Below are 72,089 nucleotides of genomic sequence, written 5' to 3'. Positions count from 1 at the left end.
CTTGGCAGGTGGATATGGGTGACCCTTTCCCTTGTGTCCATGTAGCCATGCTTATACAAAGGGTGGGGTTCCTGATTGTTGTCCAACCCATATCTCCTAACTAGGGAGTCCCCAACTGAGTACAAATCACAGGACAGGAGAATGAGACTCCTAAGAAAGAATTTCCTCTAAGGGACAAGGCAGTCCTAACTTTAAAAACTAGACTCAGCACCAACATCTAAATCATGAGAAGGAAGAGGGGAAAATAGTCACAGTATGCTGCCTGAGCTAGAACTTCCAGATCCAGATGAGCACGTGTGTCCTATGAACACAAGTCAGGTGTATGATGCAGTTATTTCAATATAAACAATATAAACACTGCCACTCTTTGATGCTTAAGCAGCAATGAAACACAGAAGGGCATTATCCTTCTCGTTGCACAAAGTCAATAAGGAGGACCTCTGGTTTTGCTGTCTCAGGTTCATCATCATTTGATATGGCAGATCTCCTGAGTAACTGTCACCCATGCCTCTAGTTTCAGAGTCTTATCTCAAAGGGAGGCTGTACTCCTTGCTTATAGAAGATTGGCTAGGATTGATTTGCAGTCATGGGATATTCTCTGGGATAGTAGGCCAGAGGAATCCTGAAATGAGCCAGAAATTCTAACTAGGAAAGAAGATATGGTTTCCAAGAATGTTAGTTTGGGCATAAAAACATGTGAGATTGAACTAGTACTTGCTACTTGAAGAATTCTATCTCACAAGGTGACCAGTTCCCAGTTTGCCCAGGACCAAGGGCCTGAGGGTTTCCCAGGATGTAAAATGGAAAGTTTTATATTAAAATATCTCCATGTGCATAGCTATAGATATAACAACAAAAATAACCAGACTATATGTGATACTGTACAACACTCCGTGTGGAAACGTTCACCCTCTTCTTCACTTTCACTTGTCATGTCTTAGACTTTACTTATATTAAGGAAATACCCACCCAGATGCTCAGGTGGGTTAGTCCACAGAACTAACCTGCAGAATGAGGGGGACTATTTGAGAGCTGAGCTGGAGAAAAGATGGATTCCCAACAGGAAAGAATAGGACTCATTGTGCAAAATCTCTAGCACCTAGAATTGTACCACCCCACACACCCCGCAACTGCACAGCACAACCTTCCTTCCTTTTGCTAGGATATGGCAAAATGGATTCTTTATTAAGAGGAGAAAAAAGAGCCCCCAACAGAAACAGATCTCCATTCAGGGAAAGGAATGTTTTCTAAAACTTTCTATATCACCCCATTCAGAAACCCTCCAAGAGGCAGGCTGATTTTCTCCCTTGCAGAAACCATTAGTATGAGGGTTTAATGCAGGACCCTAAAAAAACTCCCATTTCCAAATTGAAAAGTTTATCTTGTAGGTGGGATTTTGTTTTCTTTTCATGCTGGACCTAAATTTGGCATCCTATGGAAGTTTTATTGCACAGCATTACTTGAAACTTCAGCCAAATCTCCCAATTCAAGAATGGCAGCTGGAAAAAATTGAATGAATGGGCTATTTTTTTCTTCTTTCTTTCCTTCTCTTAACTCCATATGTTTCTCAATTTCTGGCTCATAAATTTAATTAAATCAATATTTTTAAATACAGAAGATGGAGTATGTGAGAGCTTGGTAAATATGAAACAAGCTTCTAAATCTATGGGTGTCCTTTTGGGGGCCAGTGCTATGTGTTTAGGGAGAAAGGTATCGCAAAGCCTCCACAGACAAGATGAATTAAGATCTTGCTGAAAGAGAAGAAAGATTTTGGTACTGAAACATAGATAGAGAAGCCATGGGAATATGGAGAGCCTTAGGTGGTAACCTTCTTATTATAAACTTGCCAATATGTTTGTGTAAAAAGAGATATATGTATAGTTGGATTAATTTCAGGGGAAGGAGAATAAATGAACATGCATTGCATATTTACTTGATGTTTCCTAGGGACCTGTGTTGACCTCAGCAGCAGTACCAGAGCCCCAGGAAAATACTTAAGCTTAATTTTGGAGATAACTGAAACAAAGCTTTAGAGTAATGTCTCAAAGGGATACCCAGGAGGGGCAGTAAGCCTGATGCTCTAACTTGATGCTAAAGAAAGAACTAATTCAAGTATTCTTTGACTGTATGTGCTCAGGCCAAACAAGGAAAGAAGTCTAAACCATTGTTGTACTTATAAAGTGAGATTTCCTTTTCACAGAGGAATGGATTAGCAAATCTGAATCTAGTCTGTGGGAATTTTAGTAATGATAAAATAAGTAAATATGGTAAAAAAAATAATGAGATTCAGTGTCCTTGTTTCCAGGACAGGAAGTAACATGGTAAGGAGAATAGATTAAAAAATCTGGTGGTGTTGGATTGGAACTGGAGCTCTCAGTCAGAATTTATGGCGTTTATTATAGAGCGAGACAAAGAGAGATGGATGTGGATATAATATAGATATATGTGGGTGTAGATGTGTGTATGTGTGTGTGTATACATGCATCTATTTTCTAACTCTGTCTTCTTAAGGGGCATAAAGCCAATAAATCCCAGTAGTAATAAGCACACCTGGCTTCAGATCTTGGTTTCTAAATATCATTCTCTATTAAAAGGAATTAAGTCTCTTTGAAGAAATGGCTGATACCATGGCTAGAAAGAAAGTAAAAGATGAGTCTGGAATATCTTTGTGTTTCATAAAATAAGAATGTGCCCGGTGAATGAAGAAGAAAAGTCAAAAAGAATACAGAGGCCAGTTTATTAAGAGCTTCCATGTGGAAGCTCTGGAACAGTTTGGACATCAAAATAAATTATAATAGTGAAGGATTATAGCCTGTTGAATAAAGACAAGTCCACTGACTGAACTAAATGAGCAGAAGGGAAACCTCTTCCTTATATTAGCAAGTCAGGTAATAAATATAGAAGGGATGATGAAAATAGAAATCACCATTTGGCAACTATGCCAGGCAGAATGGAGAACATGTCTGTAGACAGTAAGCCCTTTCAAACTTGTTTGTAGGATCTCACAGAGATTGCTGACTGACCCTTGAGAGGCAAAGTATTTGAATTTTGCAGCACTGATTATATAAACCTAGACAGAGACACGTCTCACTATTTAATAAGACTGTGTTAAAAGCCTACCATTTTGGATGATGTGTTGGGTGTGGAATTGGGTCCCTCCCCTGCCAGGGACACTGGTGATTTCACTCCATGTTCAGACTGGTCTCAAGATGAAGACAAGTGCAAAAGGCCTTCCATGGCCAAGCCAAGCCTATTGGGTTAGAAGGACAATGCTCCACTGAGACTGAGCAAAACACATCTTTGTATCTCCTACAGGATGCTTTGAGCAGTGTGGTGCACATGGAGAGACTTAATAAATGTTTGTTGAGTGAATGAATGAACAAATATATAAAATAATGAGTAAAGTCAGGGTTAAGTCTTAAATTAGTCACTGATGAACCTTAAAAAGAAAAAAAGTTTTAATTTAATTTTACTCCAATAGTAAAATTTACTCTTTGGGAGCCTGGAGATATTCATAATCTTTGTATCCCTGTTCTTTAATTCTAACTTCCCTTGTATTTACAAATGACAGCATGTTGTGTGAAATACAGCCTTTGTTAATTCTTCCTCAATTTGAACATCATGTTGCTTTTTGATTCCTTCCACTTAGGATTCCAAATGAGCCCAAGTGGATTTGCTGGGGTCCTTGGATAGATGGAGAAGCAAGGTGATAAGGCACACACACACCGTACACAAGCACACGTAGGCCAACAATATAAACAGACACCTAACTAGAAACAGCTGTTCAGAGCTATTCAGTAAAACATTGAGTAGCTGGAATGAATAGGGCTGGGTGGGAATGAGTTCAAACTCCCCCCATGAGGCCTTCCTAAGGCTTTGTAGGAGGGCAAGAAAAAGGTCTGGGAAGTGGGGAAATGGAATGGCTCATCCTGTTCTCAGTGTCTCAGTCCCTGCTGACTTCCCAGTTCTGCTCACCCTTGCAATATTACACACTTTTATTTATGTAACATTCAGGCAGAAAGCAGCCTGAATCACTCTGGGGGTATTAACCAAGGAGAAATACAAATCAGATTTGACCAAAAGGAAAAGAAGCCTCAGACATCTGAATGGGAAATAAGAAGGATATCATATATGACTTTACCTGGCCTCTTTCTGGCTCAGGAAAGTCAGCGGATAAATGGTAAAATTTACAGTGCATGGAGGGTTGAGAGGCAAGACTTTCAGCATTTAAGTCTGAATTTCATAAATAATAATGTTTACACTCTCTCCAAATCCCTGTTTCCATAGGAAGCTTATCCATCACTAAATACCATCTTCTCAGTCTCCTCCATGTTCTGAAGTGGGGTATTAGCAAAGTCATGTCTTTATTTTGAAAGTAAGAAATTCATATTATTTTTAGCTAAAATGATGTCTTCTGAGGAACAATATACAGTAGAATCACAGATTTCAAAAATTAGAAAGATCTTAGAAACCATATAATCCAAGCTTCTTTTCACAGAAGAGATAACTGAAACATGGAACTATGAGGGAATTTCCCCAAAGTTTCAGAAAGACTAAGCAGACTTGGCATTGTGAACAAAAGCTAAAATCCCAATTCCAATTGTAAAAACATTAGGCGGCACACCTCACCTCCCATCTCTGAACTGAATCTTCTTTCTCTCTCGTCTTCTTCAGCTGTCATCCAAAAATATCCAGCTTGATTACTCATCTTAGTCATCCGTTGCTTCAGAGCCAAATAAAATTCCCATTTAGCAGCAACAGAAAGCAATTCCTATTCTGTCCAATTGCCTCAGGTTCGTGAAGACTCTGGATTTGACACGAGGGATTCCAGTAAAGTTTTAAACAACGGTGGCATTGTTGGAAGAGACATGTTATTCCCAAAATGCATGAGTTATAATTGTGTCTTATAGTGGTTTAAGTTTAGAGTTTGAATATTGGCTCTGCAACATTATAGCAGGGTGATTTTGGACAAGTTCTATACTGCCTACCTCAGAGGATTAAATGAAATAACATGGATAAAGAACTTAGTATATTTCCTAATATGTCAAAATAAACATAATTTATTTAAAATGTAGTTATACTCTTATCACTTCTGTTTCTAGAATAAATCTAAGTCAGTATTTTGGTAAATTTTAGATACCGATATGTGTGGGAGCTTGTCTTCTGGCATTGAAGCCATGTGAAGAAACCCAGGCTGGCCTGCTGGAGGAGAAAAGAAATGTAGTGCCATGGCCCTCATTGCTCTGACCAGCAGCTCAGTGGCTGTCAGATCATGTGAGCAAGGCCATCCTCAATCTTCAGCTCCCAGCTGACCCTCCGACCAATTGCAGACACATAAGCAAGCTCAGGCAAAGTTAACTGACTAGGCCTAGACCAGAAGAACTGCTCAGCTGACCCTGAGAATTGTGAGTTAAATAAATGGTTGTTGATTTAAACCAGTAGTTTTTGAGACAGTCTGTTATGCAGCCCAAGCTAGTTGATACAGTGCCTCAATGTGGTCATGCCCCCAAATGAATGAGAGATGATCTATGTAAAAAAGATGCCAAGAAATCTCCATCAGGAGAATTCTTTTTTCAGAAGACAGGGTGGTTTTGCATGGAGTTATCCTCACGCACTCTCTCTCAGCCCTTCCTTTTCTGGAGAGGAGTGTATCCTGTGATCCTAGAATGGAGACTGCTGTCTGGGTGTGGTGGGGGACCAGGGTACGACCTGGCCTCGTTAACACCATACTCTAACCGGCTGAGCCAATCTGCCCATTCCTGTCCTCCTGGAAACTTTCACCACCCACTGTCTCCAAGACCAGAGCACTCCACCCTTTAGTCTTCCTTGAGAAACAAAGATGTGTGCAAGCACATAGTGGAAAGGCCAGGCAATGAAACTTGGCAGAGGTTTATTTCCCAGTACTCAGTGTTGGGGTTCCATGAGGGCAGATTTGCCACATTGGAGTCACAGGTGCCAGGAAGGATTTGCTCCTGGCTATAACAGTCTCCTATGGAGGTGTCTCTAGAAGAAGAAATCTACATAGTCAATAAACTCATTCTTACCTTCCCAGTTTTTTTTTGGGAAAAAGGTTCTTATTCATGTTGTTATTTTAATCTATTTTCTTTATCTCAATCCCAAGGCATATCATGTTCCAATTTTATTAGTATTTATCATTTCAAAGAAAAAGATCTGTTGTATTGAACATGACAGTCATACCCTTCTTACCAACATGCAAGGGTAAAAGGAGAACTAAAAATTATATCCTCACATAGGTCAGTTTTACATGTTTTGATTCATTGTTGCATGGTTCACCTATTTCTACTCTTGTTTCCCATGAGATCCTCAGTTCCTGGGCTCTTAAAGGGAATGATATATGCTAGAATGTGATTTTGGTAACTGCCTCACGACCTACCTTCTCTGCCCTAATGCACTCATGTCTTCAACTCTTAGATCCTAGACACTATGACTGCCATGTGATGAGTTTGCCAACTGTCCCAGCTTTCCCACCTGGTTTTGGTTTCTGTTCATTCACATCTCTGATTTTAGCATTCCCTACTGTGCAAGTGAGAAGCCTCTGCTCCTAACATCTGTCTCTGGGAGCATCACCCCATCTTGGCCAGGACCCACCCACTACTCCCCAATTTGTGACAATCTGGGGACAGTCCTTACAGTCTTCTCCCCAAATCCATTCATATTTCCAAAATCAGTATTTCTAAACTATTACTAATGTTTGAATACCCACCATTAGAGAATCTTTGCTTTAAGCCAAAAGCCAGAAAACTTTTTCTTTTTTATTCAGGGCATAATAAATATTTTAAGCTTCACATGCCTCATTTGGTCTAGGTCACATATTTTTCTTTCTTTCCTTTCTTTCTTTTTTCAACCATTTAATAATGTAAGCACCATTCTTTGTTTGAGGACTGTACAAAAACAGGTGTGAGCTGGGTTTGACCCATGGTTTGCCTTAACCTTTAAATTAAGGCAAAGTCTACTCTTAAAACACAAATATAACTGGAAATGGTAAGTGAGCAACTAACAACTCAGTGAGGATTTGTTCATTTTTCTTGTTTCTAGCTCCGACTGGATAAAACAAGTTTTGAAGTAGGGAGGAGGGAGGCACGAATGCTTCAACCAGTCCTGTTGCACAGGCAACAGGAAGAATGGAAATCCTGGAGGCTTGGGCAAGGAGAAGGTCAGAAAAGGCACTGAGTCTAAGTGTTCTGTCATGTGTTCATAGGCCTAGGGATGGTATTCAAAGTATGTCACAACTGGTAAGGTATGAGTGAAGACCAAAAGAATAAAACGTCAGGCAGCCTTTGTGCTGCACCATGGTCTGGAAGTTCCTGCCTCATCAGGCTTTGATGCTTTGGCTACTACATCATGCATGGGGAGGTTCAGACTCATCTTGGGAGTAGGCCTGGGAGGTGAGAAAGTGTATGTATTGAAAGGCCTAAAATTCCTGTGCTGCTTTGACATCTTTGAACTTCAAAGGGCTCCAAAGACTTAACCATGAGTTCCTTTGTTCTCATTAGATGCTCCACTCTTGGCAGGAAATGCTCTTCTCCTAGCTAGTTCCTCTACCAGCTAGACAACTGCACTCTGTCAGTTCTTCAGCCTAACAGGTTTTAGTTCTTTGCCAGTCCGCAAAAGTATTCAAGCAAACAAATTGCATCCTCCTGTACAAACCAGGGGACACCTGCCATCTTATTACTAAAAACCCTGCTGTACACAGCTCTTGCTTGTTCATCCTATCCCCAAGTGCCTCTCTCAAGTAGTCCTGTAAGGCATGTATGTCCTCTGGGCTGTAAGTGTATGTGACTAATTTACTGCTGTGAATCCTATCTCCACAGTGTTGGATGTTATGTTCAGTCATCTCTGACTATTTTATGTATATTTTTTATAGGGTGGGGTTTTGAGGGTGGATCTCTCCCTCACGAGGGGGTGAGTAACAGGTGATCAGAACTGGTTATCACCCTGGATCCTTGGGATGCTGAGTATTTACTAACCAGTAAAGAAGTATTTCAATTTTAACAACCAGTTCAGCTGTATTTGAATAACTGGTCGGCTTGTAATGTGTTTGGATCTCTGACACTCCCCTCCTTTATATCCTCTTATTGGACAATGTCACTCTCTAATGAAGGAGTCTGTGAACTGATCCCATTACTTTAGAGGTGACTGGCCAAAATGGATTAGAAATGTTACCACATTGTTTTTAAAGTGTACTTTTCTAGACATCTCTGCAAGAAAGACACTCTCAGGCTCCTGTTGCCAGGCATTGGAAAAAATAAGGTAGAAATAGTGACAGGGTCATCATGGAATCTCAGAACCAGAAGAGACCTCACAGTCATCGAGTGCAGTCTCTTCTTTATACCAATCAGGACACTGAAGCTCAGGGAAGGGAAGTGATCTGCACAAAGTTACCCTAGGAAAAGAGGCTGGGAGAGGAACAGCAAGGAGGAAACAGGAAGGGAGAAGGCAGGTATGAAAAAGCAAGATGGGAAGGATGTTAGATGCAATTTATGGTTGCCCATGAATGGGGAAGTGAAATAGAGCCCCTCAAAGAAAACTTGTCAACTGTTTGCCTTCTAGCACCACCCAGGAACAATTGTTTTAGTAAAAACAAGTAGAAATTGCAATTGAAAACATTGATATCATTGCCATTATTAGTCAAATTTCAGAATACTTATGTTAACTTACTTGACATTGTTACCTACACTGTTGAGATAGGCAACATACAACTCTGACTTTTATCAACATCATACTCTGTACTCCAAAAGCATACATTCTGTAACTTTATCCTAAGTCACACAGTAGGGAGATTCTGACTCCAGGTCTCCCAGGAATGCAGTTCTCTATTTTAGGCAGGGGAAACTTAATCCTTACTGAATGGGTGTCACTCTTTTAGATCAATAGGTTGCTCTGTTGTAGTGAAATCCAGAGGCTTTTACTCAAAGTCGGTGCTAGATTCTAAGTGAAAACAGGCATCATGAAGAGCTCTCCCAACTAAGAACTAGAAGAGGCCGCTTCTGGCCTACAGTTTGGCATTGACCAGCTGTAGGAACTTAGACATATCATGCCTATTACCAAAAACAAGGAATCTGGACCAGGTGATGTCTGAGATGACATCCAGCCCCACTGTCCTGAGGTTGTGATGGTCAGATGGATTTCACTTCTCAGTCAGCTGGTGAATGTACCTGAACCCACAGGGAGGCACTCAACAGGAAGGTTCCAGGTGGAGCTTTCTTCCTAAGGCATATCAGAACCCAGAAAGGTCTTACTTTCTCTTAGAGGTTGCAGTGAGTGACTATGGTGAGCCCTAGGGTATTTTTCTCTGGGGTCCTCCAAACAATAGACCTTTTTTTTTTTTTTTCCCAATTTATTTATTTTCAGAAAACCAGTATTCATTATTTTTTCACCACACCCAGTGCTCCATGCAAGCCATGCCCTCTATAATACCCACCACCTGGTACCCCAACCTCCCACCCCCCCGCCACTTCAAACCCCTCAGATTGTTTTTCAGAGTCCATAGTCTCTCGTGGTTCACCCCCCCTTCCCATTTACCCCAACTCCCTTCTCCTCTCTAAAACCCCTTGTCCTCCATGCTATTTGTTATGCTCCACAAATAAGTGAAACCATATGATAATTGACTCTCTCTGCTTGACTTATTTCACTCAGCATAATCTCTTCCCATCCTGTCCATGTTGCTACAAAAGTTGGGTATTCATCCTTTCTGTTGGAGGCACAATACTCCATAGTGTATATGGACCACAAACAATAGACCTTTAAGACCTGTGAAAAATCATAACATTTAATTATATATGATATGGGCAAAGCTGGAGGGAAAACAGGTATTTCCCATTTGTTACTTATGGAAATGGCCACAGGTGCCACCACACTGAAGGACACTTCATAGCATTCTTCATAGTATCTAAGGCAATATCCATCAAAAGGACAAACATACATCCTTCTGATCCAGCAATTCATCACCTAGGAATTTATCTGACGATATACTAACACCCATACCATGTTACCCATCACTGTATTGATTCTAATACAAAGGACTGAACTAAATATCCATTAATAAGAGACTGATTATTTAAATGACTGTTCAGTACCATTCTCCATAACTGTAAGTTAAATGAGAAAGATTTTAATAGAGGGTGATTTCTAAAATGGATTATTAGATGAAGAAAAGTACAAAGTAAGGAAGTGCTCAAAAGACCCCATGATGATAAGATTGTATCAAAGGAACACAGGTGTTAACTGAAAGAGTTCTCAGTGGTCCAAATTGGAATAATTTGAGGCACAAAATAAATAAAGTAGTATTAGGGTATGCTGTAGCCTGAATTGCATCACCCCTCAATTCATAAGTTGGAGCCTAACCCTCAGCGTAACTATATTTGGAGATAGGGTGTTTCAGAAGCAATTAAGGTTAAATGAGGTCATACAGGTGGAGCCCTGATCTGATAGGATTTGTGTCCTTAGAAGAACCCTGAGGAAGCTTCTCTGTCTCTACTATGAGGACACAATGAGAAAGTGGATGTCTGCTAGCCAGGAAGTGAGCTCTCACCAGAAACTTGACCTTGGGTTTTCCAGGCTTCAGAACTGTGAGAAAATAAATTTCTGTTGTTTCAGCCACCTAATCTGTGGTATTTTGTTATGGCAGCCTAAACTGACTAATACAGATTATAACACAAACTACAAAATAAATGTCCATGGGTCCTTACTGCTATAAATAAGTGACTTGCTTAAATAAATAAATGTGGGAGAAGAGACTAATCTTCTGCACAGAATTCCAAATAATTTAGTCAGAAACTTTGTCCTCAAGGAGGAGGAATAGAGTGACCTTTTCTGAGTAGCAGAATAAGGAAATGGAGGAATGTGAGTAAATTTATGGTGGAGAAATCTTCCAGATGATCATCACCAGCCAGGTGACCAAGGTTAAAATCAAGAGAGCTAAGTCAGATTGATGGTGTGTACTTTTCATATGAAAATGGCACTTGATTTCCATGGGATGATTTCTGTGGCCTTCCTCCTCAAATTCCGAACCCCAGCCTAAACAGGAGAAAATCATCAGACAAATCCCAGCTGAGGGATATTCTACAAAGTGCCTGACCAGCATCCCTCTAAACTTTCAAGGTCATCAAAAACAAGGAAAGTCTGAGAAATTGGTACAGTCAAGAGGAACCTGACAACTAAATGTAATGTGTCATCCTGGATGGGATCTTACAATAGAAAAAGGGCCCTTAGGTGAAAACTAAGGAAATCTGAATAAGTTATGGACTTTTATTAATAATAATGTATCAATATTGATTCATTAATGGTGACAAATGTACCTTATTAAGGTTAAGTTATTAATAGTAGAAGACACTGTACTGTAGAAGACACTGTAGTACAGAATTCTCTGTACTACTTTTGCAACTTTCCTATAAATTTAAAATTATTCTAAAATTAAAATTATTTTTTAAAAATGCACAACAATGTTTTTCTGTGTGTGTGTGTGTTTAAAGAGCAACTAAAGGTAGAAGATTAGAAAGAAGAAAAAAAGGGAAAAGCAAATGTCTCTGGAAGAAAATATACAAGACTAGAGAGAAGCTTATTAGATGAGACTTTTTACTGTATTCTATTTTGCACATTTTGATTGCTAATTTTATGAGAATATTTTTACTTATTTTTTAAAGTATTAAATATTTAATGTAAGTAAAAATCAAATATTTAATATTAAACATCGTTAAAATAGTAGAAACCTTAACAGGAGTTACACTCCACTGTGGCACAAGAAGAGAGGGGTCAATCTTGGGAGCTCCCTACCAACTTGGGATTGGAAAGCCAACTACAAGGAGAATGTGTCCATGTGGCAGGTGCTTCATGAGAAAGAAAAACAACACGTGGAACAAGATGCCATAAAGGTGATCAAACTGCATAGACTTAGTGAGCTCAAGACATACAGTCCTCAGCTTCTGGGGAAGGGAGTTGAGGTACTACTGGGGCAGAAGCTAGGTCAGAGCAGCTGCCCATATGGTCCTCACTTATATTCTGGCTTCTGCACCTTCCTTGTCCTCAGGAAGTGATGTGACAGGAGTGCTAATTGGAAATAAGGACTTGGATGCAGGAAAAGAAAATGCCTGAAACTTTTGCCCAGCACTTTACCCAGGGCTCTGAGAGGCGCTAAGGAAGTTCCATAAAATTCTTCTGTTTATTGCTTTAGATATACATGAATATTGTTCTTTCTGCATTATTATTCCTGTGGTTGAACTAGTGTCCCAACATTTTCTAGGCTCCAGACTGGAAACCTTAGTTTGGAGAATTCTGTGGACAAAGTCGTATTTCTTTCATCATCACACCATATATTTGGGCCTTGGTTAATTAAGCACTCAATGCCATCTGTGCACATCCCTGTATTAGTCTCCAGAGAAAACAAACTGTAAGTCTTGTGTCTTATGCATAATCATCAAACTCCTTGGAGGAATCCTGTCTTGTATGTCTTGAATACCCTGCAGCCAACTCAGGGTTGGACCAACTATTTCATGCTTCTAGACCATTCTCTTACTCTTCTATTCCTCAACTTCTGTGTTAGTGTTGTCTTTCTTAGCTGGGGGGACTATGTCATTTATTGTTCCAAACCAGGACACTTTTGAGAGTGAAAGTATGGTAGTATTAATAATCTTGAGGGACATCAGTCATCAACTGGAACAGTCCCAGATCAAACTGCAAACTGGGACGTAAAGTTAGACTCACTCATAGGATTTACCATATGGGGGAAGAATACAAATAGAGGCCCACATATCACATCTAAATATTTTAAAACAGTGCCTGAAACTAAGAAAACACGAAATAAACTAGCTTGCTGCCTCAAAAAATAGGCCTTTGTAATGACAATATTCACGTTCACACCCTCACCTCCTTTCCAATTAATTGAGAAATCCACAGGAAAATAACTATATTCTGTGTGCGAGTGTGTGTGTGTGTGTATAGAGGAGCAGGTGACTCTTTTATCCTCTACTAGAGGTTTCACTGACCTATTCCCTATTGTCATTCCCTTCACTGTTGCCCCTTTCCAATTCCCACCATCCAGCTGCCTCCAGAAGGGCCTGAGGACAGTAGTCTCAAGCTTTCTAGTCACCTTACCCAAGTCCATACTCTGCAGACTATTTCTACAAGGTATCTTAACCCACCAGCCCCACCAGCACATATTTTTCCAGTTCTCCAAAGAACACTGAGGCTGAAAGGCCAGGTGCAGGTAGAACCCTCAGACTCCTCAGAATACCTTGCCACAATATGGTCACTTGCAGCAAGCTGCCCTCAGCCCCAGACCCTGACCCCAGGCTCCTGGATTACCCACTTTCTATTTCTTTCCCAGACTCCTTCCCATACCTTGCAGACACAGGTATGGACACCCCAGCTCAATGTCCCAGGTCATGCTTCTCTTCCCCACAGATAGCTGACCCTTGGCCACTGCCTGAGTGAGAGGCATGGCCCTCCCTTGGGAAGGAAATTCTGGGGTCCCATGTCCTCAGAACATGGCCTGGAAGGTGGACCATCAGCTCTGGGTGGGCATGATCCTATGATCTTGTAGATTTCTCATGCTCCGAGGAGGGGCTCAACCAGACAAGGCTACAGTATTGCCCTCTAAAGTGTGGGACTCCAGGGCAAGACTACTCTTGTCTGAACTATGTTATGAAATGCATTGTGTCCCCCTCCCAAATTCATTAAAAAAAGATTGAAGTTCTCATTCTCAGTGTGACTGTATTTTGAAAAAGGATCCTTTAAGGAGGTAATTAAGGCTAAATGAGGTCATGAGGGTGGGTCCCTAATCCAACAGGACTGCGTTCTTGTAAGAAGAGGGAGAGACACCAGATAGATCTCTCTCAGTCTCTGTCTCTCTTTCTCTCTGTGTTCACACAGAAAAGGCTGTATGAGGACACAGTGAATGGTGGCTATTTACAAGCCTAGGAGAGAAGTGTCACCAGAACCTAAGACCTTTATTTTGGACTTTCTCCAGAACTATGAGAAAGTTAATTCTGTTGTTTAAGTCTTGCAGCCCATGGTACTTTTTTATGGTGACCCAAGTGGACCAATATACCTGGGAATAAGTGCGATCCTGTGCAGAGTCTCCCCCCCCCTCCCCTGCCACCCAGTCTTAGACATGCTCTTTGCATTCCAAGTGTGATGAAGAGATAGGCTTAGATGAAGAAAAGGGGAGTGGGAAGTGGAAGAAATAAAGCTGATAGATGCAGAGCATGAGCATTAAGGACGATTGCATCCCAAGGGGCATAGTTCCTATGTTCCCATATTCAGTTAACAAGTACCAAATTTTCACTTTTGCTAGGTATGGGCTAAGCAGTGGAAATGGAGTTTGAACAAAATAGAGAACATCCTACTTCTTGATGTGCCTACTTTCTAGTAAGATCATTGGGTGATAGTATTAGAATGGTCTTTTAAATCCTAAAGAGATGGATGAACATCAGTATTTTTTTTTTTTGGTCTAATAACAGTATTCTTTTGGAACCTCATTCTCCATATGTTCTTCATCTGAAAGGGTGACCCAAGAGGCAGAGGTGGTGGGGTCCCTCTGTTACCTCGGTGATCTTCTTTCCCCTGACACCTCTGGCAGTTGGAGGAGGATGGGTGTGATAAACCCTTCCAGCATTGGAGCGCAGCTGGAATCCAGATGTGGCTCTGGGGAGCTGGGTTAGATGGGGAGGTCACTGAGAGGTGAACTCAAACAGGTGGTCCAATTCCTGGCTCTCTATGAAGAGGTTTGGTCAGTGCAGTGACTTCAGAGTTTCAATCCCTTACCTGTCAAACAGTCATTGGACTAGAAATTTCCTGGACTCCTGGCTGTTTAATCCACCTGGGATTAGCCTCAGTTTTCACCAGCCCAAGAGGGGTGTCTCAACACTGTTTTGTTTTGTTTGCTAAAGGAAACAGAAAAATGAAGTTTCCTTCCTCCTCTTCCCCACACTCCCTGTTCCCTCCCCAAGCAGAATATGGCCCTGAATTCTTAGGCTCTGCTCAGCATTCCACAAATGGCATCAATATTCTGAGCCAGACAATTTGTGATTTTTCAGGCCTTGAAATAAACTTGATCTGATTAGCATTGATCACTTAAATAATAATATAATAATAATAGGGACACCTGGGTGGCTCTGTTGTTAAGCGGATGCCTTTGGCTCAGGTCATGATCCCAGGGTCATGGGATGGATGGAGCCCCACATTGGGCTCCCTGCTCAGAGGGAAGCCTGCTTCTCCCTCTCCCACTCCCCCTGCTTGTGCTCCCTCTCTCGCTGTGTCTCTCTCTGTCAAATAAACAAGTAAAATCTTAAAAAAAATAAAAATAAAATAATAATAATAATAGGACTTGTTTATTTTTCCAGGGAAGAATTTTATTTCCCCATCTCATCTCTTTACTGTCAGCTCTTTTCAAAGCTATAAAACCACTAGTTGGCTCCATACCAGGTCAAGCCTATGGGCTTTCACTGTTGTAGTAATGGGGTTGGGGGTGGGGAGGGTGGGGAAGAACCTAAAATTTGTCAGCTGCAACTTCCCAATAAGGGAATGAAAGAATACCAGGTTCCATTCACACCTTGACCATGAGGCCAGCCTTCAGAAGTTTCTGAATACTCCTTTGAACTTATCCAGTCATTTTTCCAGACCCTTTAAGCAAGAAAATCTTTATATTAAAATGATTTTGGGGGGTAACCCTCCAAAATGCCAAAAGAAGTATGAAATATGATATTTACAGCCAGCTTTACCTAGAGGAGATCCTTTCAGTACTAGAAGGATCTGTGTAAAAGCATATGCAAATAGGGAAGTTCTGCTTCTGAAATGGAGGAAGAGATTGGAGGGAGTTAATACATGAATTTGTTGGGAAGATCTCTTTTGCTTTTCCTAGATGTTCACACACCTGTGCCTATCACCACTGCCCCTAGTTATGCCTGTGAAATGGAACTATAAAGTCCCCTACTCATATGTTCCTGAAGCATCTTAGGCCCCAGCATTTAGCCTTGAATCTTCAGCGTCACCCATCCCAGGTCCCCACCCTCACATATCATCCCCACCCAATCTCTCAATCTAAAATTAGCCCATTTCCCAATGTGCTTCGCCTCATCTCCTTGATTCTTCACACTTTCATTGGGTTGGGTTCCTGACTAACAATAAAAGAACGGGGTGAAAGAAGGCCTCACTCCAAGCAGGCTTCTTCTTCTCTAGGTTCCAAGGAATCCATGGCGTAGCACAAGTATTCAGTGACCAGGAGCTGCTATTAGCAACTTGTCCCTCTACCCTGACTTGGCTTGGGGATCCTGGCCCCGTGCCTCCTTTCCAGCCCTTCAACAACTCCTGAGATCTCCCTCCCTGAAAGCGCCCTCCCAGGAGAACCAAGGGGAAAATGAGAGTGTGAGGCCCTTGCTAGCTAAATGTGATCCCCCTCAAAATACATGGCATGGGTCATTGTGGGTTATCTACTCAATTGGCAAGACTGAACATGTGCTGTAGGCCTCAGCTAAACATGAAATAACCAGAAAATAAGAAAGTTCCTTTCTGATGAACTTTTGAAGAATTTTATAATCAAAATTATCTAAGAGAAAAACTATTTTAACCTCAGTAAAACTTCAAGCATTGTCTTTTTAAATTTGGTGTTATTTTCAGAGTTGCATTAATTATTTTCATGCCTAGGGTCTCGTGTCTAGTGTCTTCTCTAGGTCTAGTGTCTTCTCTGACCCCACATATCATAGAAATAACACAGGTCAGGAGTAATTGTAGAGGGAGGACTAGCACCTAGGTGTTCTAGCTGGTTGTATGAACTTGCTCAAATTGTGCATCTTCTCTGGACTGTCATTTCTTAATGTGTCAAACAAAAGTTGATCTCAGTGTTTAAAATCACTTTCAGTTCTAAAAGTCCATGATGCTACAGCTTTATAGTAATTTAAATTCTTATATGTGAACCAGCCAAAGTTTAAAAATTATAATTAACTTGTTACCATCATCTTGGCTGGAAGCCTTGGAAGCCATAGTTGCCCATAGGGCACAAATGAAGCTTTAGCACGTGTTTTGGAATGGCTCCTCCCTTGGGACATGGCACATGACTCTGTGGCTTGAAGTGGGATGGAAAATACACCTTCCCGGAAACAAGGGACTCTTTAGGGTCTGGATGTCCAATACAAACTGTAAACTTGAAGAGACCACCATGTTCCAATGAAAGAGGTTGATGAAAAACAGATCCTGGGCCCACAGTTACAGGGTTCTTGGTGATTGCTCAGCTCTTACTCAGCACACTACTCTGCTCTATCTGTAATTGAGGAAATGGAAAGGACATTTCCTGGCCTCGTATCCAGACTCAATCTATCCACCCCCAGGAGGAATCTTAATCAGAGTATCCCTGGGCAGTGACCTCTTGGGGAAAGTAGTAAATCCTATCCAGTAGGTAATCTTTAAGGAGCCGTCAGCCTTTGAGTTACAAGGCACTCAAAACCTAGGGTCTTAGGGTTAGGAGTTTGATTTCTGGGAAGACAGACAAAGCTAATTCTGCAATCCCAATGTCTCTTGGTCATCGACTCTGCCTTAGATGGGGAAAGTGGACCACCCAAAGTCAAAGGGAGAACAGTAAAAGAACAGAAACTTCAGAGCATTGACATCTTGTGTGTGGTGGGAAGAAGGTATGGTTAGCTTCTGCGCAGAGAATCCAAGAAGGCTTCCTAGGGGAGGCGGGAGCCTGGAAGAGTTTTAAAGAGGAAGGAGGAAGGCAGATTGATAGATTTGAGATTTAAAACAAGGCTTTCCACAGGCAAACCCATGCTGACTAGCTGCCTGAATGCTAGAGGCTGTGAACCCTGGGATACCCACTCAGTGGGTGGTCTGTGCTATTGTGTGAATTACCTATGGACCCCAGAAACTTGTGGGCTGTACTTCCCGGGTTGGGCTGCTTTACTTCTCCCTTCAGCCTGGGGCAGGAGGCTCCATAAGCCTCAGCCTGACAAGGACACAAAGCAGAGGTGAAGAGTAAGAAGTGATCGACAGGGAGGATAGTGGCAGGCCAATTGTCCTGAAGGCTTCACTGCCCACCCAGCTGTCCTTCTTCTCACCCTCCCCTTCCAAGGCCCTCCAGAACAAGCACTTTTCCCGCCAGATGTTTTGAATCTCCTTTCCCATCCTAATTAAAGACAGCTTTCTTTCTGCTTGGGAAGGAAGGGGAGGAATATGCCCTGCAGCTCTTTCCCTTTGCTCCTCCCTACTTCCTCTGGGGTGAGACTCTCTCTATTTCCAAGCAAAAGGTGGGGTCAGATGGTTCACCCAGCCCCTTCCCAGCAGGAAGCCAGTCTCAGGATTCCAGCTCCCTTTCCCGGTAGGAGGAATGTTGTCCTCCCCGCCTCTCCCCCATCCTCTTCCCTACAGCACTCACCTCAGTAAGATAGCTGCAACCCCCATTTCCCCAAAGAAGCTGTGCTTTCCAGCTGTCAGTGGGGGAAACAATGCCTCTGCCTCAGAACAGACATCTTTCCCAGGAGAGATCTGTGGCCAGTTAGAGAAATTATTCACTTTTCTGGCCAAGTACCACTGGAACCACTCAATTAAGGGTAACTGCCGTTCAGCACCAGTTCCCAAGGGCAGCCATGTAGCATAAGAAATCCTGTCAGACGCACCCATGGGCCTACATAGCCTTCCCCTAGCCCCAGTGCTTCTGTCAGTCCAGTCTGATATTCTATAATTCTGGGGATCATAAGCCAAAGGGCAAAAGGACCTCTATGGAACACTGTGGAGGAGCGCTCTTTCATTGGATCGGTAACCCACATTTTTCAGACCACTGAAGCCTGAGGATGAAAATAGGATCCCAAAAGCAAACACAGAACCTCTCCAGGAAACTATACTTGTGTTCTGTAGAACTTCCAGATCCCTTTCAAATTTCTTTCAAGCAGCCCCGAGTTTCTGTCTCCCTTGGTGTCTCATCAGTAGTCTCAGAGCAGAGAGTGTCCATTATGTGCTCTGCAAGGTGGTCCTTAGGCTACCGTGTGACATCTGGTGTTTTTATCTTTTCCCACTCTGGCTCATTTGGGGTAATGACTCCCATTGCTGCTGAAACTCTGTCACTGCTGTCTGCTGGAGACATTTAATTCTTGCCAGTATCCAAAGTCAAAGTCGTTGCTGTTTACAGTGGGGCATTTACAGCTGAAGATGCGGGTACCAATGCTGAAGATGCCCTGCATGCTAATATCCTACATTTTGGTTTTTACTTTGCTCTTTTACTGGTCCCACAAAATTGCCATGGCTGGCCTGAAGGAAAGGGAATCTTCTGGGGTGAGACACCCTTTTCTCTAAAACAGGGGGGCCTGTGACCTGAAAGCAAACACATGTGCCCTGATGCTAACTCCATTCCATAGTTCCTTGTATAAATACCTGACAGACTTACCCCATCAGCCATCCACATACAGCATGTTTTCTAAATCCCTACACTCAGATATCTCTACTTCACACTGAGACCGATTCAGAATTACTCTGACTATGGTAGTTAAGAGCTTGGGTTTGAATCCTGGTGCCACCACTTACTAGCTCTGAACTTTAGCTTCCTCCTTTGTAAAATATGGAAGATAATAATTCTTACATTGCAAAGTTGTGTTAAAGGCAATGTATGCAACTTACTTAACTTATTGTTTAAAATGTGGTCATTAAGTATTAACTATTATAATTTTTATTAAGTTTTCCTTAGTGAAGAAGGAGTTGAGGCTGGGATGGGTGAAGTGTAGTAGTACAGAGCCAGTGAGTGGCAAAGGCAAGTAAATGTGCCTCTAAGTATCTGGCTTAAGTTCAGTCTTCTTGAATAATATCATCTTTGCACAGCTACACAGGTGAACTTCTACCAGAACTATAGTTGCTTAACAGTTTTCTCCCATTTAATGTCATTGGTGAGCCCATGTTGAAAAAACTTAATATGCAAACAGAGTTTAAAAAAGGCAGGAAGGAGATGAAGAGAAAGCAGACTACAAATTCTGGTAAAGTAGAAGGAATCGTCTATGAGTCATCTGACGGTGGCCAGCCTCTTCAGCTCCTTGTTTTATGGAGGAATTCAGAAAAAAACTCACCTTCAAGGAAAATCATGAGGCTTGGAGACTAGTCAAACTGTGCTCCACTCCTGGCACACTGACTATTAGTTGGGGTCTTTTTTTTTTTTTTTTTAAAGACTTTATTTGACAGAGAAAGAGATCACGATTAAGCAGAGAGACAGGCAGAAAGTGAGGGCGGGGAGGGGGAGAGGGTGGGAAGCAGGCTCCCTGCTGAGCAGAGAGCCCATGCAGGGCTCAGTCCCGGGACCCTGAGATCATGACCTGAGCCGAAGGCAGAGGTTTAACCCACTGAGCCACCCAGACACCCCTAGTTGGGGTCTTTTGATAATGCATTGACTAGCCTATATAAGGGAACAAAAAGGGACTTTGATAATTTTTTCCTTATGAAAAAGCTCAAACTTGAGAATTAAAAAGGGAAAAGAACTTTGCCAAGGTGACACACTCAAGATCTGAGTAGAGCTGGAACTGAGACGTAGGTCTCATTAATGTTTTACTGTGGTCTGAACCTAAGATGTTTTCTCAGAGGCTTCAGATGAGGCCCTGAAAGGGACACATGTCAGTAACATGCAGGGTAGCTCTGGTAAAACAACCAGGCTTATGAGGCTGCAGACCAGACACAGGCAGCCAGTGGGAAGCCAAGAAGCCCTTATTCTTATATTCTTCTTGCTGTTGAAACTCAAGTGCTCAAACTTTGGTAGAAAGAATGTTCTCCAATAGGCTAGTTTTACCCTTTAATAAAATAAGTAGCTGTTTTCATGATGGTAATTTATGGGAGGCATGTTAGTGCTCTGTACTACCTATCTATAGTATAACAAATTAAATTTAGTGGTATAAATGATAAAATTTTATCAGAATTACTGTGTGTCAGGAATTTGAGAGGGACTTGACTGGGTGGTTCTGGCTTGAGATCCCTTATGCAGTTGCAGTCAAGATGTCAACTGGGGCTGCAGTCTTCTGAAAGATTGACTGGAGCTGGAGACTCTGCTCCCAAGATGGTGCATTCACACAGCTATGACTGGAGGCCTCAGATCCTCATCACTTGAAGGTAAAGCTGACCTGGAAGCTGACGTACCCCAGAGGGAGTAATCAAGAGAGAGACCAAAGAGGATGCTGCCTTATTTATGATTGAGTCTCAGAAGCCATAAACTGTCATCTCTGCCATATTCTAGTCTTTAGGATTAAATTACTAAATCCAGTTTACACTAATAGAAGGGAGATTATCAAGAATTTGTGGAACATTTTTTTCATGTATCTGTTGGCAATTTGTATGTCTTCTTTGGAGAAAAGTCTTCTGCCCATTTCTTGACTGGATTATTTGTTTTTGGGGTGTTGAGTTTGATAAATTCTTTATAGATCTTGGATACTAGCCCATTATCTGATGTCATTTACAAATACTTTCTCCCATTCTGTAGGTTGTCTTTTTGTTTTGTTGACTGTTTCCCTTGCTGTGCAGAAGCTCCACATCACTTGGCATCAGGGAAATACAAATCGAAACTGCAATGAGATACTAGTCAGAATGGCGAAAATTAACAAGTAAGGAAAGAACAAATATTGGCAAGCATGTGGAGAAAGAGGAACCCTCTTACATTCTTGGTGGGAATGCAAGCTGGTACAGCCACTCTGGACTTAGAGGTTCCAGAGTATGGAGGTTCCTCAATAATTTAAAAATAGAGCTACCCTATGACCTAGCAATTGCATTACTAGGTATTTACCCAAAGATACAAATGTATTGATCTGAAGCGGACCTCCTCCCCAATGTTCATAGCAGCAATGTCCACAAAAGCCAAACTGTGGAAAGGGCCCAGAAGTTCATCGACAGATGAATGAATAAAGAAGATGTGATATATATGTGTATAACACACACACACACACACACACACACACACAATGGAATATTACTCAGCCATCAGAAAGGATGAATACCGACCATTTACATCAATATGGGTGGAACTGGAGGGCATTATGCTGATTGAAATTAAGTCAGAGACAGGCAATTATCATATGGATTCACTTGTATATGGAAAATAAGAAAAAGGGCAGAAGATCATAGTAGGGAGGGAAAACTGAATGGGAAATCATTGAGAGAGAAAAACCATGAGATGTATTATATGTTGGCAAATTAGATTTAAATTAAAAAAAAATAATTTGTGGACATATTTTATTTTTTTTAAAAACCCTGAATAATAATTTATTAACCGTCACTTTGTCACCTTATTTTTTTTAATTTCTTTTCAGCGTAACTGTACTCATTGTTTTTGCACCACACCCAGTGCTCCATGCAATACGTGCCCTCTCCAATACCCACCACCTGGTTCCCCCAAACTCCCAACCCCGACCCCTTCAAAACCCTCAGATTGTTTTTCAGGGTCCATAGTCTCTCATGGTTCACCTCCCCTTCCAACTTCCCTCAACTCCCTTCTCCTCTCTATCTCCCCATGTCCTCCATGTTATTTGTTATGCTCCACAAATAAGTGAAACCATATGATAATTGACTCTCTCTGCTTGACTTACTTCACTCAGCATCTCTTCCAGTCCCATCCATGTTGCTACAAAAGTTGGGTATTCATCCTTTCTGATGGAGTCATAATACTCCATAGTGTATATGGACCACATCTTCCTTATCCATTCATCTGTTGAAAGACATCTTGGTTCTTTCCACAGTTTGGCGACCGTGGCCATTGCTTCTATAAACATTGGGGTACCGATGGCCCTTCTTTTCACTACATCTGTATCTTTGGGGTAAATACCCAGTAGTGCAACTGAAGGGTCAAGGGAAGCTCTATTTTTAATTTCTTTTTAAAATATATTTTTAATTTTTTTAAATTTATTTTTTATTTTCAACATAACAGTATTCATTATTTTTGCACCACACCCAGTGCTCCATGCAATACATGCCCTCTCCAATACCCACCACCTGTTTCCCCCAACCTCCCACCCCCCACCCCTTCAAAACTCTCAGATTGTTTTTCAGAGTCCATAGTCTCTCATGGTTCACCTCCCCTTCCGATTTCCCTCAACTCCCTTCTCCTCTCTATCTCTGCTTGTCCTCCATGCTATTTGTTATGCACCACAAATAAGTGGAAACCGTATGATAATTGAGTCTCTCTGCTTGACTTATTTCACTCAGCATAATCTCTTCCAGTCCAGTCCATGTTGCTACAAAAGTTGGGTATTCATCCTTTCTGATGGAGGCATAATACTCCATAGTGTGTATGGACCACATCTTTCTTATCCCTTTGTCTGCTGAAGGGCATCTTGGTTCTTTCCATAGTTTGGCGACCGTGGCCATTGCTGCTATAAACATTGGGGTACAGATGGCTCTCCTTTTCACTACATCTGTATCTTTGGGGTAAATACCCAGTAGTGCAATTGCAGGGTCACAGGGAAGCTCTATTTTTAATTTCTTGAGGAATCTCCACACTGTTCTCCAAAGTGGCTGCGCCAACTTGCATTTCCACCAACAATGTAAGAGGCTTCCCCTTTCTCCACATCCTCTCCAACACACGTTGTTTCCCATCTTGCTAATTTTGGCCATTCTAAGTGGCGTAAGGTGTTACCTCAATGTGGTTTTAATTTGAATCTCCCTGATGGCTAGTGATGATGAACATTTTTTCATGTGTCTGATAGCCATTTGTATGTCTTCATTGGAGAAGTGTCTGTTCATATCTTCTGCCCATTTTTTGATATGATTACCTGTTTTGTGTATGTTGAGTTTGAGGAGTTCTTTATAGATCCTGGATATCAACCTTTGTGTGTACTGTCATTTGCAAGTAACTTCTCCCATTCTGTGGGTTGCCTCTTTGTTTTCTTGACAGTTTCCTTTGCTGTGCAGAAGCTTTTGATCTTGAAGTCCCAAAAGTTCATTTTCGCTTTTGTTTCCTTTGCCTTTGGAGACATACCTTGAAAGAAGTTGCTGTGGCTGATATCGAAGAGGTTACTGCCTATGTTCTCCTCTAGGATTTTGATGGATTCCTGCCTCACATTGAGGTCTTTTTGAAAAACAAAAATAAAACTGGCGGCATCATGTTACCTGATTTCAAGCTTTACTACAAAGCTGTGATCACCAAGGCAGCATGGTACTGGCATAAAAACAGACACATAGGCCAGTGGAACAGAGTAAAGAGCCCAGATATGGACCCTCAACTCTATGGTCAAATAATCTTTGACAAAGCAGGAAAAAATATACAGTGGAAAAAAGACAATCTCTTTAATAAGTAGTGCTGGGAAAATTGGACAGCTATATATAGAAGAATAAAACTCGACCATTCTCTTACACCATACACAAAGACAAACCCCAAATGGATAAAAGACATATTTTATTTTTTAATTTTTATTTTTATTATGTTCAATTTGCCACTGTATAGTACATTATTAGTTTTTGATGTAGTGTTCAATGATGCATTAATTATGTATAACACACAGTGCACATCACAACACATGCCCTCCTTAATACCCATCACCCTGTTACCCCCTCCCCCCACCTCCTCCCCTTCTGAGACTCGCAGTTAATTTCCCAGGGTCCATAGTCTCTTATGGTCCATCTCCATCTCTGATTTCTCCCCATTCAGATTTCCCTCTCTTCCCCTAGAAGTCCTCCATGCCATTGCTTATGTTCCACATATGAGTGAAACCATATGATAATTGTATTTCTCTGCTTGACTTACTTTACTTAGCATCATCCCCTCCAGTTCCATCCATGTCAATGCAAATGGCAGGTATTCATTATTTCTGATGTCTGCATAATATACCATTGTATATATGTACCACATCTTCTTTATCCATTCATCTGTTGAAGGGCATCTCAGCTCCTTCCACAGTTTGGCTATTGTGGACATTGCTGCTATGAACATTGGGGTGCATGTCCCCATTTTTTCACTACATTTGTATCTTTAGGGTAAATACTTAGTAGTACAATTGCTGAGTCATAGAGTAGCTCTATTTTTAACATCTTGAGAAACCTCCATACTGTTTTCCAGAGTGGCTGCACTAGCTTGCATTATGGACATATTTTTAAATCCTCGCATATTCTATAAGCCTGAGCAATATCCATTTGTTTGAAAATTCTACTTGGTAAATTCAAGAGAGATTTTTTTTTAAAAAGGCAAAATTCATTTTCAAGTCAAGCAATTTAAATTTATGTCAGTTGTGAGTTTATAGGATGGCACTGACCAGGAGTTGGAGGTTTAGTTTCTATTTTACACTCTGCCTCCGGCATACCATAGGCCTTGGACATGTCACTTCATCTGGGCCTCAGTTTCTTCCTTTGTGAAATAAGGTGCATGGCCTAGATTTTTACAGAGACCCCTTTGACTTTGATATTCTCTCTCCCAATACTATCTACTATGTTTTAAAGTCAATTTACAATAATATCTCCTGTGTGTGCTATCTATCCAGACATATATGTATATATCTATGAATACATATGTATATATTTAACATGTTTTTATATGTGTCTCTATGTCAAAAGTCTATTTGAATAAAATTTTTATGGCCCTTTAGTTTTAGAAGTAAGGTGAGGCTGTTTATGTTACAGGAAAATTTTTTATTTGCCCACAGCAGCCAAAGCACAGCGCGCTATTTCTATAAATGGAGCATGATGATGTTTTGTTATGAAATGCTTTTTGATATAAGACAGCCACAGTCCAATGAGTTCCAAATATATTTCAGCCTACTGTAAAGAATAAAATGATAGATCTTCTCTTGGCCACAGGGTCTCTGCACAAATTTACAAGAACTTGAGATCATTTACTAAATCCAAATAGAGAAACATTGTTTTAATGGTTATAGATGTGTCCAATCAGCTTTGAACAAACCCTCATTCCTACTCCTAGCCCCTCATGTCTGAAGTCCAGCATGAATCAGTCAGCCTGGATCAAAAAGAAGAAGATAGCTGAGTGTCTTTTCAAGACAAAACACCAGTCCTCCAAGTTGTCCTACAGACCTCATGTGACTCTTCCTTGATCGACCATTCTGCATGCAAAATATCCATTAGTCAGGAGATCTCTTTATTTTCCCCAAGGACTATCCACTTATAGAACAAAATGTTAAGGGGAAAAATCTTTTGAAAAAATAAATAATTTAGGAATTGAAGAAATTGAAAGTATTGTTCTATGGGCTTCTCTAGTCTCTGGGTCTTCCCTAGCAGTTCTACTGTGCATATACATCCCGGGAAACTATTCATATAGATCCAGAAGAGGGTCTTGCTCAAGATGTTCACAGTGGTGATGTTTATAGTCATGGGTGTTAGATTCAGTTAGGTGTGATCTTCAGGGAATGGAAAAGTTCATGTAGTAGAAGCCTAGTATGGATACCATGCATTGATTAAAAATGTATTAGTTATCTATAGCTGTGTAAAAAATTACCCAAAACTTAGGATCTTAAAACAACAAACATTTATTTATCTTGCTGACTCTATGGGTCAGGAGCTACCATAGCCAAGCTGGGTCCTGTGGCTCAGGACCTGTCATAAGAGGGCGATCAAGTATTATCCAGAGCTTTAGTCATCCCAAGGCTCAACTGGACTGAGGAAATGTTTACTTCCAAAGTCACTCACAGAGTGTTGGTAGGATTCTGGTTTTTTTGTTCTATTGAACTGTTGACCTCAATTCCTTGCTGATTGTTGGCTGGAGGCCTCTCTCCAGCCCCTTCCATTGGGCCTCTGTAGAAGGTAGCTCTGAACATTTCAGCTGGCTTGCATCAGCGTGAACAAAATAATAAAGCAAAGAAGGAAGATGGGGTTTTTTCCTAACTGAATCTCATAAGTGACATCTATCAGTTTTGCCACATTCTGTTCATTGGGAGCAGGTCACTAGGTCTGGCTCACATGTGAGAGGAGGTGATTGCACAGGGCATGAATACCAACAGGCTGGAGCCACCTTAAGAGCTGTCCACCACAGGAAATAACAAATTAAAGGACCACACAGCATTAAATACAGTACTTCATAGAAAAGGGTAAGAGCTGGGTTGAAGTCTGCAGTTTAATTTACAACTGTATAAATTAAAATACAAAGGAAGCAATGCTACATGTTTTACAGGACACAACAGACTCAAGAGCATATAACAGTTCCATGGCAAAGTTTTCCTGCTGGGCATGGAGAGTGGAGGAAAAGTGAGAATAAATAACTACACAAATCCAGAGTGGGGTCTTGGAGACACCGGAGAAAATGGTGGACTGGGAATTCAGGACCAAGTTCAACTTTCTGCCTCTGAGGTTCAAAAGAAAGGGAAAGTAATGAAACAAAAGCTGCATGTATCCTAATACTCACACCACAACAGAAGGTTCTCACCAAGACCCACACCCAGTATGGCACTGGATTAAAGCCACCTGAAAGGCTCAGAGCTCAGAAACGTCTACTGAGTAAAAGTGGCATTTGCGTCATTGTGGCTTACTTTGGAGTTGGTAAGAAGGTCTAAAAATTCAGTGTGCAAAAGATGGGCCCACAGGGTGACCAACTGTCCCAGGAACAGGGGAGTTCCTAAACTAAAATCAGGACAGTCCTGGCAAAATTAGGATGAGATGGTCACCTTAACAATGTGGGAAGCTTGTGAAAAATGAAAATTGCAGGACCTTCACAGGAGACTGGGATTCAGTGTGCCTTATCTAGACCAGAAGTCTGCGTCTTAAGCAGCACCAGAAGCCCTTCTAATACAGTTGGTCCATGGGTAACCCTCTGAGAAACACTACCATGGAAGGATACTTTTGAAAGGTATTGCTGCACGAATTGCATAGAACATGGGGTGTTGTACATAAGCAATGAATGTTGGAACACTGCACCAAAAATTAATGATGTATTTTATGATGACTAACATAACAGAATAAAAGAAACTAAAATAAAAAAGAAAGGTATTGCCGGTAGCATGAAGGCTCTAGCAATTCTCAAGTTCATGATCACAAATCTTCTACAGCTTTTTGAGAGTAATTCTTCATTACCTGTTGATAATCCAAGGGCCCTAGTTCACAGGTCACTGATTTCTAGTATTTGTCTTCCACATAACACAGACCCCAAGATCTAGGAGGCAAAGTTCAGGATGGGGCCAAGACAGAAGTTTAGGGAAAAAGATTTCTCTAACTGGCTGTTACAAGAAACCACACCCCATGGCTGGATTAACCAGCTACAGAAAAGTCTCCTTAAATTTACCCACCCCACAGTGAGTTCTGAAGAATGTGCTAATAGGATTAGAGTGAGGAACCTAACAAAAACGTAATCCCTGTAAAATATTTTCCATATTTGGAAAATAAAAAGGTTACACAAGTATATTAAGAGGAGAAAATGTGATGAGGTAATGATGAAGGCCCAATGGAATCTAACTGAAGGAGGATGGGGAGTCCTGACGTCACAGAGAGGCAGACCATGAGTGGCTCCTGGTGAACTTAGGTAGATCCATCTTTATGAGGAAGAGTGTGTCAGACCACAAAAGCCTGTTAAATACTTCTAGTGACCAATCAATTGTTCTTGCTTTATTTTTATATTCACTAAATAGCCTTTTAATCTCCCTTTATTCTTTGTTCTCCAAATGTAGACTGAATCATTTCTATGTGAAGTGTTCATAGGAGTTTAAAGTTGGTTGCATCCTACTTAATTTTTCAATTGGACTTTAGGTCTAATGAAGGTAAATCCTAATTACCAGAAGATTAATGCAAACAAAGTTTATTGGTGGGGTTTTTTTTCAATTTATTTATTTTCAGAAAAACAGTATTCATTATTTTTTCACCACACCCAGTGCTCCATGCAATCCGTGCCCTCTATAATACCCACCACCTGGTACCCCAACCTCCCACCACCCCCCGCCACTTCAAACCCCTCAGATTGTTTTTCAGAGTCCATAATCTCTCGTGGTTCACCTCCCCTTCCAATTTACCCCAACTCCCTTCTCCTCTCTAACACCCCTTGTAGGGTCCTGGGATCAAGCCCTGCATTGGGCTTTCTGCTCAGCAGGGTGCTCAGCCTGCTTCCTCTTCTCTCTCTGCCTACTTGTGATCTCTGTCTGTCAGAAGTCATTTCTAATGGTAAGTGCTTGTCATGGTTTTGGATTCCCCTTAAAGTGGAACCTGAAATAACAATTCAAGTACCCTTGGTTTATTTGGGAGGGGAATCCCAGGAAACACATGTGAAAGAGTAGAGAGTAAGACAAGGAAGGAAACTGTTAAAAGATACATATCAAGCCAGTTATCACTAAGGCCAAGTAGCATTACAGGCTGGTTGGGAACTCTAAGACAATATAGATACCATATTGTCCATATATAGACTATGCTTCAGAGTTATCCTAAACAAGGGGTATTCATCCTCTAATTCTCCATCTGTCATCGGTTGAGAGTTGCTTCTCAGGGGATTAAGCCTCAGATACTTCTGTGCTGTCCTATGTAGGGGCTGAGCATTGTCTCATGACTACACAGAGTCACAGATGTTTTCCATAAACAGCCTTGAGACTGTAGAGATGAATACCAGGGGGATATGGGTGGGCTATCAGCAGCATCTGCTATAATAGCTCAAATTTGCTGCATGCTTATGGGATTCCATATGCCAGATTAAATATGTATCATCTCATTTAATATCTGATTAATATTCCCCATTTCCCAGATCAGGAAACAGATGTCGAGTGCAAAGTGACTTGCTTGTGGTCACACAGTCAGCTAATAGTATAGCTGGGATTTCAAACACACAGTTCATCTTTAGAATTCAAGCTTTTGGCCACTTCATTCTACTGGATCCTGGAAAAGTTTATATCTAGCTGAGGGAATAGAAAAAGATTTCAAGATGTGGGTGTAAAAATCACCTGCTTCATGTAGTGTAGATTGGATTTCAGTTTGGGATTCAGCACTGGTCTCAAGTATGGACATATGTGAATGAAGTTCCAGAATCATCATGGGTCCTTTTTGGCTGGAATATAAATCACAAGTAGTTGAGAGCAGGCAATATTGGGGAGGATTTTGAATGCCCAAGTAAGGAATTTACATACAGAAATTGAGCCATAAGAAACTCTTGAGACTTTTTGAGCAAGGCATGACAGGAAGTAGGCTTGAGTAACATTAAAGAGTGTTGATAATAGAAAACAATGTTAATCAAGTGACATTGAACAGAAAACAATGAATTGACTGGGTTGACCAAAGGAGAGGGGAAGATGGAAAACCAGGAAGGAACCATGGCAATAATTCAGGACTGAGGATACTTCTTTCAGAGGCCCAGAGTTGATGTGAATGGGCATGGTAGAACAGGTGCGAAGAGCAGTTCTGATAAAGACTTCTAGGAGCTGGAGAGGAGAAGGGAGCTGAGGGAAATTGGAAGGGGAGGTGAACCATGAGAGACTATGGACCCTGAAAAACAACCTGAGGGTTTTGAAGGGGTGGGGGGTGGGAGGTTGGGGAACCAGGTCGTGGGTATTGGGGAGGGCACGTATTGCATGGAGCACTGGGTGTGGTGGAAAAACAATGAATTCTGTCACGCTGAAAAGAAAAAAAAAAAAAAAAAAAGACTTCTAGACCCAGATCATGGATCCTGAATGTTAAAGGACTCTAATCCCAGACATCAGGGTCATTGGTGGAACAAACTGGAGAGAGGGACTAGACTAACTAGCTTTGATTTGGACATGCCTGGACATTCTAGTTCCAGTTCAGCATCTGGTCCTAAGATTTCCTATTTAGATTTAATCTTTTCACTGTGGGTTGACCAGATTCCGTGTGATCTGATGTGATTCATTTCATTGAAGGGAAAATATCAATGGATGATGGTTTGATAAATCAGTTCACCATGATACTCTTAATAGCTCCTGAAATACTCAGGTTGATAGACTAGTTGATGCATTGTCTTTTAAGAAAGGGGCTCTTCTTTCTCTCTTTTTGATAGCTATAGAATGACAGGTGAGCAGAACCCTGAATGCACACCTAGTCTGAGATTCTATAGTCACCTTTTGTCTGGATATTTTATTTTTTTATTATGTTATTTTACTATTTTTATTTTTTATTTTTTTTTCTATTTTTCACAATTTTATTTTTTAAAAAAAGAATTTATTTTTTCAAATTTATTTTTTACTATTATGTTCAATTGTCTGGACATTATAATTCAAACTCTCAGCTATGCATTTTTGCTGATGACTTTTAAATTCATATCTCCAAAACTCATCTTTTTCCCTGAATGTAATTTCCAGCTGCTGGTTAGGTGTCTCCACCAGGACGTTCTGCTAGCTCCTCAAACTCAACATTATCAAAAATCAAGCTTGTCACACTCTTCTACAAACAAGTTTGTTTTTCTGACTTCCTAATTTATAGTAATGATCCTATCATACCCCAATTTGCCAAGACTCAACCCTAAGAATTGCCTTTTACTCCTTTCAACTTTCCATACCATCTAATGGATGTCAAAACCTGTTGATTCTACTACTACAATACATCTTAAAATTGGTAGACTCTTATCTCTTCACAGTAGTATAATATAGTATAGCATAAATTAATAGTAATAGTATAGTAATTAATAAAATAGAGTAACAGTATAGTATAGTAATTAGTATAGTAATAATAGTAGTATAATAATGTAGTATAATAATAGTATAGAGTAGTAATAGTATAATAATATAGTAATAGTAATAGCATATTTCAGGTTTTCATTGTCTATTCCTTAGCTTATCCTCATTCCTTATATTGTTGTCTGTCAAAATAAATGGGGGCTCATCTTCATAGTATTTTTTGTGTATTGTCAATTATCATTGATAATTAATGATTACCAGCCACATTTCAGATAAGGAAACTGTGATACAGAGAGGTTAAGTGACTTTCTCAAGATAAACTAGTTAGTGACAGGACCTGAATTTGAATTCCCATATTTGTCTTTTCTATGAACAATGGGTTATATTGAACATCTTGGCTTCTTTTCCTAGATTTTGAGCTCCTCAAAGTGGGGGTTGTTTTGTATAACCATGTGATTCTTGCACAATGCTTTACTAATAGTGGCTACTGCTTGATATTTTTTTTTGCTGATGATAGCATTCAGGGGAAGATGAAGCTGGAAGTCATTTGGTCCTGCTGTTCTATAGAAGGGAGATTGTACCTAATCCAGCCTGATGACAGACTTTAACTGTACCAGATCATTTAAGTAGTATCTGGCTAGGGTAGAAGGGACCCAAGAGAAATCAGGCTGTAGACTACATGAAATCAGACACTGGGCTCATAAAGCATGTGCTAAGCTGGACTTTCTTTGTTGCATACCTGGAAACACACACTCTTCTTAACCTAACAAAAGAAGAGTCAGAATTGGAGACTTGAAAAAACAGAGTACATGTAAGAGAGTGTTTGCAAATGTAGGTGGGGCAGCAGCTTTCTGGGAGACCCAGTAAAATTGCTTTCTGGCTGAATGAGCTTGCAAACCCTTTTTTGAGGCTGAGCAGTGCTATTTCATGCCTCTACCGCAGGCATTTCTCTCTGAAAAATCAACGACCCAAGAAAGCCACTGGTGGTGGTGGTAGCGGGGGGAGGGGGGGGGTCCCTGAGCTAATCCTTGAGGTTGAGACAGAAACACACTGCTCTGGATTCAGCCTGGAGAGATCAAGAGAAACCATGACCACTCTGTTTGGAGGGGCCGTCTTCAGCTGGCACCATTCTGAGCACTCAAGTTATCTGTCAATAAGCACTTTACAGGGGAGATAAATGGATTTGAAGCTGAGGATGAGAGGAGGGTATCTGGGAAAGAATAAACACATTACCTGAACCCTTCCACCAAGCCCCTTCACTGACATGCTCAACGCCTCAAACCATGTGGTTAGCAGAGGCTGGGTGGGAGAGAGGGACACTCTACCCCTGTGGGTAAGGCAATTTACAGAGGTCTTTCCCAGTAATAATAGACAGTATTTGAGATCAGGCTCTGTACTTTGCTTCACCCACATATGTGTTAGGTACTGTGCTATGGGACTGAAAATCAAATGCCAATTTAGCCACCATCTTGACAGCAAGACTAGAAATAATTGACTTCTTGCAAAAAGAGAGCATGAATATTCATTCTAGATGGGTAGGTGGGTGGCAATATTTTGCAAACACAGAATGTGAAATCAAACATTTGGGCAAATTCAAGAAAATTTGACTTTTTTTTTTTTCCCTATAATGCCATCCTTTCCCTACATGTTTTTAAATGCAAGAACAGTCCTTCCCAAGGAAGTATAGGTTTAGGGAAGGGTAGATTCAGGCACACTCAGGTCTCAAGACACTAAATCAAGCAGTACTGGCTTTATTTTATTAAACATGACCTCCCCCACCAGAGTCCAGGCTGAGGAATCGGGCACTGGTATTCAGTACTGAAGAATATAATTTTGAAAAATGATATATTTAGTTAGATTCCCTTACAGTACCACTTGGGTGTTCCTAAATTCCCTAGAAGATCCTTGTCCTTTTGGTTAACATCACTAGCACATCTTTATCAGATAGAAGTGCTTTCCTAGTTCTAGTACATTCCCCATCCTGTCATATTTGTTGATATGGTGCAAGCACACCCCATTTTATTGCCCTTCATCCTATGTCACTCTACTTCTACATCCTTCTACATACTTTGTAAGCTGGTAGTTACCTATAGATCTGGCTTAAATATATATTACTTCTTCTAGCACTCCAAGTTCAAGAATTTCTTCCCTTCCCTTCTCATTATTTTTTGTTTTTCTCTTCTTCCTTTCCTAGTTCCTTTTTCCCTTCATCTCTGACCTGGACTATGGCTATAACATGCTTCCATCTATTTTTTACATTACTTCTAAAGTAGATACTATAAAACAGAAACTTTCCCTGTCATTTCACTAAGAGTCCACTTACCACCAATTACCCAACACCCCTCCATTTCCTCTGTCTGACCCAAGATCCATATAAGTAAAATACAGGGGAGGAGTTGAGGGAGGTATCATCATTTCAGTGACTTGTACCCTGGGTGTGGACTGTAATATATCCCTCTTTCCTAAGCCAAGTGAGAGAGCTACCAAGAGTATCACTCTTTGAGACTTTGGATGCTCCAAGAAATAAAGACTAGGATTCTCTCATTAGAGGTTTCTTGGGTAGCAGAGTTGATAACCTTGACAAATTTTCTTGCTTGCATCTCTCCCCAACCCCCACCTTCACCCCCAGCAGGGAAAAAGGAGACTAGATGGAGAAGAAGAGAATCTTCCCTCCCTCATTTTATGTTGCTATAGAAATGTGAGATTTCTTTGGGTCAAAAAACAGAATAGAGCAATATTTATGCTGTTTGGCTATCTTTTCTGCTTTCTTCCACCCAGGGAGGGTGACTAATGTGCCTTGGCTCCCCGCAGCAATAGGTGGTGACACCAAACAGGTAGAAAAGTGCTGATGGAAATAATAAGCTGGAGACCAGTCTCTTTAAATCAGGCAACTGATACGAATCTCCTTCCTTCAAAGAGGTCAAGAGGAAGTATTTGTGTCTGCTGACAGAAGGCATCTACTATCAGCCACATTAGTGAGAAAGGCAGAAATGGCCATGGGAAAGACAACTACAACAGAGGCTGATACTTAAGCAAGATGTTCTTATTTTTTCTGTCTCCCAACATCTGGCATGGGCTAGAGCCTTGAATAGGATGAGGGATAGGTTGGCCTGGGGACGACCATTCCTCCACCTTAATTCCTAGGCTGAAGGAGAGCAAATAAGAAAGGAGTCACCCATCTTCTGGCCCCTTTAATCATGAACAGTAAAGAGGAAACCCTTAAATGGAATATGAGATTGTGGGCTTAAATTGGAGCATTTCCAATAACTGAAAATGACCATAAACTGGCCACCAGGAAGTTATGTTTAAGGTGTCATTACAAGGCCAGAAAGGTGTGGCTGAAGGCCTAGGGGAAACTTATCTGAACTACTTCCTGTTTGAAGCTACTGAGCAGACAACATACAATAAATGAGTTCTCATCATGACACACAAGTCTCATCATGTCACCCTACCAATGAGGAGTTCACAAAGACTCCTTATTCTTTCCCCCACAGGATAAAAATGTGCTCTTTCCATGACTCACAAGTCCATTGGTGATCAAGCACCTTTTGCCTCCATGGTGTTACTTACCTCTTAATTTCAGGTTTGACATTTAAACAGTTATTCAAGTGTATCAGGTTCTCCCAAGCCCTCTGTGTCTTTTCACATATTGTCCTCTACCAGGACAGCCTCTTTCCCAGGGGAAATTCTATCAAGTCTTGGTTTAAGCATGATCTTTTCTGTTAAGCCTTTCCTAATGTTTGTTTTATTTTCTCAGTGTTCCAAGATTCATTGTTTATGCACCATATCCACTGTTCCATGTAATACATGCCCTCCTTAATACACAACACCAGGCTCACCTACCCCCCACCCCCTCCCCTCCAAAACCCTCAGTTTATTTCACAGAGTCCACAGTCTCTTATGGTTTGTCTCCCCCTCTGATTTCTCCCAATTCACATTTCCTTTCCTTTTCCTAATGTCCTCCGTGTTATTCTTTTTGCTCCACAAGTAAGTGAAACCATATGATACTTGACTCTCTCTGCTTGACTTATTTCACTCAACATAATCTCCTCCAGTCCCGTCCATGTTGATACAAAAGTTGGGTATTCATCTTTTCTGACAGAGGCATAATATTCCATTGTATATATATGGACCATATCTTCTTTATCCATTCATCTGTTGAAGGGCATCTTGGCTCTTTCCACAGTTTTGTGATTGTGGCCATTGTGGCTATGAACATTGGTGTACAGATGGCCCTTCTTTTCAGCACATCTTTATCTTACCTAATGTTTAAAGGCAACATTCCTTATTTACTCTGCCATTTTCCCTTTGTATATAGAGCTCAATTATTTTATTGAGCTACTCCTCATGCAGTATTTGTATGTCTGTTTTCTCACTAGACTTAAAGTTCTTTGAAGACATCAGCTGTGTGTTCTCCCTCATAACCCAATGTGTGGGTGGGGAGGGGGTAGTTTGAAGAATAAATCCAGAGCCTGTGCCAAGAACTTGAAATTTGCTTCAAAGAGACTGCCTTAAGTCTGTGAGCCTTTGGGCTGAAGAGGAAAAAAAAAAAATCTGATTTTATCTATCAAGGTTCTTTCTATTTGATATATGTTCCTCTTAAAGTCTCTCAATTTAATGATATATCATGTTATTTCTAGTTTCTCCCTGGGTGGAAATCTAATTTCATTTAGATTATGAAATTCTAGAAGGCAGGCCTTATCTTGCTGTGTGTTTCACATGGCAGAGACACGTTTAATTCTATAAAAGATTTCCTAAACTTTTACCTGTGCCAGACACCATGCTGGAGTAGAAGTTATCTAATGAAGCAGTCATGGCCTCTCTTCTTCCGGCCTCCAGAGGCTGGTTCTTCTCTCTCTTGAAATGTTGTCTGCTTTGAACTTGAGGGAGGTTTCTCAGAGGATCTATGGAGCATTGGGGACAGAGAGGGGCGCCAAAGCAGCTGGGTGAAGCCATCCAGGGATCTACCCTACAAACACTGACATGACAGAAGCCTCATCCAAATTTCCCTCACAGACTTACTTGGTTCTAGCTCTAAAGACCTCTTCATCTGTCATAATCAATATTGACTGCATAGTAACTGTTATGAGAATGTGAAAGAGTGGAAAGAGATGGGTCTTAGAATCAGGCATGATTGAATTCAAATTTAATTTAGGTTACCTAGACTGAGCTGGTCAGATTTGTCACTTCTTTGTCCCATTAAATCTTAGCTAGGTTGACCCACCTTTTGTAGCCTAATATAAATATAGAAGGGTTGTTGGGATTGAGACATAATGTTCCAGATCATTTCCTTGTCCTCCATTCCTCATTGCCTGCTGCCCCATTTGGGCCCTTTCTCTCACTTCTCAACTAACCCCTCTCATTTTCCCTGCAATTGTTCCTCTAATATCACCATCTCTTAAAAATCTTGCTAAATTACAGTAATCATTTTATTCTGTTCCCATAAATGAAGTATTTCTTGCCTTCAAGGCTTTTCACCTCAATATTAGCATGTTTCTGAAATTCTAAATATACTTAAGTCTGCCTTTGCATTTCTTTGGCCTTAGAAATAGATACGGATCCATCTCGTATATATACAGAGAGACTGTGTGTGTGTGTGTGTGTGTGTGTATGGTTGTAATAAGCAGACATGTGATACATGTAATGAATGTAAAGCAGAAGTATACTTCCTATTTCAAGGCCTTTACTCCCTCCCTAGTCTTATCTTTAGGACAAAAGCTTTGCCTGCCCCAAGCCCCCAGCCCCGCACCCCCTTCATTCTTTAAATCTAGTTTTATCTGGGTCCTCTTAAGGAATCTCACTGTAATATGAAGAATGCAGAGGCCCAGACTCCAGTCTAAACTCCAGTCTGTCTTTTAGTAACTAAGGACATAAATCTTCCCCTTAGCTCTCTCTCAGGCATTATTTAAATTGGTCCGATCGAGAATCCATCCATTTCTTTCAAGCCCAACCCATGAATAGCTGTTAACACAACACAAGAGTTTAAGGCATTAAGCATGTACCTGCCTGCACTTCGCAGTTCTTCCTTTCCTTCCCTCTGGGAGTGCTTTCCAGTAGACAGGGGGAGAGGGGAGAGAGCTGAGCCCAAACAAGCTGATTTCTCTGGAAAAGCATTCCTCTCCATCTTTGCCACTTTAATAAAGCTTAGCTTGGGGAGAGATTTGAAGTCCTTCAAGAGCAGGCCCGTTAAAACAATCAAGGAGTGTGTAAAACACAGCTCAGGCCCTGCCTGCCGGTCTTCAAACTGACGTCACCTCATAAATCCACAGGCTCTGTTCCCGGCCCCAATCTGCAAGGCACAGCCTGGACCCATCAGTGACCTGCTTTTTCTGGAGATTAATTATATGTTCAGACAGAGGTCAGGTGGAGAGTCTTTAAGAGATTGCTTCAGTGTTTTGCCCCACACCCTCTTGTTTGGGGGGGGGGGGAGGCATTTCTTGTGCAGCCAAGCTGCAGAAAGGAATACTGTGTGCTTAGAGACCAATCCACCAAATGAGAAGGGATGCAGGCATCATTTGACCCACATGGCCTCAGCAACAGAGGAGGGCCTGCGAGCCAAGGTAATGAAGGGGCTGTCCGTTTGATTCTTCTTACCTTGCTACTCAAAGGTCCTGGGCTTCTGCTATGTCCCCAGAGCAGTCTGTGGTTAGATGGGGAATGCAACAAATTGAGAAAAGCACAGGATTAGGACTAGCCAGCTGACTAGCCAGGACATTGTTGGGGAGTGTCTGCATCCAAGGGGCCATGGATAATGTTGGAGGTCTCAGAGCTTTCTTGCCAGCTGGGTTTTGCATATCACCCACCCAGACATGTTTCTGGGGAATCTCTCTCTCTCTCTCTCTCTCAATCACACACACACACACACGCACACTCCCTCTCTCTCTCTCTCTCTCTCTCAAAGAAATTACAGCAATCATTTAACAGAAAACAGAAAAGAGGAGGCAAGGTGATGTACAGCAGTTAAATATAGGAGTGTTTCCATCCACAGTGTATGCTTTGAAGGCAGGGTATTAGGGAATGGATTTTTTTCTGAGAAAGTGAAGGGATTGATTAAGGTCCGGTGGATCAAAAACATTCTTCAAATGTGTTCATCAAGTTTAGGAGAGCAGCAAGCAGTGATTTGTTGATAAATGTTTAACAATTGTCTCTCCAGGGGACAGAAGTCCTGGTTTCTGTGGTATAAACACTCCCGTCTGCGCCGCTGACTTCAAGTCACAGTGCAAGGCCAATGAATATGGAGCTGGGAAGTTCGTACTCAGTCAGCTCTTCCGAGCTGGTGGGAGCCAGCTCTGGTCCAGGCTGGTGATAATGGCCACACGAAGAAGTTGCTAAGCTATGTTCTCCGTTCTTGTGTCTGAGAAGGCTTCCTGGTGCAGCCGGAAGAGTCAGAGCCTAGAGAGAGGGTCCATTCTGGGCTGTGCAGCCCCCTCCTAGCTGTGTGCTTCTTCTTTGTCCACCTCCTCTCTGTGTTATAAAATGGAGACGTCTTCCCATCCCTTGCAACTGTAAACATGGAGGATTGGGTACCAGTTCTCATTGCCCTGATACTTCCTGTCTTTGATAAGGCACGGGATTGGGTGGCATTGTCAGTGGGTGAAACGAATTTCAGTCTGCAGCTAGTGTGTGGTCCCCTTTTTAAGGAATTGGAAAGAGAAAGCCTCACTTCCTTCCAGGTAAAGGGCCTAATTGACAAAGCCTGATGGGAATCATGGAGAGTTCTGGAATGCAGCTCCATTCATAGCCCTTGGCTCTGGTGCATGCCCCAAATAAACACAGACTGTTGATAGTGGTTTCAGATGAATCCCCCTGCAAGTGCTGGCATAACTGTGCAGCCACGAGGTCTTGCCCTCCAGGGAGGGAGTCCTGAGCACCACCACTAAACAGGGGATGGTGTTGGAGGGGGTCGGGGGGAGAAGGGGGTTCTCTGAATGTCAATCACAGCCTCCTGTGGCTTGGCAGCTGGCCTGGGAACCCTAGGGCCTTCTGGGGAAAAGCCAGGAAAAGAGGACAGGGTGAAGCAGAAAGGGAGAGGGAGGGGGGAACTTTGCTTTCACAAGGCAGGGGGGCTGTGTGTGCCTCTCAGGGTCAGAACTGCTGGTTCTTTCCTAGAGTGATTTTCTAGAAGGCAGGAAAGGAAACCGTCTCTTTTTGACCTCTCAAAAACCCTGCAAGGCAGTTTTCTTCACAATTTTGATGGGGAAACTGAGACACAGAGTAAAAGGTCTGGCACTGTGCCTCACAAATCTTAAATGCTAAAGGTGAGATTCGATCCCACCTCCACCTGTTCCCAGGGCCCTGCTCTCCTTAGTCTTATGCATCTTTTTGGCATCTCTGGATCAAACCTTTGGTTCCACCAGCCAATCTAGTCCAACACCCATTTGTCTGATTTTCTTTTGTTTCCCTCTCTCTCTTGCTAACAACCCTTTGGTTGTTAGAGTTATTGACCAGGCTGATTGCCGTGGCTTCTGGTGAGGACAGAGAACGGGTGCTTAGCCCTCAGCTTCTCTGTCTGGACAGGTTCAATGTGCTCCCGGCATCTGCACATGAGAATCTTAGCCATTTTGACATAGCGAGGCCCCTGGTGCAGCCTCCCTTCATAAGACTATTAATGACCCTAATGACTTCTTCAACTTCTGGCTTCAAAGTCCAGTAACCTGTGTTGAACTGACTCTGTGTCCTTCACCAAAGTTTTGATGTTTGTCAGCAGCTCACTCATGCTCCAGGCATGGCTTTCTCTCTGTCTCTCGGCCCTTTTGGTCACGGTCTGCCCTCCAAACTCTCCCTGCACAAACATGAGACTCACATTGGACTCCTCACAAGGGCACTCACCTCTTGGCACTTATTCAGAATAACAAGGCAAGTCTCTGGTCCCTACAACCCTGCCCCAAGATGAAACAAAGCTGGCATAGCGACCAGATGCCTCCCTTTCTGTACCCACCCCATCTTCTGTGTCCCTTCTGTGCCCCACTGTCCCCTTGCCATTCTGTACTTACCTCTCCAAAAAAGGGCAAACACTAAAATCCATAACTGCTTCCTTTGAAGAACTTTTGTTGAGTTTTTATGGTTTAAATGTTTGTTTTTCCCTGTTGATAAAGATGGTAGTTTTGCTGACTGTGAGTAACAGTAAGAGATTTTACCGTGGTCTGAGCAGGTCTCATTTATTGTTTTGCAAATGGGAATACATATAACAGATCTTCGCAGATGCTAGTGATAACATCGCCCAGCAAGAGTGGGCACAGCAGCTAATGTTTATTGAGCACGTACTATGTGCTGGGCAATCTGTTAATGCTTATGAAGATTTTGTCTTTAATCCTCACCATCAGCTTCATGAAGTGGAACCCATTGTTATTTATATTTTTATGCAAAGAAAATGAGGCTCAGATGAGGTAAGTTAAAACTCACTTAAGTTTCCAAAACTGGTAAAAAATCAGTCTGGCACTAAAATCTATGTCCTTAACAAATGTTCTATGTTGGGATGAACCCCAGAATATGTATGTGTGTGCCTCAAGAATATTAAGCTTAACTATATAAAATGGCCATTTTGTAGGTCAGAAACTAACAAAGGCAACCTTATGAGGTTCAATCTAAGAATCTCTTGCATGTGGTCATCACTCGATTTTCTTTGTATTTTGGCGCCTTCCACAGAACAACCCTCAATCTGTAAAAGTTTTCCAATCCTGAGAGTGAGGGATGGAATGCATGGGTGAGTTGGAAAGAGATATACAAATCACCAAAAGCAAAGGCAGGCTTCAGTTATAGGGAGAAGGAGCCTGGGAACAGGGCAAGGTGTGTGTGTGCGTGTGTGTACACACACACTTGCCCCTAAGCCACTGATGGGTGAGGGTGGGGAGTCCACATCCCTTAAGAAATCTCTACCTTCTCTGTGAAACTGCCTGACCACCCATGTTTCCATCCCATATTTCTCACTGCCCCCACAGAGGTCTTTGTGTGTGTGTTTGTGTGTGTGTGTGTGTGTGTGTGTGTGTGTGTTGCACTGGATGCATCCTGACCTCCTTCCTCCTCCTACCCAGGATGCTAACATTTATTTTTTTTAATTAATATATTTATTTTCAGAAAAAACAGATTCATTATTTTTTCACCATACCCAGTGCTCCATGCAATCCGTGCCCTCTATAATACCCACCACCTGGTACCCCAAACTCCCACCCCCTCCGCCCCTTCCGACCCCTCAGATTGTTTTTCAGAGTCCATAGTCTCTCATGATTCACCTCCCCTTCCAATTTACCCCAACTCCCTTTTCCTCTCTAACACCCCTTGTCCTCCATGATATTTGTTATGCTCCACAAAAAAGCGAAACCATATGGTAATTGACTCTCTCTGCTTGACTTATTTCACTCAGCATAATCTCTTCCAGTCCCGTCCATGTTGCTACAAAAGTTGGGTATTCATCCTTTCTGATGGAGGCATAATACTCCATAGTGTATATGGACCACATCTTCCTTATCCATTCGTCCGTTGAAGGGCATCTTGGTTCTTTCCATAGTTTGGCGACAGTGGCCATTGCTGCTATAAACATTGGGGTACAGATGGCCCTTCTTTTCACGACATCTGTATCTTTGGGGTAAATACCCAGGAGTGCAATTGCAGGGTCATAGGGAAGTTTTATTTTTAATTTCTTGAGAAATCTCCACACTGTTCTCCAAAGAGGCTGCACCAACAGAGGTCTTTTTTACCCAAGTGTCAACCTAGTACCTTCAAAAGAAATAACTGAACAGATATTCTTTTGAAAAAGTACTCCCAAAATTCCTTTCTAGCACCAATAGTCTGAGTTGAGAAAGTATTGGTTTCAGTTAGGTGGGAACTGACTGCAGACAGCCTCATCCTGTGGTCCAAGCTTTTGGATCAATCCATCTTCTCATTCACTTTCACGTTCTCTCTCTTCTCATCACCTATGGAGTCAAAGTGAGGTAATGCCCATTCTTTGTAACCTTCAAGCCCCAGGAGGACCTCATAGGGAGGGCTTATGAGGAGGTTCTTGAGGATGGGCTGAAGAAGTTTCCATGAGCCTTGTTTTGGGAACTAAACCATCAGAGAAGAAAGGTGGGAAAGGTCAGAGGCAGCTCAACCTTGCTAGAGGGAAGGGTACTGAGAGAAATAGCAGTCCTAGCAAACACGTGACTGCAGTCAAAACTGAAAATGATGGAATATGCTAATCTACCATTGTCCAGAGGGTGAGCTGTAATGTTCCATTTCCTTTATCTAGACATCCTTAATGTATGCATATCTAGTTCAGGATAATGTAATCCCATTCAAAGAGAATTACATGTAAGTACATAAATGTATGAGCATAATAAAGATGTGTGCAAATATACAACAGTGAATATTGGCCACTGTGGGGAGAGTATATTGAAGAACAGTATTAGATTATTAAGATCTTCTTTATATATGTATATACAGTTCGAATTGTCAAAATGCAGATTTCTTTTAAAAATACAATTTTATTTTTTATTTTTATTGTTACTTTTTTTTTACAAAGACATGTATTTTCTTAAATTGAGTTTACAGTCTTAATTTCTATAAAATAACATACTTTCCATCATCAATATCTGGACTTTCCCACAGAGTCACTGTGTTCCTCTTAATGAAGGAGAATTTTTTTTTCTTTTGGAGGGAAGGTCAGAAGAGAGATATTGATTTAGGATTGTCAGAAAAAATATAGCACATCCAGTTAAATTTGAATTTCAGATAAACAATGATTAATTTTTTAGCATAACCAGGTTCCACAAATATTTTGTGGAATGAGCCAGGGAGAACCTCAATGTTTACATGAGATACACATATTTATACTAAGACATTATTCACAGTTTACCTGAAATTTAAATTTATCTAGGTGTCCTATATCTATATTTACCAAACCTAGTAACCCTATTTGGGCTGCCATTATCATAAATGAGCCGCGGCGGTCCTAAGGAGTTGCTTTGGTCTGCATCTGGGGGGTAAGTGCTGTTTCCCAGGGGATTATTCCCATCAGTGGTTCCCAGCTGGGATGCAGCAGGGAGGTGCTTCTAATTCATCCTGCCATGATACAACAATCATGAAACTAGGTTCATCTCCAGTCGCTCATCGTATTGCCCTATTTTTCCTCCAGAAAAGACCATACGTTTCCTAAATTTGAATTCCTCTTCTAGAGGTATTTTTAGAAACTTGACTGGAGAGAGATATTACAATTCTTTTATGTCCCATATAAGCACATGACTAACCATGGAAGACAAAGAAACTTGTTTTAGTCTTGGCCCACAAAGAATTGAGAGTATTTTCTGAAAAAACTACTCTACTGTTTTTATTATATATCTATATGCAACATAGTGCTGGGACCTTGGCAAACCGTCTGTGTGTCTGCGTGTGTGCGTGCACGTGTGTAGTCAGAAATCCTCCCCTTATATACATGGCCCTTCCACTGCTTGTCACTAATTGCTGGTGTTCAAACAGACATTTATTTACACTGGGCTTGCAGAAAACCAAAGCACATGAAATTTCACACAGCTGTATTCATCACGTTCAAGTTTTCGATTCACCAACAAACGTTTTATTCTTTCCTGTGAATGATCCAAGGATAATTTCAGCCTCAAACCATTTTTGTAGATCTGCCCCAAAATGCAAATCTTTGGGAAATTAGCCTGGGCACCTGCCTCAGGAAGCTACAGTATTCTTCCCTGGAGAGTTTAATGACGTGGAATCCTTTGATCCAGATCTTTCTAGTGTTTAATCCATTAGCAAAATTGCTTTTCCCATCACATCCCTCTTCACCAGACTCAATTAGTTCTGTCTATAGAGTTCATACCACAGAAAGAAAGACAGATGCTTACCCTAGTTTCCAAATACTCTTGTGTGCGTCTTGAATGTGAGCCAGGCTAGTGTGACATTCACATTCGTTCTCCTGAGCACATGCCTTCATCCTACACTGTCCCTAGTCTCTCAAGTGCACAATAACTGTGGGCCAGAGGACTTGAATGAGTAAAATTTCTAGAGATATGTCACCTGGGGAGGAAATCCTAATTTGAAGCCTGGAATGATACTGCAAAGTCATGTTGTTTACCCTCTTGTTCCTGGAAAGCAGTAGCAATCCTTATAAGGACAAGTTCCTGGATAAAAAGTAAACATACTAAAAGTGTCTGAGTGTTTTCACAAAAACTGAAATTGTGATAAATAAGGTTAATACATCAAAAAGGGCAAGAAAAACAACATACACACTTCTTGAGAATCTTGGAAGGGAAAGAATGCTGCTAGTTTGAATAATTAGGATTAAATTAGTCTAACTGCAAACTAGAGACCCTCTCGATTTCCATGTCATGAGAAATACTGTCCTCATCTCTACTCGGGCTTTGCTTTCCTGGTCCTGCACCCTTTCTTTTTTTTCCCTCCACTCAACTTCTTATACTTCTTTTTTTTCTTTTTTTTTTTTTTAATTTATTTTCAGCATAACAGTATTCATTATTTTTGTACCACACCCAGTGCTCCATGCAATCTGTGCCCTCTATAATACCCACCACCTGGTACTCCAAACTCCCACACCCCGCCCCTTCAAAACCCTCAGATTGTTTTTCAGAGTCCATAGTCTCTCATGATTCACCTCCCCTTCCAATTTCCCCCAACTCCCTTCTCCTCTCTATCTCCCCATATCCTCCATGCTATTTGATATGCACTACAAATAAGTGAAACCATATGATAATTGACTCTCTCTGCTTGACTTATTTCACTCAGCATAATCTTATACTTCTTATACTAACTCTTCCTTTACTGTCTCATCTCATATGTCTCATCTTGTCTTGTCTTGCTCTGTCTTGTCTTTGGAATGATTTATCTGTTGTTCTAGAGAAAAGAAGCCAGGGAACTGGGCCCCTTGATAACTCTGCTTGCCCTATGGGCCTGGATTCCAGAACACCACAAAGGCTAAAGTTTTGCTGTGAACTCCTCTGCCAGGAAGGTTTCCATTTGTACACAGAACATTCTCAGTAAAGACAAATGTATCTTTCAACAAATAGAAATGAAAGCGGAGTTCTTTAAAATATTGACCATGTTGATAAGGCATCTGAACCCACGTAACACCCCTTCTCATGAAATTTTCTATATTTAGGAAGGATTTGCTAGAGATCTTTTTTTTTTTTCTCCTTAATTTCTCTAAGAGATCAGACAGCAACTAGGTCATCTTTTACAAATATATGCAAGACAGTAATCTAAACTTAGCTGATGATATACCTCAGTAAGGAGCCATTGAACGATGAAAGAGTGAAGGATGGATTTGCATATACTTTGTGTTCTTCTAGAAGGAGATTAAGTTCAGGTTACAGATAAGGTGGTGGCAGAGAAAGACTTAGAACATTCTAAATACATAACAGGATTTGCCTCATACACATTGTATATTCATACTGTGAAAATTTTATGCAAGCTACTTCAGATCTCTGATTCTCAATTCCCATGGCTATCAATAGGGATAATAACATCTATTTTGCCACCTCCACAGTCATTATAATCAATGACACCATAAAGACTTCCACAAAATATAAAAGACTAATATTACTGACTACAGTGGAAAAGGTTACAAGCCCAAATTTGAAGAACAGATATGAATATATAATTCAGAGAAATAGAAATTCAAAGTATTATTAAACATGGGAGAGTCCAACCTCAGCAGTACTCAAGAAATAAGAGTTAAATTGAAATAACATATCTGGGGATTTGGCTCCAGCCTTGGTATGCTTAACAACATCAGCCCTTCAGTTTCAGCTTCTTTCTTCTTCAATATGTATTCTGCCATCTCTCAACCATTGTGTAATTAAAATCATGTGCTCTCATAGGTTCATTTCAGAAGTAGTTGGCGTAACAACACTAGTAATATGAACGACACATCCTATGTGAAAAATCATATAAGTATTCTATGTGTAACTTTTTTTTTCCCAATTTATTTATTTTCAGAAAAACAGTATTCATTATTTTTTCACCACACCCAGTGCTCCATGCAAGCTGTGCCCTCTATAATACCCACCACCTGGTACCCCAACCTCCCACCCCCCCGCCACTTCAAACCCCTCAGATTGTTTTTCAGAGTCCATAGTCTCTCATGGTTCATCTCCCCTTCCAATTTACCCAAAAGCACATACCCTCCCCAATGTCCATAACCCTACCCCCCTTCTCCCAACCCCCCTCCCCCCAGCAACCCACAGTTTGTTTCGTGAGATTAAGAGTCACTTATGGTTTGTCTCCCTCCCTATCCCATCTTGTTTGTAACTTTCAATGATGAGTTCCCTGGGTGCTAGGTGTTGAAATTCTTCATTATTTGAAGTAGACATATATACAACTTATTGAAAGAGTACAATGATGAAATAATTATAACAAGTATGAAAGCTGTTAATTTCATGAGCATAAAACAATTGATAAGAATTTCCAATTAGCAAAATAAATGGGAAAATGCATTTCTAGTTAATACTAATATTAAAAAAAAGCATTTCTAGTTAATACTAATATTAAAAGACTACTAACATTAAAAGAATATATTAGCTCAATAAATTTAGAAAGAGCATGCTTTTGGAAGTAATATGCTTATAAACATTTCAATAATAATGAGTCTAAATAATAGTTATTTTCCTGGATAGGCATATAATAGACAATAATTTTGATCTCTGTGAATTTTTTGGCATACTGGCATTTATAAAATAAAAATGACAAGAAGCAAAATACAAAATAGCCTTTAAGCACTAGATTTAATTTTTAGTTATTACATTAGATTCAAGTCATGAATCGCTCAAGAAAATACAAAATTTACTAACTTTCTAAATCTAAAAACAGAATATTTACCTTGTCATCTCAAAATTTATTAAGGAAAAAAGATCAACATCCTTGATACATTCTATATTGACATAATAAAGAATATCAGGGTGCCTGAGTGGCTCAATTGGTTGAGTGTCGGACTCTTGGTTTTAGTTCAGGTCCTGCCCTTTTATCTCTCTCTCTAAAGTGAATGGGTAAATATTTTTAAAAAGAGAAGAAGAATATCGCATGTGAAGAAAGAAAATCTTAGAGAAAAACTCAGTACTCCCAAATACCTTACTTCACCACAATCACAAATGAAAGAGTTCCTTTTTAATATCTCACTCAGTGTTTAGCAATGAATGTATGAGCAAGATAACACCTGACTATCCTGAGAAAATACTATCTTTGCATTATAATTAAAAGTTTAAAAACTAACAAATATTTCATAATAAAAATTATATTATAATTAAAATTTTAAGCAAAATTTCAGAATGTTTTTTGTATCCCTGTGTTTTATTGTACGATAATGATAGTATTTTTCTTCACCTTTTGTTTCAGACAAATATGATTTTGACATTCTCCCATTTCTTATTTAGCCAAAATGTTTATTCAGTGTATGCCCAATAATACTTTTTTAAAAGATTAAAATCGGATCCTTCCACTGGCAGAGTATAGTTAGACGGGTGCTCACATACACTGTTGGGAGAATATGAAATAATTTTTCTTGAAATTTATTTGCCAACATTTATAAAAAAGGAAAAAAAAACTCTCTGAAATATTTACTAGCTGGGAACTTATGTAATGGCTGCCTACATACATTTAATGTTCCCATTATTCTCCCAAAAATACCCAGGGGAAAAAATAAACTATATAAAACACATTCATGGACATAACTCCATCATTGGTAGGAATGTCACATGGTACAAGACTTACGAGAGAAATTTGGCAATGTTGAATAAAATCAAGTACATATGTACCTTTTAGCCTGGAAGAATCATTTCTAGAAACTTCCTTGAGGATTTGAAGGATTATACAATGCAGCAGTATTTACAGTTACAAACTATGGGAAATGGCTTATATACACAGACATAGAAAAGTTGTTTCATAACCTATGTTACAACCACACAATAGGGTACTCTGTTGCAGGAAAAAACAAGGAAGAAAGAATTCTCTGAACTAAGGCTGAATGATTTTCAGGATATATTAAGTGAGAAAAAGCAAACTACAAAAGAGTATAAATAGTATGCTACCTTTTATTTAAGAGAGAAGGATAAAGAAGCCAATAAACATGTATCTACTCATAATAATAATAATAATAATAATACCACCATAAGGATAAACTAGAAACTAATGAGACGAGTTGCTGTGTTACTGTCTGTTACAGCAGTAGCTAAAAACAAAACCCATCTATTAACTCATTGTTCTGTAGGTCAGAAGCCTGGCTGGGCCTGACTGGGGTTTTGCTGAGCGTCTCATGCAAATCAAGGTGTCAGCCAGTCAAGAGTTCTTATCTGGAGACTCTGGCAAAGAACCCACTTTCAAGTGCATGCAGGATGCGGGCAGAATTCAGTTCCTTGCCGTTGTAGGACCCCAGGGTACATGTGTCCTTGATGGCTTTCAGCCAGAGACTGCTCAGCTTCTTGGCTCTGCCTGTACTCCTTGCCACATGATCCTCCCTATCTTTAAGACAACAATGTTGTGTCAGATCTTTTGAATTGCTCTGAATTCTGATACCGGTCTGGAAAACTCTCCCTTCAGAGAACTCATGTGATTAGACAAATCTGCCTTTTACCTTATAGCATAATCATGAGAGGGATAACTCATCATATGTACATGTTCCATGTACACTTGAAGGGGTAGGTATTTATTATGGCCAAAGTCACTGATGTTCATTTTAGAATTCTGTCCACCACTGTTGCTTATAAAGGGTTAATGAAAAGGAGGTTGAAAGAATAGATGGAATTGGGAGAATCCCATCTTTTGACACATACCTATTATTCACTTCAGACTTGGGGAATCATGTTAACATTTCACATAGTTTTAAAAAAGAATGTTAGCATGGGGATGAGAAAAAAAATCCAAAAATATAATTCAAACAAAAGCAAGTGAACCAAGCAAAAAATCAAATAAATAATACAACCATTCTAAAGTGAGAAAGAAAATCTAACCTGTATAACTTCTGAACATAATATTTAAACTATATACCCTAATGCTCGAGGGAAAAAAAAACAATTTTTAAACAAATATTGAGCTTTAGTTAGTAGGCTTCTTTTATTCAAAGAAGCATGGGTTAGCAATTTTGAAAATACTTTTTATGTTTTGAGCAAATAAGTGCATATATTGTAGAAAATGGGTGCCCTATTTCTCACTGTTAGGTAAGGAAGCTCCAACTATGGATAGAGGGGAGAATGGAATGAATCCTGTGCCACTGAGTTGGAATGAAGGTATCCACAGAAACTCGTAGTTTTTTCTAGTTTATAGATATAGATGGAGATATTATATCTGCAGACACATGAACTTGTACATCTGAGTGTAGGTGCATACATACATCTGTTTTGTATATTTGCTGATAGAACCTAGAAACAATCATGTCCATAGCATGGATCTAAATGCCATTTGCCACTAAAAAGGGTAAAGACTCTTCTGAGAAATGGCTGATTCTGGAGCTGGAGCAGAGAAAAATACAAAACACGATGAGCACATCCTTTTGTGCCAAAAAGTAAGAAAGTGCACAAACAGTGATGCAGGTATGTCAGATGGACAGAGGAGCCAGTCTGAAAGAGCTCGGACTGGCAAAATCTCGGAAAATCTGAGCGTTCAAATAATCAGAATAAGAGAATACAATCCACTGAAGGGAATAAAATCCATTAGCCTATACTGACATAAATGGATGAATGACTTAATAACAAATGAAATGATGAGAAGGGAATGTTTTTTTCATAGTAGAAACCCAACCAATAATTACAGAAAGAATGATGAAATTAGAACATTACTCTTCAGTAACTATCATCATAATAATTGATTTAAACAAAATCTCCAGCGGATGCTAAAACTAACATGTGAAAATTTGAGAAGTATCAGGATATTTCTATAATTTCAAGGTATCTCCCCCCCTCCAAGGTACTTTTTGATTACAAACAGAAAAATAGTGACTTTTTAGTGAAGAAACTGGGCAAACAACATCTTAACCAAATGATCAAGATTACCATGTCCAGGGGCATCTGGGTGGCTCAGTTGGTTAAGTGTCTGCCCTTCTGCTCCAGTCCTGATCTCAAGGTCCTGGGATCCAGCCCTGTGTCGGGCTTAGTGGGGAGTCTGCTTCTCCCTCTTCTTCTGCCCCTCCCCCAGTTCGTGTGCATGCTCTTTCTCTCTTAAATAAATAAATGAAATCTTTTTAAAAAAAGATTACCAAAAAAAAAAAAAAAGATTACCACGTCCAGACATGAGACACATAGATGCCCGGCACCTCCTCATTAAATGCACTGAGAAGAATACAATATCATATCTGTGGCATTCTTACCAAAGTCATGAAACCTAAATCTAATTGAGAAGAAACGTTGAGCAAACCCAACTTGAGGGACCTTTTACCAAATAACCAGGGCTTGCATTCTTGTCAATTGTCTATTTCATGAACGGCAAAGACCGAGGGACTTGTAAATTAAAGCAGCTTCAGGGAACACAACAATCAAAAGCCAAGAATGACCCAGAATTTTCTTCTGTGATAAAAAACATCATTGGAACATTTGGCAAAATATAAATAAAGCTTGTAGACTAGATCATATCTACACTGCATCAATATTAATTTCCTGGTTTTGAACATTGTTTTGTGTTTATATAAGAGAATATCATCATTTTCAGGAAGGACATGCTGTGGCATCATCGTGTTTATGGATAAAGTAGCATGTCTGCAACTGACTTTCAAATGAGTCAGAAAAAAATTATATATATGTACATGAATATTTATGTTTGTAATTATATATGTATATATATATATAAATATATATGTTGAATGTTGAGGAATTATATTTGGGGGTGTTATTATAGATATTATATGTGCATATTATATATGTTATTATACATATTATATGTAATATATATAATAACAGCCCCAAATATAATTCCATCCATCTATGGAAATGGCTGGGATGGAGGAGGCAAAGCATGTGTCCAGAGTGGGCTTCTGTTTCTTTCCTGCTAAATAAAGATATCTAATCTACACAGCAGGGTCAGCTAGAGGCAGAAAAAAGTAGAGAATAGCATGGTCCTCACTGCAGGGAGGCACTGTCATGGGGAGTTCCTACACGAAGTTCAAGTACGTTATTGAATATAGTAAGCCCGCTCCATCTGATCCCTTAGGGAAGGGAATAAAAGAGGCAAGAGCCTGTGCCATGACTGTGATCTTCAAATCTTTAGCACTAACCATCAAAAAATAGAATCCCCACAATTTTAGGCTCCCCCAGATACTCAGGTTAGTCTTACCTACTGAAATTGTTGGAGAGAGTCAGAATTTCCCTTTTTGTTGTGTGGGGAGAAGGTTCTATCTCTCTGGACTGAGATGAGCAAAGTGTAAAAGGTTCCCCTCTATACCTTGAGAAGCCTGACACTTCTTTAGTTTTTGCCACTAAGCAGGACAGAGAACAAAATACTTGCCATTGCCTAACCATCAAAAACGTTATACTCTCAAGACAGGCCCAGGATGACCCAAGCCTCAAAGACAATAATAATGCTTGCAATGAGCAGTTTTTGGAACGGTCATGTCCTGTCTGGATACAATCAGAATTTACAGAGAAGTGAAGCTTCTTCAAGACTCTGGAGGAGACAAAAAACTCCCTCCTCTGACCTCTGAATAGAAATAAGCATCCTCATCAATATCAGATACATGCTGTCCTGGTTGCCTTTTCCCAGTTGAATCCCTCTTTTTGTTAAACATGGTGGTCACTGTCATTACTGCTAAAACCAACAGATACAGTAGCTACTGAAAAATAACTGGGTCCCATAGCTGCTAAAGCCAGCCCCCACAGCCTACCCTGTCAATTCCAGCTGTACCCTAAATAAATCTTCTTCTCTGTGATCTAATTCTATCCTCAACCGTGATACCATCTGCCTCTCCTTGCCTAGGGGCACCAGCCCCCTCTAGACTAACAACTTAGACCAATTGCTAAATACAGTGATGCAGACTTTCATGTGGTTCTGTGCTTTTTAATATTAGACTTCATGCAATGATGATTTTTCATCCTATTTTAGGTACTTGTATGTTGCTGGTCCCATCCTAGATAAGTGTCTGCTTCTCTCGCTCCTAACTAACCTCCAATCTCAGGATGAAGTCTTAGCATTCACTCATTAAGGAAAGTCCAACTTGAAGCATATTAAAAAGTGACAAGAGAAAAATAGTGTTGTGAACAATGAGAAATACCACGTTTTTTCCTTATGGTCTGAACTAGCTGAGGCCATTTGGCCTGTGGTCAGTCAGGCTGTTGTGTGAGAGAAGAGAAGTAGAGAGAAGTCTGGACTTCCTTCCTTTTAAGGAGACAGTAACCTCACCCACTTGTAAAGGATGTCCTCTCCAAATGTCAGACTGACCAACTGCCTTGGTTTTGGCCCACTGCCACCATCCGGTCTCCCTAGGGATGATTATAGGGGTGCTAGTGTGAGGAGGTTAGTGGAGTGAGGCAGGGATGCAAAAAAGGGTCTGAGCTGCTGAAGCTTAACACTGATGGAGTCTGTTGAGGAAATGTGTAAGTAAAATGTGCCCCAACTTGGTCCTCCAGATGGCAGTGAAGCTTGAGGAAGACGTAAGGAATATGGTCTAGGGCACCTATATCTTAATCAGATTAGTAATTCTTCTCCCTCTGGTGAGTGTATGGGGGTGGAATAGGTATCTAGTCACCATCCTCCAATGATCAGGAGCAGGGAATAAGCCCTGGTCCTCTTAAATGGTGCCTACAAGAAATGACACCTATAAATCTGAGTATCTTCTGCTTCTTCTCCCCAGTATATATCCTATTATTAGTCTTTTGTCCATTTTCAGATCTCCTAGGACTTCTAATATGTCCAGAAAACCTCCTGGAAATAGTTTGCGTTGTACTAAGGGTATACTTGGAAACAGTGGCATATTAGTTATCCATTGCTGTATAGCCAATTATCCCAAAACACAGAGGCTTAAAAACAGAACATTTATTATCTCAAAGCTTCTTTGGGTTGGGAATTCAATAGACTCTTAGCTGGGTGTCTTTGGCTTTGGAGCTCCCATGAAATTGTAGTTCAAATGTTAGCCAAGATTGCAATCACATGAAGGTCTTGACCAGGCCTAAAGGATCTGCCTTTAAGATGGCCCCAATGTTTATAGCAGCAATGGTCATGGTCATCAAACTGTGGAAAGAACCAAGATGCCCTTCAATGGATGAATGGATAAGGAAGATGTGGTCCATATACACTATGGAGTATTATGCCTCCATCAGAAAGGATGAATACCCAACTTTTGTATCAATGTGGACAGGACTGGAAGATATTATGCTGAGTGAAATAAGTCAAGCAGAGAGAGTCAATTATCATATGGTTTCACTTTTTTATGGAGCATAACAAATAACATGGAGGACATAGGGAGATGGAGAGGAGAAGGGAGTTCAGGGAAATTGGAAGGGGAGATGAACCATGAGAGACTATGGACTCTGAAAAACATCCTGAGGGTTTTGAAGGGGCGGGGGGGTGGGAGGTTGGGGGAGCCAGGTGGGCAGTATTATGGAGGGCACATATGGCATGGAGGACTGGGTGTGGTGCACAAACAATGAATTCTGTTACACTGAAAAGAAATTAATAAAAAAATAATAAGATGGCATAGTCACAGGGCTATTGGCAAGAAGCTTCAGTTCCTCACTGGCCATTAGCAAGTGGCTTCAGTTGCTGTGTATGTGGGGTTCTCTACAGGGCTATATCTTCATGTTATGGCAGCTGAGCTCCCCCAGAGCAAGTGACCTAAGAGAGAAAGGAAGACTGGAGGTGCAGTGTCTTTCATCTACTCTTGGAAGTCATATTCCATCATTTTGCCCCATCATATTTGTTACAGGTAAGTCACTAAGTACAGTCCACACTTAAGAGAAGTAAATAATTTATGGGCATATTTTAAAATTACTGACCACATAGGAAGGATAAAGTCTGAAGGGTCCACAGTTATAATTCCTTGGATTCAGCTGGAGTCTATATATCACAGTAGAACAGAGTGAGATTTGTGCTCAAGTGAATTCAAGTGCAAATCCTGGTCAAAGCTGGCTTTAAGGGCATTCAGCTAGTGCTGTTCCTCAGAGCCTTATCCTGACAAGGGTCCTATGCTTGGTTTACTGCACTGCCATTGCCATGGCAAAAACCTTAGTAATTGTATCTCTGAACTTGTGTTTTGTAAGTGAATTTCAGTGGGACCACAGAGTATGAGAGAGCCAAAGAAAAAAAGTTCACTGCAATTTCTTGCACTCTATTTGCATATAATGTTCATGAAATCCAGTGATCACAGGATTCTGGTGGAACCACAATGGCCTGGGGTTCTGTGAGACTCAAAGTAAGTATCGGGTGAGCAGGTGGGATCTATGACAGAGTGAATGGGCCTCCAGCAGCCCAGAGAGAGGCCACATTTTCCATTTGAATGATTTGCACGCACCTTGCTTTGAAAGCAATGTCATCCTCTTGTTTTTTTTTTTTTTTAAGATATTATTTATGTATTTGACAGAGGGAGAGAGAGATCACAAGTAAGTGGAGCAGCAGGCAGAGAGAGAAGGGAGAAAGCTGGTTCCCTGACGAGTAGAAAGTATGATGCAGGGCTCGATCCCAGGACCCTGAGAACGTGACCTGAGCTGAAGGCAGAGGCTTAACCCACTGAGCCACCCAGGCGCTCTGGCAATGGCATTCTAAGAAACAACAGTAAGTAAGGAATCTTATCATGTCCTTTATTACTCATGTTACTTCCCTGTTAATCAACCACTTACACAGACAAGATTGACAGAAAGAAAAGGAAAGTTTGGGCAACTCACTATTCCTTTCCTTGTCAGCCTTCTGTACTCACCAGCAACTCAAAATAGAGTGTTTCTGTATTAAGAAGTGAAGTAAAACTATTTGAACTAGTTTCGTGCAGTTTTTACATGGTTCTGGTAAGAATGAAATGTGTGCATATAGCATGGAGCTACATTGTGTAATTTCAGTGATTTCTCATGAGAGTGAAATGTCCCTACATTTGTATTTAAAGATGTTATTGCACAATATGAGGGTGAACAGCAAAATATATGCTAATAATACATGATTTTAATTTTTCTTTACTTACAACATTAAATAGCAAATTAAAAAAAAACACCATGACAAGTTAAAAGACTATGAAAAAATGGAAATAGCTTTATATTTTACTACCTTAATGAAAAATTTTCCCGTGTTTTTTTTTTGTTTGTTTTTTTGAACAAGAGATCCCACATTTCCATTTTGCATGTTTTACACAGAGCCTAAAAATGAGGTAGCCACAGTGGTCCTGACTTGCTCTGCTATTTCCCTGTCCCATAATGATTCTCAAATGACTTGTTCCTCCAAACTTCAGTTTCCTCTTCTGTAAAATGGGTAACTCAGTAGTATATATCTTATGAGATTGCTAGAAGGATAAAATGACAAGAGGCTTGAAAAATACTAAGCATGGTGTATGGCTGGCATATGCACAACAAGTCAATGATAAATGCTCAAAAAATATACAATAGTGTTGACAGCTGATAGCTATTGGGAATATCAACTTACCCTGGTCTAAAGACCTCCAGGTCCTAAGAAAGGTACGTTGATTTCTCAAGAACAGGGGTGAGTCCTTTTCTGGGTAGGCCACAAGCTTCTTGGTCTCCTGATGAGCTTAAGAAAGAGTCAAGACTCTTAAAGAAGAGTCAAGCCCACCTGCCCCCCAAGTAATAAAGGTAAGGAGTTCCTAGGATCAATGGCTCCAATATTTCAATTTCACAGTTGGAAAACTGAAGCTCAGGGAGAAGAAATAAGGACCATGGTCACCCGCTCAGGAACTGGCAAGATTGTCTTAAGTTGAAGATCCTTGACTCCTAGTCCTATCCTCAGCCCTTTAATTTCTCAGCCATATAACTCACCATGGGAGAATTTTATCTCACAAAAGCCAGATAGCAGGCACTGGTGCTAGAGGCCTTATTTGGGAACTAACAGACCAGAACATCTGCCTCAAAGGAGTTGGAGGGGTACGTCCCATTCATAGAACACTTTGGACACCTGTGCTGCTTAAACTCTCCATGAGTTCAATTGAATAGCAAACAGAAGAACAATAATAAGTTATGTTTTTGTAGTCAACTCTGCTGCAGAGCAGTGGAAAAGTGGATGAGATGTGCAGAGAAGAAACACAAGTTGCCTCTTTGATCCTCCCTTTTACCCCCGATAAAATTATTCATCAGGGAACAAATACAATAACTCAGCATACTCCTTATGGTAGTGCTGGTGATGGAGGGGGCAGTAGCATATGGTCCATGAATAAATGGTAGTATGGTCCATTGGTAACCACTGGAAGTGTAAATCTCCCCTGGTAATACAAGTGGTAGAAGGCTGGAAGAGCAGGTAATGGAGCTGGGTGGTTAAGGAAGGGGGTGTGGGGAAGAGGGGTGAAAAAGATGTAAGGGAAATGTGCTGAGGGAGATAGTGATAGAGGAGTTTATGATGGGGGTGGTGGTGAAGGAGATGGCAGAAGTGGTGGGGTAGGGAGGAGGTGTCAAGTGTGGGGTGATGGTGGACATCATAGGGAGGTGTGCAGAGATAGGTGGATAGAGTTGACTGCAGAGGATGGAGTGTGACACAAGAGCAACCCAGAGTTCTGAATGAGTCTGACCTTAGCATTCTCTGTTCAAAGATCTGTTTTACTCATATGTTGATAAACTCTGAACTGCTTTCTGTGGCACATGACTGCCTCTTGAATTTCATCTGCCTCCAGACTCTACTCCTCTCACTTTTATTTTCAGTTAAAAACCAATTTACTAGAAATCCCAAGGCTCACTATGCAGTTTCATGGCATCCCAGTCATGTTTCTTGCGTTCACAAATGCAGTCTCCACTTGATTTGGGAGACATGCCCTCCCCTCTCTTTCTTTGTCCTTTAAATCTCAGACATCCATCAAAATATTATCCTCACTTCCTTCCCAGAGCCTTCCCTGGGCCACATGCTCACCTCATCTCCCTCAGGTCTTGCCACTGACTAATACTGTCTAAATGCTGACTCTTGGTTTGCTGGACTGAGCAAAAGGTACTGCTAGCAGTGGAGGTGTAGGATGAGGGACTGGAGACTCTGAGAGGAATGATAACACAACTCACAACTAAGAGGGAAATATGAGGACAAATTTTTTGTCTGTGGGACTGAGGGTAGCAGGAGGAGATGGAAACAAAAGATAAAATGAGACAAAGACTCCAGGTCAGAAAGTGTCTCAGTTGGGGCAAGATGGAGGCTCTTCTGGCAGTAAGGTCTATGGTACGGTTTTAATTCCTCCAGGAGATGGAATTTTCCCTGTTTGTCTTAGAATGTTAAATTTACTCTCCATTGTACTACATCTTAGTAGAATTGGCCCCAGGATTCATCTTTGGAAACTTCTGAACTTTGATCACTGTTACTTTTTCTCCTTAAAGTTATATCTCATCCAGTGACTAAGCCATCAACTGAAAAGAAATGCTATCTCATTCCTAAATCCTTGGGATTATCTACTTACAGTTTTTCAGCCATTGGTGTCAGTCCAATGACATCCTGTACTTGATTAGACTGGAGGGGAATTTCCTCCTATCCATTAGCATCCTTGTTTTCCTTGAGGTGCCACTCCCAGATCTTCTAGTGCCATCTTGACTGTCTCTTACCCTCAGAGAGTTCTTCCTCTTACACTTTCCAAATTATGGCAAGAGAAAAATGCAAAACAAAACAATAATGAAAGATTTAATGACAGTCTTTTCTGCTATAATGTGTTAATTGCCTTCTTAAGAAATCTGATATTACAAAAAATCATGTTATCAAAACCACCATTACTCCAGGAAAATGCAAGTTATTGACAAAGAAGGTGTAGATTAAGAAAGGTAAATTTTTTCCCTGAAGAAATGTAAAAAAGAAGAAAGAAAGAGAAAAAGAAAGAAAGAGAAAGAGAGGAAAGAAGAAAGGGAGAGAGAGAGGAAGGGAGGGAGGAAGGAAGGAAGAAAGGAAGTTGATTTTAATAGTTTTATTTTGTTATGGCTGAAGTAAGCAAAATATAGCAACTTGATTATTAAGTGACCCACATAAATTTAAATGCCTCCGAGAAGAATTTTCAAGAGTGAAACAATGTTCCAAACTAGCAAGTATCTAGGTAAATTTTAGACCAGTTCCCAGTTATCAATGTCAAACGAATTTGCAAGTTGCCAAGTGAATAGCCAGCTACTCAGACAAAGCAGCTGTAGATTCCTATAACGTGTTTGTAAAATCTCTTTTTCCCTAATATATGCCTATGTGCTATACTAGTCACCAGTTACAGAAGCATTTTAACCAGAGTAGAGGGCATGAGGCCAAGCACACTGAATGAGATTATATAACCTTGAGTAGCATAGAAGTGACTGAATTACAAAGGGATAATTTGTAAGGAGTTGAGTGTAAAAAATAAAGATTAGCATCCTCATTTTTACATTGTTTGTAAAATGGGTGCCATTCAGCTTTAAAGGAAATATATTAACAGGAACGAAATATGGTTCAAGCTAAGAGGAGGAGGTGGTACTCATCAACCCGATTGGGATTGGTAAAATTCAAGGACAGAGAGATTCTGATTTTAAGAAGAGAGCTGATAGGAAGAGAAGGAGGAACTGAGAAGCTGAGAATTAGACATATATAAGGCAGGCCCAAGGAAGTGGATCTGGAGTGCAAAGACTGGGGATGGAGTCAAAGGGAGAAAAGGACAGGAAAAGAGATGATTAAAAATCTCAGTTTAGACACATGTTCCTGAGGATAAAGCCAGGACACTGGTAGAATGGCCAAGTGATGTGGCCATGATCTTCAGCTCAAAGAATGCTGGAGTGGGAGGGACCCCAGAATTCATCTAATTTAAACCATTCATTACCAGGAGAGTACAAAAGGGGGCCATAACTTACCCAAAGTTGTGGAACTGGATGTTCCAGCTTTAATTCAATGCTTTTTCTGCTACATCACAAAGCTGGTTATAGTTCTTATGGGAATATTCAGGACCTATCTCGGAATATATCTTTCTCTTCTAGAAATAGAAGGTAGAAAGGCAGTCAGTTCCACTTGGAAATAGCAAGTGTGGTGAAAGAACTAGCCTTAAATCCCTGCCCAAATTAATATCTATTCTTCCAGTACTTACCAAGTTCAAGGCATGTGCTAGGCACAAGACTGAAACCACAGGCTCAGAGATTGTTGCACTGTTAGACTGTAAGCCCGTCAAGGTCAGGGATCAAATTTCATTTACCTTTCCATCTCTGACATCTTGGCAATAGTCATCTCTTAATAAATATTTGTGTCTTTCAACCAGCCAAGACTTTATCCTTAGGGTCCCTTGCACCCCTATTCCCCTTATATTACATAAAGAGTCATTGAAATTGGAGAAGTCAAGAGAAAAATCCATAGTCACAGAGTGAATTAAGAGCAGAACTTAAGTCTACCCTTCCCTTTGTCCTCACCATTGTTTTTGCTACTTTTTCAAGAGGTCTAGGTCACAGGTAAGGGCTGAAACAAAAATGAATCATAATAGGCATTTGAATAATCTAAAAGGCATAGTCTAGATGAAAGATCTATAAACTGGGAAATGAAAACCCAGTAAGAATTTCTTTAGAGTCTGAGGCTGGGACTGTTCATAACCATCTTGGTATTTGTAGCATCCAACACAGGGGTTGGCAGATAGCCCCACATTGCTACTAAAGGAAGCAGCTCCAATTTTAAAGTAATAAACAGTATATCCTGTAATTAAACTGCTCCCCAACTTCTGTTGAGTGCCAGCTTAGTGCTTCACACTTGAATTAAGTTGACAGTAGCCTTCAGAACAATATTGTGTGAGATAAACACAATGGTTGTAGCGTGTGCCCTGCAATTCTTTTCCTATGGGAAAGCCAGTTGCAGTGATGATTTGACCGTCAAATGAGGTCGACATCAAAATAACACAGCATGTACTGGACTGCAAGCAGTTAGCAAGGGAAAAGAACAAGTGTTTTGGAGCACTAAACATTGGGCAACAGACATGCTCCTTGATAACATTATCCAAAGATGGTGGCAGTAAATGAAATTCAATAATCAGACTATGAAAGAACACACTTTGAGCTATGGGTAGACAGAGAAAGAGAGTCATAATCCAGGGTTTTCTAGAGGGTTTCTCAATTCTTTAAATGTCCTCAAAGAAGGGATACCCTATAGACTTTCCAGGACCATCATTCCAGTTTGTTATACCATAATGCTAATGGTATGATTAATGATGTTTTACCAGAATAAGATAGCAATTCATATGGGTTGGATTGTGTTTTTAAATTACCAGTGAAAAAACAAATTCCAGTCACTTTTTTGACCTAGTAGAACAGTCTTCACAGAAAAGGGGATAAAGCAATGTTAATGAAGAGCAAATATAAATATCTTGGTGAAGGAACATCAGATCAGAATGTAATTCCCTTGTTCATGTTTTTCTTAGAAAGCATTTCCATTCTGCCTCATTCTGGGAACAAAGCCAAAGCCTGCTTTAGAGGAACAGAGATTTCCAGGAAGTTGGGCGGGTGAGGGTGGCTGGGAGGGTGGGACCCTGGGGGAGGTTTGTTGTTGGGGACAGTTCTGGCGCCTATGTCCAAGCCTGGGAAGGATGAGGTGCCCAGTCTGCCTCTTATTCTCTGACAGGGTCTCTGAGAAATATTTAAGGGCCGGGGAGGGTTAAGATTGAACCAGAAGACAGAGCCTGGACACCTCCCATTCCTTTGCCTCAAGTAATTAACAAACCACAAAATCAGGGTGGGAAGGGAGGGAGACAGCTAAGCCGAGGTGGAGATGGGCACCATTCCCTGCTCTCTCTGCTGGTTACACCTACCAATGTCATGCTAGACACAGATTTCACAACATCATCAGTTTTGCCCTCCGAAACCTATCTTAGAAGCAGCCCCTAGACAGCAAGAGCCACTCTCTTCCTCCTTTCTTGCTCTACACATCACTCTGTTTCATCTATGTTTCCAATATGGTGACCAAAAACAGAGCAGAGGTCTAGGATCCAGAAAGGAAATGAGGATATAGGCTAAGGCTTTTAGAACAGAGAATTGAACAAGTTATTGTTCAATATGTTAGGTGTTTTATCTACCTGCCTCATTCATAGGATCTTTACAATTCAGAAAACTTGGGCTTCCGTCCTGGTTTTTACGCTAAAAGGTTGAGTGATTGTAGACAAGTCATGCAACTTTGGTATCGTTACTAAGAAGTGCACCATGTGTGTAGAATGGGGATAAATGTATTTTTCTGGCAAGCCTCAAGGGCTAATGTAAAAATCAAATAAGATAACATATGAGAAAGCTTTGGTGAGCTGTAAAGTTCTGGAACACATAGATGGGATTATCATTAGTTAAGAAACTGCTCTTGGAAATTGTCTGCCTGAGAGGGGCATTTCTCCCCATGAATCTCAAATGTGTATTCTTACTCTAATCCCAAGTCACTTGAAAACTCACCGCAGAGACCTAACCAAATCTTTGGTACCAGCTGGCATACCCAACTTCTTGTCCTGCCACTGCCTTCATTTGCTGTGTAGCTTCTGAATCTAGAAAGCAAATCTCAGGTTCCAGCAATAATGAAACAAGTTCAAGATCCTCACGTCTTCACCTTGAGGTTGATAGAGAAGGAGAAAGCATTAGGGTATGGTGAGAGAGGGTGTCAGTACAAAGAGAAGGTGGGTGCAGGAGGGAGCGCATTTGCCGTGATGGTAGCAGGAGCTGACAGAATGATGCCTTCTGGGAGGCATTGTTTTCATGGATGATCTGGGAAAGAATAAGAGCCACTAGAGGAGGAAATTAGAGAGGGAGACCGTGGGAAACTGGCGAGGAGAAATTTGTAAAGGAGGGAGAACACTGAATGTGCTAAACGCCTGCTATGAGGCTATGCCACCCACTTCCACATACATCTATCATCTCATGTTTTCCAGCCTGCCTCCTGCCTAGCTTGCTCCTAATGTGTGACATCACAGGATAGCAGACATCTCTGGGTGAGAATATTCTAGTAGCACAAACTCATTAGGAATCTAGACAGTATCCACCCACTGACTGCTGGAATTAAAAGTCTGGGTCAGGAAGAGAATTGGTGGAGAGGAACTTGGGGTGATGCTGACGGTAGAGGCATATCTAACTTTATTTGGAAAAATTCCTGAACAGCAAGTCAGTCTCCTTCACAACTGAAGCGCAGCTGAAGTACAGTGAGCCTTCCTTTCTTCCTTCCCCAGCTGCTGTCTCTACTAAGCATCCACCAGCCCTGGGCTCAACCTCTAGACTTCCATCACCATGATTAAAAGCTGAGATACATTTGTATTCCAATCCAGTTCCTTCATTCATGAGCTGTGCATCTCTGCTGTGTTAGTTCAGACTCATCTCTTTTATCAGGGTTAATAATGCCCCTTAGGTGTTCAGAAAAACTGAGATATGTATGGAAGTTCTTGAGCTCAATGCCTAGTTCAATAATTGGAGTGCTTACTATTATTTTCTTATTAATCATATTATTGCCTATTATTGCCTCCTAGCTATTGCTACTTTCTTGAGGACAAGTAGTTATTACATACTATCTGCCAGGCTGCTGTACAAGCCATTGAGACTGTAAAGATAAAAGAGAAGATCCTTGACCTCAAGGAGGAAGCAATCTGAAGTTAACAAATAATGAAAGCTTCAGATCACATACTGGTCATGGTGTTGTCTTTGACGGAGAGTGGCAGGCTTATTTGAGGGGCTACAGAGGATTCTCTTGAGGGCTGGGAAAGGGTGTCATGGTAAATTCCCCAGGATGGTGCTGTGTCACCCCTCATCAGGATCCTTCAGAGGAACACCTGCCTGGACTTGTGCTGGACCTACAGCCTTCGAACTCTCTTCCAGCCTGAGTAGACTAGAGCTTTAAAGAGATGTTTCAGGGCCATTTGGCCAGGAGGCAGAACTGGTAGCTCCTTGGCCTCTTTTGGGGCCTCATCAGAGTAATTTTGATTGTATCTGTTTTATAAATTGGTAATCTGAGTTAGATTTGAAGAAAAGGTCAAGCTGTTAAACATGTGCAGAAACCCCCAGGCTAAATGATTTCTGAGATCCTTTCCAAAGATGGGGTGCAAGCATTCTCTTCAGGCTGTCCAAGTGCAGACACCTCTGACAGATGTTGGCTTCCTGTTTATCCATTCTCAGGGCCTGAAGGCTTTGTGAACAACAGTGGTTCTCTGTTCAGGGTCCTTTCATTCCACCATGTTATTCACAACATATTTCATAGCACCTCCTTATCATTCCAATCCTTCCCCACATGCCCCATCAACACAGCTCATTCTCACCAATTCAGAAATCAGAGAAGAGGGTCAATTGATACAAAGAGAGATTTAATCTGTTGAGGATTACTAAAGAAGGGAGTTTTCTGTTTGCAGAAGAACCCAGTTAAAGCATAACAATGGGTTAGACAATTGTTGACTTAATTTTAACTCTATTTCATAGACCAAAGTCTTGACCTTCAGGTCAAAAGTCAGGCTATGCAAAAACAAGCTCTCCATGGCAAGAGGAGGCTCAGTGTCCCACTAAGGAGGCTCTCTGAAGCTATGGAGAGGCTGGAAGGGGACTCTCAGCCTGAAAACAGGGCCTGGTATGAGTTTTCTCATTATGTGGGGATTGCTCTTAGATTGAGTTGAGTTCTACTTAGCAATACAACTTGGAGGAGAACATTAATTAAAGGTCATTGTTGACTTTGTTATCACTTTATGATAAAGGGTAAAGTCCTTTGTTTAAGAAAGAAAGAAGAGAAAAGAAAGAGGAAAGGAGGGAGAGGGGGAAAGAAGGAGGGAGGGAAAAAGAGGTAAGGAAGGAAGGAAAGATGGAAGGAAGGAAAAAAGGAAGGGTGGGTGCATGTGTGGGTGGGAGGGAGAAGAAGAAGAATCTTCAGAAAATAAAAATCACACTGAGTAAGTGAATTCCAGTGTGCTTCTTCAGAATAATAGCCTGTGGTACAATCATGTATCTTAAGATTTAAAATTCTAAATATTTTTTAATGGGGTTATAAACTTGAAACAGAACATAAGGCTGTCAAGATCTATTTGCAGCCCAGTGTTAGGAGCAACTGATCAGGCAATTCAGCCACTGTATATAAAGCATAGAGTATACACTTTTTATATAAACATTTTCGTGTTCCTAATGGTTCCATCCCAAATCAGCTGATGGTGTCATGTGTCACAGTCACCCCATCTTTCTGTGAAAGCAGAAGTATTCATGTAAAATAATTATACCACAAGCCTTTGTAATTTTGGTGGTCTGTTTCTTGTTAAGCAAATGTCAAAATCTAATTTTATGTACCGACTCATCCATGTCTTTGAGTAAAATGGGCTGAAATTATAATTTTATGATACTCCATGTGTTTATAACTAGGGATCTTACTACAAATTTTAAAGTCTCATTCTTCCATTTTGAATTTATCTCACAGGCACCATGGATATTTTTCCCATGGATCCAGGAACTCTGCCTGGATAGAAAGGTTTTTTTGCCTTGGGCAGCTCCTCTGCTCCAAAGGGTGGGGAAAGGTACATGGCACTGTGCAAATCGGCTGACAAGGAACACTGTTGTATGTACACAGAGGGTAGTTAGGTGAAGATCCATTAGAGCATCGCTTTATTCTGGAGTTATGTACTGCCCTGGTCCAATGCAAAACTTCAGAGAGAAGCCCTCTCAAATGTAGTTGTCCTGTGCATTGTTAGAGCAGTATTTTACTTAGTCAACTTCAGCATTTATTAAGGTATGTGTTCTCAGCATCTTCGAGTGTCAGGTAAGAGGCTCAAAATTTCATTTCTTATAGCCATAAGTGTGTGCTGAAGACCACTGGGGCACTTTGCATATCAAAATATCCTGTGTAGGAGTTTCAAGCACATGATATTCACACCTTCTCTTTCGGAATTCTGAACTAATCGAGACCTAGGCCCAAGAACTGACTAGAGATTTTGGACTTAAATGCTTGCAGAATTGAACCAGGGAACACTTCAGATATGAAGTCAAACAGACTGCCTTCTACTTGCCCTTGTGATGAAATCTCAGAACCCACGGCCAAATAAATCCTGATGCTTATTCAGTCAGCCATGAGGAAAACAGAAACTTCTCCATGAAACAGGAAGTCTTGGGGAGATGGGCATGCATGGACGATAAGCTCGGATGTGTTTCTGACATTCAGTTGCTAACTGCAAATTGGCAGGAACATGGATCAATGGATTGTGGTCTTCCTCTCTTTTATAAATCTCCTCCTCCCCATGGGGAAAAGCCGGCTGGGTCTAAAAGGAGGTGGATCGGAGTTCTCAGCAGTGATTTTGTCAGGGCTAAAATTACTCTTCTTTCAGCCAGCAGAGTGTGCGATGAGGGAAACACTTTGTCTCTATGTCCTCCTGACTGCAAATAGCAGGATAGGGGAAAGGGCAATGGGGATCAGGGAGAGCATAGATTTCAGATCCTGGCTGCCTTTGTAAGCCCTCCTCCTGCCATTGGTTAGGTGACTTTGGGAAGGTTCTTTCATCTTCTTTAAGATTCAGTTTCTTCAAAAGTAAAATGAGGATAATGAGTGTTTTTTTTCATATTGTTGTTGTGAAGGCTTAAGGAAATAAAAATTAAAGTGTTTGCCACAATGCCTGGGCAGCAAGGAAGGCTAAGTATATATGGATTCTCTGTTGTTAGTTATTTGGGCCCATTGAACAGAGATTTCTTTTCTTAATTTTGCTTCCATGATTGAATTTCCTTCCTCATACCCATGCTTCTATGCTCCAGTGATAGCACAAGAATAAAAAGCCCAGTCTATTGAGATGGGATGATGCAGGCAAAGATGAGTGACTGTCTGCCATATTTTCTAAAACTTTAGTGCCCATTTTGTATAGAAGAAATTGGGCGAGTCACATAATCTTATGTGCCTAGTCAATGCCCCTTGACCTGTGATGGGCCCACATCAGTCTATACACCTGAGGAAGACACTCAAGTCAAAGGAAAGACTTGCTGGTTTATAACTCTAAGGTGAAACCATCCCCACTGATAAGTCAGAGCTAGACCAAAAAGAGTCAGTGAAACTCGTTTCCTTTGAAAGCTACTTCCTTCAGTGACCCTCTGGTAGTCACACTATGGGGCTGGTTTGAAATGGTGGAACTGAGCTGCAGAGGAAGACCAGAGTTCCCTGTGTCTATCTGAAGGAGAGACAGTGAGAACTTTAGTGAGTTGTGACTATGAGATAATAATAGGATAATAATAATAACTAGGATAGTTAAAACCCAACATTTTAGTAGATTTACAAATTGTGAATGCTAGATTGGTTTTGTTCAAAGAATTAGTTCTTGTATTCACTTTTATTGGATTTTCATGTTGGTTTTCCAGGTCATTGATGCTTGCTATATAGATATCATGTTTCCTGTTCTTGCTCTGTTTATTTTTTCAAATAATTAAGGTGAATATTTGATCTAGTTATTTTAATTAATTAATTTATTTTATTTTCGGCATAACAGTATTCCTTGTTTTTGCACCACACCCAGTGCTCCATGCAATCCGTGCTCTCTCTAATACCTACCACCTGGTTCCTCCAACCTCCCACCCACCGCGGCTTCAAACCCCTCAGATTGTTTTTCACAGTCCATAGTCTCTCATGGTTCACCTACCCTTCCAATATCCCCCAATTCCCTTCTCCTCTCTAACCTCCCTTGTCCTCCATGTTATTTGTTATGCTCCACAAATAAGTGAAACCATATGATAATTGACTTTCTCTGCTTGACTTATTTCACTCAGCATAATCTCTTCCAGTCCTGTCCATGATGCTATGAAAGTTGGGTATTCATCCTTTCTGATGGAGGCATAGTACTCCATAGTGTATATGGACCACATCTTCCTTATTTTTATTCTGTCTTGTTACAAAGGAAGTTAAGAATATGAATTTGTTCTCTCAGTGAGGCTTTGACTATATCCCATACATTTAGTAACATAATGTTTTGTCATAGTTTAGTAGCTCATTAATGCTATTACTTTCAAATGAATGCTAATTGACATTTGATCTCTTACATCTAATATGCATACAGGAGAGAGTTTCTTTTTATTATAGTAGGTGTTTGCTTTATACATTTTTAAATTTTATCTTTTAAAGAATTTTTATTTATTTATTTAGAGAGAGAGCACAAGCAGGAGAGGGGGTCAGAAGGAGAGAGAGAAGCAGACTCCCAGCTGAGCAGGGATCCCAATATGGGTCTCGATCCCAGGACCCCAGGATCATGGCCTAAGCCAAAGTCAGACACTTAACTGACTGAGCCACCCAGGCACCTCTACATTTTTAAGATTTTAATGTCATTATTAATTGATGGATCAATGTTGCTATTATTAAGATTTTCTTTCTGGTATAGTATAGACAAATGAGAAAGAAGTGTGAGATCTGTTTATCAAAATTTAAATATATATGTATATATTTATATATATATGTATATATATACACACACACACAACAGATATTCACATATATCACATATATATCATATATTCATATATACAGATATATATCAGCTACACACATGTATGTACACAGGGTCATGTACATATGTATTAATGTATCATTAATTTTATTGTTTACATGCTCATTTACTTTATTTTTGATCTACTTCATCAGTGGCAAACTGACTGTGTTTGTGACTGTCTATCATAGTAACTGATTCATAGTCCTTACCTTTTCCCCCAAAATTATATTTCTAGCTATTTTTGGTTATTATTTTGGCTTTTACATTTTCTATGAAATTTTCAGTGTATAAAGATACCATCAGCATAGATTATATCATTGATCAACATATTTTTCAAATCATGTTAATGACTTTTGCCTTTAGATTTACATTTTTTTGAGATTTATATTGGTACCTCTGCTTTTGATTTATGTTCTTTGATAAGTACACTGTGTGTTTGTGCATTTCTCATGCCTTCTTTAAGGCATTTCTCTTAAAAGCAACATATCATATTTTGAATTATAATCCAATCTAAGTCAATGATTTTATATTGAGGAATTCACAGTAGCTACATCTGGTGTCTCTCATCCTACCCTGCTGTATGGATGCGGGACAGTGCAGTGACTAGAAATAAGTCTGTGGGTCACATAAACCTGGGTTGAGCCCTTGAATCTGCCTCTTACATCTGGGAGCCCTCAGGAAAGTGATTTGTCCTCTGCTAGTCCCCGTTGATTTATTTGTAACATTGTAACATTACTGAAACAATAATATTACTAAAGTTTATAAAAAGAGTCAATAGAAGGGCACCTGGGTGGCTTAGTCGATTAAAGCCTCTGCCTTCATCTCAGGTCATGATCCCAGGGTTCTGGGATCGAGCCCCACATCGGGCTCTCTGCCTGCCTCTCTGCCTGCTTGTCATCTCTCAAATAAATAAATAAAATCTTAAAAAAAAAAAGAGTCAATAGAAAATAACTAGACAATAAATAGAAAATAATTAGTAGCAAAGCACCTAATAGTGCCTGACACATCATAGGCACACAACGAATGTTGACCAGCCTTTTTTATATCGTGATAAATATAAATATTATGCCATGCTATACATAAATCTCATTATTTTAAGTTTTGTATTTGTCACTCCTTTTATTCCTTATTTTCTATCTTTTGTTAGGTGGACTATGTTCATTTGTTTGTATATTCACTAATAATTTGAAAGGCAAACATTTGTTTTTAATTGACTAGCGGTTATCTTTTTATTTTCCGAAGGCATTATTTGAATCTTTTTTCTATGATTATCATAACCAAAAGAAATCACTTCTCTTTATGTAATACATGGAGTTTACAATGTCTTGCCACCCTCCTTTGCCTCCCCAATCTTTTTTAATATAACCTGTGGTTTCCATTAATATTTCTTTTATAGTAAGTTGGTATTTGTATAGTATATATTTTCTTCATTAAACATAACATTTGCTTTGTTTTATAATCATACTTTTAATTATTTGGAGACAACTTTGTGTGTAGCAGATTTAATACCAACCAGCAGGCCTAATATGCCATTATGTCCAAATTTTTAACTTTATCTTTTTCATTTATTTTTCAGTTTCTTGAAGTATGTCATCAAAAAAAATCTTTACGAGGAAAATATAAAGGACATCTATTTAAAATGATATATCTTTTCTGATATATCTAGAAATGCTTTTATACCAAAGACAAGTGACCAAGTATGACATCCTTACACCACAACCCTTTGTCCAAAATCAAGAACCTTGGCCCTACTTGGATCTGGTTTTGCAGTACTAAAGATAATTCTGCAGCAGATGTAAGGTCTGGCCCTGTGTTTTGTTTTGTTTGTTTGTGAGTGTGGGTCAGATGCCTCCATGACCTCTCCCTGTCACACTGAGTTGGAAGTGAGGGGTGAAAACCTACTAGAAGGACTAGAGTTGTTCCTGTTTTTGTTTTTCTATCATCCCAGCAAAAGCTGGTTTTTATATGGAATCTCAGTTAAACTTTTTCTTTTCACAACTCAATTGCATTTCACCTGGGTCTATATAGAGATATTCAGAGTTGCTAGAGAGACCACATAGACACAGCTTTAGGGGAGAAGGTGGAATCTTTTCCTGCAGCTGGAAGAAGGATCACAGGAGGAATGTAGGAGTCAGCATTCATACAGAGGAAACTGAAGCCCCATGAAAAAGTTCCAGTTTGAATCCTTTTCTATGCTTGGTCTAATGTCCTCAAATAGGAGGGTCCAGAATGTGTTGGGTTTTATTTTCTTGATTTAACATAGTAATTCACATGTTACTTGGGCAGCAAAAATAAACCATACACCCTGTCCTCAGGTTGCTTACACTAAACCAAAAAGGAAGAGAATTGCATAAAAATTGAAATATGTATGTATAACTATCAAACATATAAAGTATTATAAGGAGTCCATGTGGCCTGTTGACCAACAATTGGGGTAGAAAGGGGCTGTTCATAAGCACATTTTCATCAAGGTCTCTGGACCTGTTAATCCCTTTGGATGACCATTAATGTGGACACTGAGTGTGAGGAGATAGGCCACCAATCTCGAGGGACCTTCACAATTCTCAGATTCCTTGAGGATGAAGGGAATTTAAGTAACAGTATTTTGGAATACCCCTAACCTATTTCCCTCTCCTCAAAATGCCTGTGTCTTATTTAGTGTTCCTGGCCAGTCTCCAAATCTCCAGCACATCCACAGTGTGCCCCACCATGGTCCTATCATGGCAGCCACTCTTTAAGCTCTTACTCACACTATAGTTTTTTCTCTATAGATGAGTTCTTTCTTCTAAGAAGAGTAAGTTCCCTGAAAAACAGGATAAATCCTAAAGTTCTAGATGATAGAAAGATAAGAAATATACCAGTCTCAAAGAAGAACTTAAACAATTCATGGAAACCAATGAGAATGAAGACACTTTGGTCCAAAACCTATGGGATACAACAAAGGCAGTCCTAAGGGGGAAATACATAGCCATCCAAGCTGCCCTCAAAAAAATCGAAAAATCCAGAATACACCAGCTGTCTCTACATCTTAAAGAACTGGAGAATCAACAAGAAATCAAACCAACTCCACATATAAGAAGGGAAATAATCAAGATTAGAGCAGAGATCAATGAGGTAGAAACCAGAGATACAGTAGAACGTATCAATGAAACCAGAAGCTGTTTTTTTGAAAGAATTAATAAGATCAATAAACCATTGGCCACACTAATCCAAAAGAAAAGAGAGAAAGCCCAAATTCATAAAATTATGAATGAAAAGGGAGAGATCACAACTAACACCAAGGAAGTAGAAACAATCATCAGAAATTATTATCAACAGTTATATGCCAATAAGCTAAGCAACCAGGATGAAATGGATGCATTCCTGGAAAAATATAAACTCCCAAAATTGAACCAGGAAGAAATCGACAACCTGAATAGACTGATATCTAGTAGCAAGATTGAAGCAGTAATCAAAAACCTCCCAAAAAACAAGAGCCCAGGACCTGATGGATTCCCTGGGGAATTCTAGCAAACTTTCAAAGAAGAAATGACACCTATTCTCCTGAAGCTGTTTCAAAAAATTGAAGCAGAAGGAAAACTTCCAGACTCTTTTTATGAAGCCAACATTACCCTGACCCAGGGTAATGACCAGGCAAAGACCACACAAAAAAGGAGAATTTTAGACCAATATCACTGATGAATATGGATGCTAAGATTCTCAACAAGGTCCTAGCAAACAGGATCCAACAGCACATTAAAAAGATTATCCACCATGATCAGGTGGGATTCATTCCTGGGCTACAAGAATGGTTCAACATTTGCAAATCAATAAATGTGATAAAACAAATTAATATGAGAAGAGAGAAGAACCACATGGTCCTCTCAATTGATGCAGAAAAAGCATTTGACAAAATCCAGCATCCTTTCCTGATTAAAACGCTTCAAAGTATAGGGATAGAGTGAACATTCCTGAACCTCATCAAATCTATCTATGAAAGACCCACAGCAGATATCATCCTCAATGGGAAAAAGCTTGCAGCCTTCCCGTTGAGATCAGGAACACGACAAGGATGCCCACTTTCACCACTCTTGTTCAACATAGTATTAGAAGTCCTAGCAACAGCAATCAGACAACAGAGAGAAATAAAAGGTATCCAAATTGGTAATGAA

At 40.4% G+C, this 72,089-nt stretch overlaps 2 long non-coding RNA genes across 2 annotated transcripts; one reads left to right on the top strand and one right to left on the bottom strand.

Moving 5' to 3' along the window:
• Nucleotides 1-26,556: 26,556 nt before the first annotated feature.
• On the bottom strand, nucleotides 26,557-37,530 carry LOC122901735. The gene is made up of 3 exons (XR_006383665.1): nucleotides 37,499-37,530; nucleotides 36,263-36,400; nucleotides 26,557-27,244 (listed from the first exon to the last, which is right to left on the bottom strand). It is a non-coding gene; the product is annotated as an uncharacterized LOC122901735 (long non-coding RNA).
• Nucleotides 37,531-37,973: 443 nt separating this feature from the next.
• LOC122901734 lies at nucleotides 37,974-69,730 on the top strand. Its single transcript, XR_006383664.1, has 4 exons — nucleotides 37,974-38,056; nucleotides 54,189-54,327; nucleotides 54,982-55,172; nucleotides 69,515-69,730. It is a non-coding gene; the product is annotated as an uncharacterized LOC122901734 (long non-coding RNA).
• The last annotated feature ends 2,359 nt before the right edge of the window (nucleotides 69,731-72,089 follow it).

Source organism: Neovison vison, chromosome 3 (genome assembly GCF_020171115.1).
Source record: "Neovison vison isolate M4711 chromosome 3, ASM_NN_V1, whole genome shotgun sequence".
In the NCBI taxonomy this organism is placed as follows: domain Eukaryota; kingdom Metazoa; phylum Chordata; class Mammalia; order Carnivora; family Mustelidae; genus Neogale; species Neogale vison.
The sequence above is the reverse complement of the archived record's forward strand: the minus strand, read 5'-3'. Positions and strand labels throughout refer to the sequence as shown.